The sequence below is a fragment of the Syngnathus scovelli genome, unplaced genomic scaffold, assembly GCF_024217435.2.
Source record: "Syngnathus scovelli strain Florida unplaced genomic scaffold, RoL_Ssco_1.2 HiC_scaffold_29, whole genome shotgun sequence".
Taxonomy (NCBI): domain Eukaryota; kingdom Metazoa; phylum Chordata; class Actinopteri; order Syngnathiformes; family Syngnathidae; genus Syngnathus; species Syngnathus scovelli.
This window is the reverse complement of record NW_026061381.1, coordinates 307,085-379,173: the sequence shown is the minus strand read 5'-3', so window position 1 is coordinate 379,173 and position 72,089 is coordinate 307,085. Positions and strand designations below refer to the sequence as shown.

The following is a 72,089-nucleotide window of genomic DNA, read 5'->3' as shown; positions in this document are numbered from 1 at the left end:
TGTAAGTCAGCTGCCGCTGTTGCCTGCCAGAGCATGGTTGAACGACTTCGGACATTGCGAAAGTCAAAGGCTCGTGGTCCACAAAAACGGTGAACCGGCGTGCCTCCAGCAGTGAATGAAAGTGTGGGATGGCGAGGTACACACCAAGTAGCTCCCGGTTAAAGGTGCTATACTTCCGTTCACTGGGACACAACTGCCTTCTGAAACAGGCGAGCGGCTGCCAAGCATTACCCACCCATAGTTTGTAAACCGCACCAACTGCGTAGTCTGAGGCGTCCGTGGTAAGTTGGTTGGACAGAGGAGGCGGGATGGGCCAACATGGCAGCCTTAGCCAAGGCAGTCATAGCGTCTGCAAAAGCCTTGTCCCTTTCTGGGTTCCAGTCCACAGGGGTACATGGTTTGGGCAGCCCTGTGGAGAAAACGGTGGTAAAAGTTATCCATGCCAAAGAACTCCTGTAAGGCTTTGACAGTGACTGGGCACAAGAAAATAGTGATGACCTCTACTTTTGACGGGAGAGGACCGATCCCGTCCTTGGTGACTCTGTGCCCCAGAAAGTCCATGGTGGAAAAGTCAAACTCACACTTGACAGGATTGATGATGAGCCCGTGCTCTGTAAGGTGCTCAAACAGAGTGTGAAGGTGCAAAAGGTGCTCTGAAGGCGATGAACTGGCCATCCGGATATTGTCAAGGTACACAAACACAAAAGTCAGATCCCGTAACACGTAGTCCATGAGTCGCTCGAAAGTTTGAGCAGCATTTTTGAGCCAAACTGGTTTGCGCATGAACTCAGACAAACCGGATGATGTGATCACAGCTGTGTTTGGGATGTCGAGAGGGTGTGCGGGAACCTGAAGGAAACCGTCTTCGAAAAAATGACCTTGCCAGCCAGGTGTGCTGGAAAATCCTAGATATGGAGCACCGCGTAGCGGTCAGTCATTGTCACGTCGTTGACACGTCGTTGACCCATCAGTAGTCCCCGTAAGGACTTCAGCCCCCTCCTGGTTTGTGGACGAGGTGCAGGGGGGGAGGCCCAAGGACGGTTGGAGCATCGAACAATCCCCAGGCACTCCATGGACTCGAACTCCGCCTTGGCTACGGCAAGCTTGTTGAGCTCGTTGGGGGGGGGGGGGGGGGGGGGGCGTGGTTGTCCGCCACCACGTCCTCCTGTGAAGCAGGCAGTAGATTCCGCTGCGCCCCTTTGGCGCAGAGGAAACGTCGGCCGGAGACGGAGTCTTTGATGCAGAGCAGCCTGCCGGCATGGCCGACGCTCACGGCCACTAGTGAGCGCCAGCCTTGATGTTTCCCACTACACCGAAGCTGCATAGAGAGCGGCATAGTTTTGCCTTGGAGCCAAACTTGGCATGGTAAAAGCACACACCCGAACAATTTTGACGAGGCAGAGCTGCTGCTGCGACGAGCGTGTGACCATCCAGTACATCAGATCCAAGACCAGTAGAGAGGAGGGCAGCTGTGCAGGGCTGCTGTGCAGGGCTGCTGACTAGCCTAGACACACTTGACAGCCTCAGCTGAAACATCTCTGCAATCTGTGCTGGCAGTGTTGGCCAAAGCAGCTCTCACATGAGCAGGCAGTTGGCGCAGGAAAGGGTAGAGGTAAAGGAAATGTGGCTTGTGGTCACCCAGCAGATCGAGCATCCAGTCCATTAGTTCTGAGGGCTTGCTGTCACCGAGCCACTGAAAAGAGAAAAGCCTACAGGCCCTCTCAGTGCCAGACAGTTCAAACGTCTTTGGTAAGTATTCCTTCAGAGATTCATACTTTCTTGTCAGAGGAGGACGTTCAACAAGGCTCACCACCCTCAAAGCTGTAGAACGTCCAAGGGCAGATACCATGTAGTACTTTAAAGGCATAGAAAACGAGCTGAAAACTTCTCACATTCAGACTCTGTGGGCCATGTTTATTAACTGACCAAAGTACATCCCATGCGCATGACAGAAAAAGCGGTCACTGGGACTCTTAAAGGAACCACAACTCTAAATTTAATCAGAACCTCTTAACATATAACAGAACACACATATGGTAAAGTGAATTATGCCGTCCTTGGAGAAGGCACCACACAATCTTAAAAACACGGCACGTCCGGAATCCAAACCCACATATGAGTGGGGAATTCAGTTGGAATCTGTTAGAATGTCTATTATGCTGGTGAAAATACAAATATTTTGCTGTGGAAATATTGAAAATGTGTCCCTAGTTAAATTGAAAGATCATCACATGTAGAAGTTTACAATGTAAATCAGCTTCTTTAGTTCAGAATATCAAAACTGTTAATGTTTTCTTTTCCCAAGCATTTATATAGTCAGTGTCATTCATGGTTTTTGACTATAGCTCTTCTTAGTAAATGTTCTTAATGGGTGATGATCATCATATAGAGCAGGGGTGCTCACACATTTTCAGCTAGTCAACCTTCTCCAGGTAGGTATTCACGGAATAACCATCTTTGAAGAGATCTGGCTCGAACAGAACAGGCAATCTTGGTTGTCATATCCATGATCTCTTTCAATTTGAGCATTTTAGATCTCTTTCAATTTGAGCATTTTAGCGCTAAAACGTTTGTTGGTGGAGTATGCAGTGGTAGTTCAAGAAATCTGCAAAAGCATCATCCTGCCTGCATTTGGCAATACGCGGCCAACCATTGCGGGTGCTCCATCAATCGTAATAGACGGCAATTTGTATACTGGGAGTTTTCTCAATAAAAAATAAAATGACTGAAATTTGTCTTCTCGCTTTTTTTCTTTCATGGGAAGTACTGTCCACTCCTCTTGCAGTGAGGTCACTAAACACTATATGAATGAAAATGCACATCTGTGCTGTGTCACGCTCGTCAGTAGATTCGTCCAACTGCAGTGAAAAACACAATCACTGTTAACCTTCTAAATTTGCTGAATTACATACTCAGCCATGGCTTCACAGCACTGTGTAAACTGTATGTCTTCGCAGCTGCAGAGAAGAAGGGGTTAGGGCCTAATGATTAAGGTCAGTTCGTCATTGTGATCAATTTTAGGAGAGACTCTACGTCAAGAATGGATACTTTTCTGGTTGGTAGGCTTAAAGTTTTCAGTGAGATGAGTAAACAATGGAAATAATAATGGTGGCCACTCTAAACATTGATATTTGGGTCAGATTTTGACAATTTCAGTAGGGGTGTACTCACTTTAGTTGCTAGCATTAAACACATTCATTGTATATCGAGTTACTTAGAAGTAACAATAAATATACTTTGCTATCCAAGCTTTACAGTGACTACTTAACGTTGGATCAAAGTGTAATTTCTTCAGTGTTGTCCCATGACAAGATATAATCAAAACATTGCAGATATGAGAGGGGTGTACTCACTTGTGTGAGATACTGTATGAACATTACCCCATCCCGGTTCGCGAACAAATCGGGATTCGAACGAAAAATTCGAGATTTTTTTGCTTCAGTTGTCAAACAAAAATTCGGAGGTCGAACCTCGCGAGATGAGCCGAGAGGACTCGAGAAAACCCGACCGCGCGGCCCGGATGCCGACTGACTTTCTATGGCTTCCAGGGATGTGTGGTCAGTGGAGGCAAGGGAGGCCATGCCTCCCCTGTCATCATTAATAGGGGAAAAAACAAATTCAATTATTTGTATTATAAAGTAATTTTCTTTTCAATTTCAGTAGTTTTGTATCATTTTGAACCAAAATCGCTGAATTGTTATAGTTATGTTGAAACTAGACAAGTCGCTCGGAGCAGGCAACTTCGTGCCTTGCCTCCTATGAGGATTGCGTAATCACATGGTTATGCTGACAGGTTATGCAGTTAGACTGAACTGTCTGTCTCTATGTCGCTGTTTAATCGTTCAAACACTGTGGCTTTATTATTAACTAATTTCTGTAGTTAAGCTGACGTATATAATATGTAGTGTATTTTGTCATCTGTCTGTAACTTGGTGTTTCTTTAGATGAACAAAACGGCTTTGAAAAGAGACCCAAAGGAGGCAACAGAAAAAATTCTACATGTGGGCACCTGTAGAATAAGTGACCTTTAGTTCAAATATACAGTGAAGAACTGAGGAGCAGTCATCCATTTATTATATCTTCTAAATTAGTGCCCTCAAGAATAATTTCCTGGATGGAATCTGGGATGAAAAGCTCAAAAGAAGACTCGATGTCCTGTGTGTGAGTAACTACCATCCGTGTTGGCCCTGGTTGCATTTATCCTTATCACATTGGCAGTCTTGCTCTTTTCTTGGCTAGATCAGAATTTTTTGACATCCATATTTCCTTACTTGCTCCATGCTGATCGGCTTGTTCTGAGAGCCCGATCCTGTTGCTCGTATTTGTTTTGGAACTGGCTGATGCTCAATCTCATCATCTTCTTCTGAGTCCCTGTCAGACAAAATTTTCGGAAATGTGATCCTCAAAATCTGAAACCTCTTCTTCTGATTTCTCTCCCTCTACATAATATTCAAAAACTTCACTCTCTTCCAAAAATCAATTCAAAGGCCCTCTGCACAGAGTACCTTTTGGTCATATTGATCGAATGTGATAAGAAACAACAGTGGCAAAGTTAAAATTATAGTGTCCTGCCTCCAATTTGTAGCAGATTGACAAAGGGTCAAATGTGCGAGAAAATTAGAGCAGACAGTGTTGACAAACAATGTATGGGAACAGTATCTTTTGTGTTTCTGCACTTATGGTTCCCACACAAGGTTGCAACTTTGGTTGTCAACACTGTCCACTCTCATTTTCTCGCACATTAGACCCACTGATGTTCTTTGTACCTACACTTTGTCCTCCTCCTCTCTCGGCCTGCTGTGCGTGTGTGTGCGTCTGTGGGTGCATGTGCATTTGTGTGTGTACGTGTGGTACACAGAACATCAATTTCTACACTTCTATTAGCCCAGGGTGGACATCTTATATGTAATAGAAATGTGTAGGGGGGCTGTATGGTGTGTGGTCAATAAATATGTATTTTGTTCTTCACAGAAAATGAGCCAAAGCCAGTGAGTGTAGGGGGGCTGTATGGTGTGTGGTCATTAAATATGTATTTTGATATATGTTCTTCACAGACAATGAGCCAAAGCCAGTGAGTCTCAGTTGAAAAATTTTTTCATGGTATCATTTTTCTTTTAATAAAAACTGAAAACGGGTCCTGTCAGGGTTTTCCAGGTTATCTTTATCATAGGATTATGTTGGAATGTAGACTATAATGATTAACCAATCTTGTCTTGCTCTCACAATGCAGTAAAATGAAGTGGTTGCTTCCTCTGCTTGCGTGACCAGCTGCAGAGGAAGCAATCAAAGTTGTTCTGTTTCCCACAACATCGTAAAACACCCCCTGCTCTGATCTTACCAGAGGCCGGGGGTTCACCAAACCTGTCAACTCTCAACCCCCACTCTGTTTCTCTTAATAAATATCCTCTTGCAGGAAGGAGAGTTCAGAGCTCTATTCGAACATCGCTGCACGCACAGCGACAAATGGACTCTCCACCTGCAGGTGTCCAAAAAGGACTTGCTTGTCTCCCGTGTGGTTCTTGCAAAATAAGTTGGAGTAAGCAAATCTCTAACATTTTGGTGCCGAAACCCGGGATCCCTCATACCCGCTATCTGGCTGACGAAGGAGGACGTGCTGCATTGTCGACAAGCTAGCGTCCATTAAGAGGACCTGGAGGAGAAAGACCTGGGAAGGTAATTCTTCGCTGGGCCAGCATCTTAGGTCTGCCTTCGTCTGACAGAGGTGGATTGACGGGACCCGGCAGTGCAACGAACCAGGGGACAAGTAAGTTGAAGGCCTGAAGTTGTGTTGTGTTGTGAAACGCGTAACACGTAGAGGTGCACGGGAGCCAGCTTGGGTTCACGTCCCAGTGGAAGAAACAGGCTAAGAAAGGCAGAGCTTCTTTTTCGTTCATCGAAGAAGTGTGTAGACTCTTCTTTGTCTGTTTTTCCGAGTTGAGGGATCTGGCTTGGGTTAGAGTCCCAGTGGAAGGAACGTGCTAAGAAACACGGAGCTTCTTTTTTGTTAATCAAAGAAGGGGGTAGATTTTTCTTTGTATGTTTTTCCAAGCCAAAGAATAGCTGGGGTGCAAGTCCCAGTGGAAGAAACGGGCTAAGAAAAACAGAGCTTCTTTTTCTTAATTGAAGGAGGGCGTAGATTTTTTTCTTTTGTCCGTTTTTCCAAAGCTGTTTGGGAGGGTTTTACACCCATCCCTGGATAGGCCTGAAAAAAAAAGCGCTGGAGTTTGTGTAATTGAGTGTGTGACTGGTAGGATAAATTGACTAAAAAGCAGTTCTAGCGTTTATCCACGGCAATAAAACAGGCTAGTAATTTGTTGAAAGGTCAATTTAAACCTGCATTGAGGATCCTCAAAGAAAAAACAATTGAAAAAAAATTGTAAAACTTTAAACTACTAAAATTAAGATGGGAAATAAGAACGGTAAATATCTTGGTCTGCTCTTCTTTGAGAAGTTCATGGCAAGTAGATTTCTTAATTGTATGCAATACATACTGAAGTGGTAGAAGTGCTAGAGTGTGGTTGAAATCTTCACAAAGAGATGAGAACGAATTCAAGAGACAAAAGCTAGAAAGATGAAAACTGATGCGGTCACAAGTGTTTGTCAGACCAGGAGACAATAAGGCCCCTGTGAGCTGGTGCAAGGCCGCAGCTCAAGCCGCGGCTCAAGCAAGGGGCAAAAGGAGTTTCCGGTCCTATGCAAATGATTTATCGAAATTTAAAAGATATGAAACCTCTCCCATATGACAGCGAAACATGTCATTGTCAGGTTATCAAAAATATTTTTAGATTGTTAGAGCTCCTGTCCATCCAAGAAGTATGACAATGCTGTTTGTATGCCCAAATTACAAATGACTAGAGCTCAAATTGTGTTACATTAAAGTTAAAATATGCAAATCAAGTGGTACAGAAATGCAACTTGCTTCTAGAAGATAAATAAATAAAATTAGAATGTGCTGTCCTCGTGTGCATGGGAGGGACCAGCTCATGATCGACCACAGGAAATGGCCAGCCTGTGAGGAATCATTGGTGCTGGGAACTACCTTCCGCACGCGAGAACTGTGCATGTGTGTGCGTGTGTGTGAAAGTTAAAGTTAAAGTCCCAAATTGATGAAGATTGGCTAAACTTTTAGTATAAAGTACTTGCTAGACTGTTGTCTATTCAATTTACACCGCAGAACAGAAACAATTTGACAGAAAAAAATGAGAGGAAAAGAGAGAAGTTTGTTTGCGAGCAGAAACTAATCCACACTAGTGCATGTTAAGTGTCGAGCCCACATGAGAAATTCGAAGAAAAAAAAAACGACAGAACATGCTTTCAGGAATTGGAAGAAGCTAAATTGTGAATTTAAGATTTTGCAATGCTACATTTAATAGGAATAATTGATTGGTTGTGTTATAAGATTATACAAAATTCTAAATGCAAGCTAAATCTGAGAGATTGAGTTCTTCAAATTTAAAAACAAAGAAAAAATTCTGATTAATTTGCCAATTGTTTGTTTTAGGTACCGTATTTGCCGGTGTACAGGTCGACTCGGTGTATAAGTCGACCCCCTAAAATTCAACGGAAATTTACGATTTTATGATATATCCTTTGTATAAGTCGAGCTCAATTGTTGCATTATATTAAACTTCAAAATTCAATATGCGAAATTTATTGACGAAATGTGTTCAAATTCCGGGAGGCCGTGCGCATGCGGCTGTTTATAAGCACCACGGAGGAGATCGCGGCCGGCAAGCTCGCGCACGCCGCCCGGCACCAACGGGAGGCCGGAAATAGCTCCAAGCCGAGCGGATTGGCACTTTATAAGCACCGCGGAGGAGATCACGGCGCCTCATTCGACTTCCAGCGGCCGGCGAGCTCACGCACCCGCCCGGCACATCCGGGAGGCCGTGCGCACGCGCCAAGTGGCCGAAAATAGCCCCCGCCGAGCGGATCGGCTGTTTATAAGCACCGCGGAGGAGATCGCGGCGCCTCATTCGACTTCCAGCGGCCTGCGAGCTCGCGCACCCGCCCGGCACATCCGGGAGGCCGTGCGCACGCGCCAGGTGGCCGAAAATAGCCCCCGCCGAGCGGATCAGCTGTTTATAAGCACCGCGGAGGAGATCGCGGAGCCTCATTCGACTTCCAGCGGCCGGTGAGCTCGCGCACCCGCCCGGCACATCCGGGAGGCCGTGCGCACGCGCCAAGTGGCCGAAAATAGCCCCCGCCGAGCGGATCGGCTGTTTATAAGCACCGCGGAGGAGATCGCTGAGCCTCATTCGACTTCCAGTGGGCCGCGCACTCGCGCACGCCGCCCGGCACATCCGGGAGGCCGTGCGCACGCGCCGAGTGGCCGAAAATAGCCCCCGCCGAGCGGATCGGCTGTTTATAAGCACCGCGGAGGAGATCGCTGAGCCTCATTCGACTTCCAGCGGGCCGCGCACTCGCGCACGCCGCCCGGTTAAAATTTTCTAAGTGCAACGCACAATGAGATGCATGAGAAACGGCCTTGGTTACCATCACATTTGAAGCGATGAATACGAAGTTAAATTTTATGACTCGGTGTATAAGTCGAGGTCGATTTTTTTCGGTCGATTTTGGATCGAAAAAGGTCGACCAATACACCGGCAAATACGGTAAGTTTTTTTTTGAATTGGTGGATTGTTCTACCAGGAAACCTGAGTTGAAAGATATGTGTTTGTATATATGTTGCAAAATATTAAATTTCCATCCATCCATCCATCCATCCATCCATCCATCCATCCATCCATCCATCCATCCATCCATCCATCCATCCATCCATCCTCTTCCGCTTATCTGGGGTCGGGTCACGGGGGCAGCAGCTTTAGGAGGGACTCCCAGACTTCCCTCTCCCCAGCCACTTCGTCCAGGGGATCCCAAGGCGTTCCCGGGCAAGCAGCGACATAGTTTCTCCAGCGCGGCCTCATCTAGCTCCTCTCAACGTGGAGGAGCAGCGGCTCTACTCAGAGTCTCTCCAGGATGACCGAGCTTTTCACCCTATCTCTAAGGGAAAGCCCGGACACCCTGCGGAGGAAACTCATTTCTGCCGCTTGCGTTCGGGATCTTATTCTTTCGGTCACGACCCATAGCTTGTGACCATAGGTGAGGGCGGGAGCACAGATTGACCAGTAAATCGAGTGCTTTGCCTTTTGGATTGGCTGTCTCTTCACCATGACGGACCGGTACATTACAGCCGACAGCCGACTGCACCTGTCGGCTGACCCCAAGATACTTGATTCCTCCACTTGGGGCAGGATGTCTTTCCGTATCTGGAGACGGCATTCCACCCTTCTACGACTGAGGACCATGGACTAAGATTTGGAGGTGCTGAACCTCATCCCGACCGCTTCACACTCAGCTGTGAACGGCTCCAGTGAGAGCTAGAGATCAAAACTTGAAAAAGCCAACAGCATCTGCAAAACTGCTCCTCCTGAATCCGTGATTCGACGGACCCTACTCTCCAGCAGCCCTGAATAGACCTTACCAGGGAGGCTGAGGAGTATTTTCTCTGTAGTTGGTCCACACCCTTTGGTCCTCCTTCTCAAATAGGGGAAACACCACCCCAGTCTGCCAATCCAGATGCACCGTCCCCGATGTCCACGTAATGCTGTAGAGGCGTGTCCACCATGACAGCCCCACAACATCCAGAGCCTTTAAAAACTCCGGACGGATCTCATCCCCCCCTGGGGCCTTGCCCCGAGGAGTTTTTTTTTAACTACCTCAGTGGCTTCGAGACCAGAGATTGGTAAGTTCACCTGAGAGTCTCCAGGCCCTGCTTCCACAATGGAAGGGTTGTTGGTGGATTGAGGAGGTCTTCAAATTATTCTCTGCCTCTGAAGTTGATGTCAGCAGCAAGCCATCTCCACTGTAAACTGATTCCCCCTCCTGAGATGCCGGATGGTGGACAAGAACATCCTCGAAGCCATCCAGAAGTCATTCTCCATGGCCTGGCCAAACTCCTCCCATGCCTCAGCAACTGCCAAAGCCGCGTTCCGCTTGGCCGACCGGTACCTGTCGGCTGCCTCCGGAGTCCCAGAGGCCAAAACGGCCTGATAGGACTCCTTCTTCAGCTTGACGGCATCCCTTACTGCCAAGTTCCACCAGCGGGTTCGGGGATTTTCTCTACATGAGGCACCGACAACCTTATGGCAACACCTCAGGTCGGCTGCCTCAACAATGGAGGCACGGAACATTCTCCACTCAAATACACCAATGGAGTCATGCGGCTCCTCAATGGGGCATGTGGCTCCCCAATTGGGTCATGCGGACCTCGAACCACGGCTACTTTTCAGTGGTTTTTAATACTTGCCGTTCTCATCCCTGGAGTCAGCCGCGCCAAGAGGGTGCCGTGCCACGAGGGTAGCGCGAGGGCACCGAAAAAAAGCTGCGCCCAGAGAACTCTGCACAAAGAAGTTGTCGCAACGATAGGGGGCCAGAAGTGTGCCGCGCCATGAGGGTGTCGTGTCGAAAGGGCATGCGCCGAGAGACCACTGCGCCTAGAGGAAACCGCTGGAAAGGGCGCCTTCCCGAAAGGGCGCCACGCCAAGATGGCACATCCCCGACGCTGCCTTAAAAGGGCCTCAACGTGAGTGGGCGTCGCACTGCCAGGGAGCTGCTCCTTCTCGGAAAAAGCCCTCTCTGCGCAGTGCGCATCCTCGGCGTGGTGGCGAATGTGCGCAGCGCTCAAAGGACAACGCGCAGAGAGGGCGCCATGGCGAGAGGGCGCCACGCTTCACCGCGCTTTACTGCGCTGCACTGCGCTGCACCGCGGTGCACAGCGTTGCGCCGCTGCACCGCGCTGCACCGAGCTGCATCACGCTGCGGCGGTGCACCGCGCTGCACTGCGCTGCACCGCGCTGCAATGCGCTGCACCGCGCTGCACCGCGCTGCACCTTGCTGAACCAAGCTGCACCGCGCTGCACCGTGCTGCACCGCAATGCACTGCGCTGCACCGCGCGGTAGCACGCTGCATCGCGCTGCACCGTGCTGCACCAGTCTGCACCGCGCTGAACCTGTCTGCACCGCGCTGCAGCCGTGCACCACGCTGCACCGAGCTGCAGCGCTGCACCGTGCTGCACCGCCCTACACCGCGCTGCACCGGGCTGCACCGGGCTGCGACCGGCTGCGAAGACAGGGCGCTGCACCGAGAGGGCAACGTGTCGAGAGGGCGCACGCATGTGCTGTGCGAAAGGGCACGGTTCCGAGAGGGTGCCGCGAGGCGAGAGCAGCGCCCACTCCGCGCTGCTGCCTATTGGTGCGGCACCCTCTCGGTGCAACCCCTCGACACTGCGTGCGCGCCCTCTCGGCGCAAGGCCCTCTCGGCGCAGGGCCCTCTCGGCAATACGCCGAGAGGGCGCACGCCGAGTGGTCGCTGCGTTGCATCAAGAGGGAGCTGTGCCGCGGCAAAACGGGCCACACGACGAGAACGCACCACATCTAGAGGTTGCGCATCGTAAGGTCGCGGCGCCGAGAGGGTGCCGCACCGAGAGGGCCCTGCGCCGATAGGGTGCTGGACTGAGAGGGTGCGCGCGCTGTGCTCGCTGCGTCTAGAGGGCGGGCAGAGGTTGCGCCGAGACGGCGAACGCGTGCTGCACCAAGAGGGCACTGCGCCGACAACCCAGGCACACTGCGCCTAGAGGGCGCTGCACTGACAGGTCAAGCGCGCTGCGCAGAGTGTGTGCTGCGCCAAGAGAACGTGCGCGCGCTGCGCTGGGAGGACACGGTGTCTATAGGGCGCCGAGATGCATCAAGAAGGTGCCACGCTGCTCCGACAGGGCGCCACGTCTCGCCGTGCCGAGAAGGCGACGTGTTGCGTCAAGAGAGCGTAGCTCTGACTGGACGCCACGCTGAGAGGACGCCGCACCGAGAAGGCGCCGCACCAACAGTGTGCGAACTGCGCAGAGAAGACACGAGCCATGCGCGCACTTCACGTGCTGCGCCGGCAGAGTGGGCCGAGGGTGTAATGCGCCGAGAGGGCGCCGCGCTGAGAAGGCACCGTGCCGAGAGAGTGCTGCGTCGCGCCGAGAGAAAGCTGTGTCGCGCCAAGAGAGTGACGCGAGGATGCCGAAAGGTTGCCACGCCGAGAGGGTGCCGTGCTGCGCCACACCGACAGAGAGTCGCGTCGATAGGGTGCCGCACCATGGCGAAAGCTTGCGGCACGGCGCCACGAGGACGCCGCGGATAGAGGGAGCCGCTGCGAGAAGGCGCCGCACCGAGAGAGGTCACGGCGAGAGGGCGCCGCGCCAAGAATGCGCCACCCTGCGTTGAGGGGGTGCGCGCGCTGCATGGGCTGCGCAAGATACGCGCGCTGCGCACGCTGCGCTGCGCACGCTGCGCTGTGATGGCGGGCAGAGGGTGCGATGCGGCAAGATGGAGCTGTGCGGCAAGGGCGCTGCACCGAGAGGGTGTTGCGCCAAGAGAACGCTGCGTCGAGAGAGCGCTGGGTCGAGAAGGGTCCTGCACTGCGAGCGCTGCTGAGAATTTTGCCTTCTGAAATAACAGAGCGAACAAAATGGTATCTGATGTCAATATGTTTGCATCGCTGTCGACACAAAGGTTTTTGGAGAGAGCAATAGCACCCTGATTGTCCTCAAAAACAGTCACAGGTATAAAGTTCAAAGTATTGTCCATTCCTTTCAATAGGTTAACCAGATATAAGCTTTCTTGAGTTGTTGCAGACAGAGCCATCTATTCGGCCTCACAGGTAGATAAGGGGACTGTGGGCTGTTTCTGAGATTTCAAGGAAACAATAGCCCCAGCCTCGGACAAACTAAAGCAGTAACCAGTAACACTGCGCCGGTCATTCTGGTCAGCTGCCCAGTCTGCATCACTATAGGCAACAAGATTCAAGTTTACATTTTGCTTTTTATAGCACAACTCCTGGTCCAGAGTGCATTTCAAACATCTCAGAAATGTTTAGCTGCCACCCAGTGCTGTTCTTTAAGTTCAGACAAGTATTGGGATAATTTACCAACAACAAAACTTCACAACATTACTCACTGCAAGAAAATTGTCAACCCAAATAATCAACAGGATTCTGTCATTTCCAACATTTTTACAGTAAAAACAAGAGTCAGCAATATTTTGAACAAAACCATTTTCAATAAGGAAATCTTGTAACATCCTATTCCAGTTTCGTCTTGACTGTTTCAAACCATACAGTGACTTATTGAGCTTACACACTAGTTTCTCTCCTGTTTTAGATTTAACCTCAAACACTTCAGGCTGCTCCATGTAAATCACACAGTCTGTAGAGCATGGAGAACTTCTGTTTTAACATTCATCCGATGTAGCACTAAATTGTACTGTACTGGGAGTCATATCAGCAGTTGGTGAGAAGGTTTCATTATAGTCTAATCCTGCCACTTGACTACAACCTTTTGCTACATATCTGGTAAAGTCGTCAAAGTAAAAGTATCGTTGTCTATTAGAGAGTCCATTTCCTCTTTCATAGCTTTGGCCCACTGCTTATAGTCTAATCCTGCCATTTGACTGTAACCTGCTTGTCAAAGTAAAAGTATCGTTCTCTATTAGAGACTCCATTTCCTCTTTCATAGCTGCGGCCCACTGCTTTGATTTAGAAGAGCTCAAAGTTTCTTTTGGGGTTCGTGGGACATCACAAGTCACACGATAACAATAATCAATGCTTGTGAATGCTTCATCACATTTGACCTCATAATCACAGTCTGAATAATATTAAGGAGCTCTCTTCTCGCTTTGGATAACGACCACTCTGGCTGCTCTCACCATCACATTTTAAGTTTGAATCACAAAACTCTATTTTTACATCAGGTGGGATTGTTTGTGTCTCATCCGGTTTTGGTTGTGGGGTCTCCACCCTCTTTCTAGACTCAAAATGTTCATGCAGGTCATCTGTCTGAGTGTCACATTCGATAAAAAAAAATTGTAACAAACTTCACCAGTCTATTTTTGGACACTTTCTCTGTCTCTGGATAGAAAATAAGATATGCTGAACTGGTTTGGTAATAGCAAACAAATTCATATGAATATCAAAACCCGTACCATTTTTATGGATGAGCTGATTCTGTCCCTCCTTGAAGATGACTGTCGCTCCTTGCGCTGTAGCCAATTTAACAGAAAAGATGTCCTGGGAAAATTATGGCACATAGAGCGCCTCCATCAGGAACATATCCACAATGCGGCCTTGAACGTCACTCAAGCGCAACTTGGCGTGCGTGAGTGCACCGGCCGCCGGGAGTCGAATAAGGTTCCGCGATCTCATCCGTGGTGCTTATAAAGTGCCGATCCGCTCGGCTGGAGCTATTTTCCGCCACCTGGCGCGTGCGCACGGCCTCCCGGTGGTCCAGGTCAACTCCACAAACCGTTAAAAAAATGTCAAATGAGCCTACCTTAAGGCTTAAAATAGCTCCAGCCAAGTGGATCGGCACTTTATAAGCACCGCGGATGAGATCGCGGAGCCTCATTCGACTTCCGGCGGCCGGCGCACTCACGCATGCCACCCAGGACCACCGGGGGGCCATGTGCACGTGCCAGGTGGCCGAAAATAGCTCCGGCCGAGCGGATCGGCATTTTATAAGCACCGTGGATGAGATCGCAGAGCCTTATTTGACTTCCAGCGGGCCGCGCGCACGACGAGCGGAGCCGGTGACCGGTGATGCTTTGGCGGGGAATTACTTCCCTCTGGCGCACACGGTAAAAAATTAGACCACCTCTCGCACTTAGCGCACACTCGCATTGCTCCGCGTCTGATGACACTTTAAGCGGCCAAACGGCGGGAGTAACTATAACTCTCTTAAGGTAGGCTGATTTGATATTTTTTTAACGGTTCATGGAGGCGACCGGCACCACCGGGAGGCCGTGCGCACAAGCGATGTGGCCGAATAATGCTCCAGTTGGCCCGGGTGATGACTATTTGGCTCCCCGACCGGCGTCGTGGAGCTCTGATGGTCCTCACGCGCGCCGCCCGGCAACACCGGGAGGCCGTGCGCACGCGCCAGTTGGCCGAAAATAGCTCCTGCCGAGCGGATCGGAACTTTATAAGCACCCCGGATGAGATCTCCGAGCCTTATTCGACTTCCGGCGGCCGGCGCACTCACGCACGCCACCCGGGACAACCGGGGGGCCGTGTGCACGCGCCACATGGCCGAAATTAGCTCCAGCCGAGCTGATCGTCACTGTACAAGCACTGCGGATGAGATCGCGGAGCCTTATTTGCTTTCCAGCGGACGGCGCACTGACGCACGACGCCCGGCACCACCGGAAAGCTGTGTGCACGCGCTAGGTGGCCCAAAATAGCTCAGCGGATCGAAACTTTATAAGCACCGCGAATGAGATTGCGGAGCCCTCCCTTCACTCTGGTTAGGTTGGCATAGTAAAAAGTGCTCTTGGGGGCTTTAGAGTGCCGAGTTGACCACGGCACATGAAGAAATGACCACCTGCAACGTTTGGTTTAGGTTTTTTGCGCTTTTTAAAATTGTATTGCTTAAATCGCATTTTCTCGACGAGCTGAGCACGTTTTCTGAATTGTGCCCCCGCGTCACTCTGGTTAGGTTGGCAAAGTAAAAAGTACTCTTGGGGGCTTTAGAGTGCCGAGTTGACCACTGCGCATGAAGAAATGACTACCTGCAACGTTTGGTTTAGGTTTTATAGGTATTTTATTTCTTAAATCGCATTTTCTCGACGAGCTGAGCACGTTTTCTGAATTGTTCCTCTCCCGTCACTGTGGTTAGGTTGGCATAGTAAAAAGTGCTCTTGGGGGCTTTAGAGTGCCGAGTGGACCACGGAACCTGAAGAAATGACCACCTGCAACGTTTGGTTTAGGTTTTTTGCCCTTTTTTAATTTTATTGCTTAAACGGCATTTTCTGGACGATCCGAGCACTTTTTCTGAATTGTGCCCCTCCTGTCACTCTGGTTAGGTTGGCATAATAAAAAGTACTCTTGCACGCTTTAGAGTGCCGAGTTGACCTCGGCACATGAAGAAATGATCACCTGCAACGTTTAGTTTAGGTTTTATGAGGATTTTTAATTTTAATGCTTAAATTACCTTTTCTCGACGAGCTGAGCACGTTTTCTGAATTGTGCCTAACTGTAGTTAGTTTGGCATAGTAAAAAGTACTCTTGCGGGCTTTAGAATGCCGAGTTGACCTTGGCACATGAAGAAATGACCACCTGCAACGTTTGGTTTAGGTTTCATAAGCATTTTTAATTTTAATGCTTAAATCGCATTTTCTCGACGAGCTTAGCACATTTTCTGAATTGTGCCTATCCCGTCACTCTGGTTAGGTTGGCATAGTGAAAAGTTCTAAAGGGGGCTATAGAGTGCCGAGTTGACCACGGCGCATGAATAAATGAACACCTGAAACGTTTGGTTTAGGTTTTTCGCGCTTTTTTAAATTGATTGCTTAAATCGCATTTTCTCGACGAGCTGAGCACGTTTTCTGAATTGTGCTCCTCCCGTCACTGTGGTTAGTTTGGCATAGTACAAATTATCCGGGGGCTTTACAGTGCTGAGTTGACCATCTGCAGCGTTTGGTTTAGGGTTTAGGCGCATTTTTTTATTTTATTGCTTCAATCGCGTTTTCTCGACGAGCTGAGAACATTTTCTGAATTGTGCCCCTCCCGTCACTCTGGTTAGGTTGGCATAGTAAAAAGTGCACTTGGGGGCTTTAGAGTGCCAAGTTGACCACGGCACATAAAAAAATGACTACCTGCAAGTTTGGCTTAGGTTTTTTTGCGCTTTTTTAATTTCATTGTTTAAATCGCATTTTCTCGACGAGCTGAGCACATTTTCTGAATTGTGCTCCTCCCGTCGCTCTGGTTAGATTGGCATAGTAAAAAGTAAACTTGGGGGCTGTAGAGTGCCGAGTTGACCACTGCACATGAAGAAATGACCATCTGCAACATTTGGTTTAGTTTTTTTGCGTTTTTTAATTTTATTGCTTAAATCCCATTTTATGGACGAGCTGAGCACGTTTTCTAAAGTGCGCCCCTCCCGTCGCTCTGGTTAGGTTGGCATAGTAAAAAGTACTCTTGGGGACTTTAAAGTGCCGATCTGACCTCGGCACATGAAGAAATGACCACCTGCAACGTTTGGTTTAGGTTTTTTGCGCTTTTTAAATTTTTATTGCTTGAATCGCATTTTCTGGACGAGCTGAGCACGTTTTCTGAATTGTGCTTCTCCCGTACTGTGGTTAGGTTGGCATAGTAAAAAGTGGTCAGGGGGCTTTGGAGTGCCGAGTTGACCACTGCGCATGAAGAAATGGCCATCTGCAGCGTTTGGTTTAGATTTTAGGCGTATTTTTAATTTTATTGCTTAAATCGCACTTTCTCGACGAGCTGAGCACGTTTTCTGAATTGTGCCTCTCCCGTTACTCTGGTTAGGTTGGCATAGTAAAAAGTACTATTCGGGGCTTTAGAGGGCCGAGTTGACCACCGCGCATGAAGATATGACCATCTGCAACGTTTGGTTTAGGTTTTAGGCACATTTTTAATTTGATTGCTTCAATCGCATTTTCTCGACGAGCTGAGCACGTTTTCTGAATTGTGCCGATTCCGTCGCTCTGGTTAGGTTGTCATCGTAAAAAGTTCTCAGGGGCTTTAGAGTGCCGAGTTGACTACTGCTCATGAAGAAATTGCCATCTGCGGCGTTTGGTTTAGATTTTGGGCGCATTTTTATTTTTATTGCTTAAATCGCATTTTCTCGACGAGCTGAGCACGTTTTCTGAATTGTGCCTCTCCCGTTACTCTGGTTAGGTTGTCATAGTAAAAAGTACTATTCGGGGCTTTAGAGTGCCGAGTTGACCACTGTGCATGAAGAAATTACCATCTGCAGCGTTTGTTTTTTGTTTTAGTCGCATTTTTAATTTGATTGCTTAGATCGCATTTTCTCGACGAGCTGAGCACGTTTTATGAATTGCGCCCCTCCCGTCACTCTGGTTAGGTTTGCATAGTAAAAAGTACTCTTGGGGTCTTTAGAGTGCCGAGTTGATCTCGGCACATGAAGAAATGACCACCTGCGACATTTGGTTTAGGTTTTATTAGCATTTTTAATTCATCCATCCATCCATCCATCTTCTTCCGCTTATCCGGGGTCGGGTCGCGGGGGCAGCAGCTTTAGGAGGGACTCCCAGACTTCCCTCTCCCCAGCCACTTCATCCAGCTCATCCCGTGGGATCCCAAGGTGTTCCCAGGCCAACTGAGGGACATACTCTCTCCAGCGCGTCCTGGGTCGTCCCCGGGGTCTCCTACCGGTGGGACATGCCCGGAACACCTCCCCGGGGAGGCGTCCAGGAGGCATCCTCATAAGATGCCCGAGCCACCTCATCTGGCTCCTCTCAACGTGGAGGAGTAGCGACTCTACTCCGAGTCTCTCTTAGATGACCGAGCTTCTCACCCTATCTCTGCGGAGAAAACTCATTTCGGCAGCTTGTATCCGGGATCTCGTTCTTTCTGTCACGACCCATAGCTCGTGACCATAGGTGAGGGTAGGAGCGTAAATCGATCGGTAAATTGAGAACTTTGCCTTTTGGCTCAACTCTCTCTTCACCACAACGGACCACATTACTGCCGACGCTGCACCGATCCGCCTGTTGACCTCGCGCTCCATCTTCCCCTCACTCGTGAACAAGACTCCAAAATACTTCAACTCCACTTGGGGCAGGATCTCATCCCCGATCCGGAGAGAGCATTCCACTCTTTTCCGATCGAGGACCATGGACTCGGATTTGGAGGTGCTGACCCTCATCCCGACCACTTCACACTCGGCTGCGAACCGTTCCAGCGAGAGCTGGAGATCACGGCCTGAAGAAGCCAACAGCACCACGTCATCTGCAAAAAGCAGAGACGTGATGCTGAGGTCCCCAAACTGGACCCCCTCAACTGGGCCTAGAAATTATGTCCATAAAAATTATGAACAGAATTGGTGACAAAGGGCAGCCTTGGCGGAGTCCAACTCTCACTGGGAACGAATCCGACTTACTGCCGGAAATGCGGACCAGACTCTGGCATCGGTGATACAGTGACCGAACCGCCCTTATCAGTTGGCTCAGCACTCCGTACTCCCGAATCACCCTCCACAGAAACTCCCGAGGGACACGGTCAAACGCCTTCTCCAAGTCCACAAAACACATGTGGACTCGTTGGGAGAACTCCCATGCACCCTCGAGGATCCTGCCGAGGGTGTAGAGCCGGTCCACTGTTCCACGGCCAGGACGAAATCACTCCTTTGCTCCTCCTGAATCTGAGGTTCGACCTCCCGACGGACCCTCCTCTCCAGCACCCCTGAATAGACCTTACCGGGGAGGCTGAGGAGTGTGATTCCCCTGTAATTGGAATACACCCTCCGGTCCCCCTTCTCAAAGAGGGGAACCACGACCCCAGTCTGCCAATCCAGAGGCACTGTCCCCGATGTCCACGCAATGTTGTAGAGGCGTGTCAGCCATGACAGCCCCACAACATCCAGAGCCTTTAAGAACACTGGTCGGATCTCATCCACCCCCGGGGCCTTGCCACCGAGGAGTTTTTTAACTGCCTCAGTGACTTCGACCCCAGAGATTGGAGAATCCGCCTCAGAGTCTCCAGGCCCTGCTTCCTAAACGGAAGGCATGTAGGTTGAATCGAGGAGGTCTTCGAAGTATTCTCCCCTCCGACTCACGACGTCCCGAGTCGAGCTCAGCAGCGCGCCATCCCCACTGTAAACAGTGTTGACGTTGCACTGCTTCCCCCTCCTGAGACACCGGATGGTGGACCAGAATTTCCTCGAAGCCGTCCGGAAGTCATTCTCCATGGCCTCACAAAACTCCTCCCACGCCCGGGTTTTTGCCTCAGCAACCGCCGAAGCCACGTTCCGCTTGGCCATCTGGTACCTGTCAGCTGCCTCCGGAGTCCCGCAGGCCAAAACGGCCCGATAGGACTCCTTCTTCAGGTTGACGGCATCCCTTACCACCGGTGTCATCCAGCGGGTTCGGGGATTGCCGCCACGACAGGCACCAATGACCTTAAGGCCACAGCTCCGGTCGGCCACCTCAACAATGGAGGCACGGAACATGGTCCACTCATACTCAATGTCCCCCGCCTCCCCCCGGGACGAGAGAAAAGCTCTGCCGGAGGTGGGAGTTGAAGCTGTTACTGACAGGAGATTCTGCCAGACGTTCTCAGCAGACCCTCAGAGAGCGTTTGGGTCTGCCAGGTCGGACAGGCATCTTCCCCCACCATCGGAGCCAACCCACCACCAGGTTGTGATCAGTTGACAGCTCCGCCCCTCTCTTCACCCGAGTGTCCAAAACATGTGGTTTGCAAATCTGATGACACGACTACAAAGTTGATCATCTATTGTGTCCTGGTACCAAGTTCACACATGGACACCCTTATGTTTGAACATGGTGTTCATTATTGAAAATCCGTGTTGAGCACAGAAGTCCAATAATAGAACACCGCTCCGGTTCAGATCGGGGGGGCGTTCCTCCCAATCACGCCCTTCCAGGTCTCACTGTCATTGCCCAAGTGAGCATTGAAGTCACCCAGTAGAACGATGGAGTCCCCAGAAAGAGCGCTCTCCAGCACTTCCTCCAGGGACCCCAAGAAGGGTGGGTACTCTGAGCTGCCGTTTGGTGCATTGACACAAACAACGATAAGGACCCGTCCCCCCACCCGAAGGCGGAGGGAGGCTACCCTCTCGTTCACCGGGGTGAACCCCGATGTGCAGGCGCCCAGCCGGGGGGCAATAAGTATACCCACACCTGATTAACACCTCTCACCGTGGGCAACTCCAGAGTGGAAGAGAGTCCAGCCCCTCTCGAGAGGGCTTGTACCGGAACCCAAACTGTGCGTGGAGGCTAGTCCGACTATATCTACTCGGAAACTTTCTGGCTCGCACACCAGCTCGGGCTCCTTTCCAGCCAGAGAGGTGACATTCCATGTCCCAAGAGCCAGCTTCTGCAGCCGGGGATCAGACCGCCAAGGTCCCTGCCTTTGGCCGCCGCCCAGCTCACATTGCACCCGACCCCTTCGGCCCCTCCCACAGATGGTGAGCCCATGGGAAGGTGGACCCACGTTTCCTTTTCGGGCTGTGCCCGGCCGGGCCCCATGGAAGAAGGCCCGGCCATCAGACGCTCGCCTTCGAGACCAACCTCCAGGCCTGGCTCCAGAGGGAGGCCCCGGTGACCCGCGTCCGGATGAGGGAAAACGAAGTCCATTTATTTTAATCATCATAAGGGGCTTCTGTGAGCCGTGCTTTGTCCGGCCCCTCACTTAGGACCCATTTGCCATGGGTGACCCTACAAGGGGCATGAAGCCCCCGAAAACATAGCTCCTAGGATCATAGGGGCACGCAAACCCCTCCACCACGATAAGGTGACGACACATGGAGGGGGCATTTTTAATTTTAATGCTTTATTCACATTTTCTCGACGAGCTGAGCACGTTTTCTGAATTGTGCCCCTCCCATCACTCTGGTTAGCTTGGCATAGTAAAAAGTACTCTTGGGGGCTTTAGAGTGCCGAGTTGACCTTGGCACATGAAGAAATGACCACCTGCAACGTTTGGTTTAGGTTTTATAAGCATTTTTAAATTTATTGCTTAAATCGCATTTTCTCAACGAGCTGAGCACGTTTTATGAATTGTGACCCTCCCGTCACACTGGTTAGGTTGGCATAGTAAAAAGTACTCTTGGGGGCTTTGGAGTGCCGAGTTGACCTTGGCACATGAAGAAATGACCACCTGCAACGTTTGGTTTAGGTTTTAGCCGCATTTTTGATTTTATTGCTTAAATCGCATTTTCTCGACGAGCTGAGCACGTTTTCTGAATTGTGCCCCTCCCGTCACTCTGGTTAGTTTGGCATAGTAAAAAGTAATCTTGGGGGCTTTAGAGTGCCAAGTTGACCTCGGCACATGAAGAAATGAGAACCTGCAACGTTTGGTTTAGGTTTTAGCCGCATTTTTAATTGTATTGCTTAAATCGCATTTTCTCGACGAGCTGAGCACGTTTTCTGAATTGTGCCTCTCCCGTCACTCCGGTTAGGTGGTGTGGTGTATGGTTTTTGTAGCTTCGCTGGTCTCCAAAAAACACTCGGTGGTAGGTGGCTGCTTCCAGACAAATGAACACTTCAGGGACACACGGCTGATTGGGAAAAGAGTTTATTCAACCGATGTCAGAGTGAAGTCTTTCCAAAAAGTTGAGTAGCCCCAAGGCATGGATGTAAAAAGCCCGAGAGAGAGAGCGAGCGAGAGCGAGCGAGAGCGAGCGAGAGCGAGCGCGCCCGAGCCAGCCAGCCAGCCAGCGAGCCAGCCCGAGCCCCTTGTCAGGCCCATAGCTTTTATACCTGACAAGAGGCTGATGTCACGGCTTTGGGTAACAGCCACAGTTTGAGTCTCAGTCTGCTTGTTTCCCCTAAAAGGCCATCCCTTCAGCTCTCCCTGGTCACGGACAACTGGCCCTTCTATCTTCTACTAAGTACCTATACATTACTGAAACTAAAGCTTCTCTCTACAGCAAAAATAGTTTGATAGTCTTACTGCTACTGGTGGATCATCTAATGCAACATACAGATACGCATAAAGTTCAAAATTCACTTCATTCCCCCTTCGGAACGTTACAAATGTCCCGAAAACAGTTTAACAAAAGATGACATCAGTAAACAACCAAAAAATCTTCTCCCAACCAAATTTTCTATGGTCGTCTACAATTTGGCCTATACCTGCACAGCTTAAATCATGCTCGAGACATGCTACTTAAGGTTATCTTAACTAGGAAAACTCAAACTATTTAGTTAGCCAATTGCTCCCTGACAACAATCTGTGGTCTCTCAGGAACCACAAGTAAAGAAAATTGAAATCCACATCATCCAAATGACGGTACCACCCCCCTTAGGTAATACCCCTACAATGGTGATAATTTGCGAAGTAAAAAAATTGGCGTGGCCCGTTAGAAGCCCCAAGAAGCTGCCGGCCCTTCCTCAAGAAAAAACCCAGTCTAACGACAAGGAAAAAGAGGAAGGCCCTTTCTACCATCCCCAGTGGTTCCCTTCACCTGGTGTCAACCAGGTGTAAGGAGCCCTGGCACATTACAATCCACAAAACAGTATGAGCTCACAAAACAGTATGGAAATGAAATGACATGTCCACTGACCGCTAAACAGTCAAACTGCATTAACAGGATGTTAATATGTGACGAATTAAAGTAATGCAGCATGTGGTCATTTGATAAAGTAATGAAAGACATAATATTGACGCAATATCACAGCATACTGCAAAGTTGAAAAGCTCTTAGTTTTGCCCCCCTTGCATATGTATGTTTCCGACGATGCAAAGTCCAGTCCACTGAATGCTCAGTAATGAATTGCGCTGGGATCACTGCCCAGGGCCTGCTGTCCATCCAAGATCTTTATGGCCCCGGTCAGCGTCCAGGAGTTCTGCAATAATTGGTAGCTACTGCCAGTATTGAACAATGACAACAGCACAAAACCTTGAGTTGCAATGAAAAAAGCAGCAATGCCCAGCGTAGGCCGGAAGTCCTCCTGCCCCCCTTTGGTCACCCCTAGTAAACGACATCTCCATAAGCAGTCGTCAGCAAACAAATTCTTCTCCTCTGGGGTTGTTTGGGGTACGGGGACAATTGGTGGTCATCGTCTCATCGAAGTACTCAATAGAACCTCCGAGCGTTCCCGGCATCTACTCCTATGATCCAGAGGCCCACGTGATCCTTAAAACAAACAAACAAACAAACAAACAAACAAACAAACAAACAAACAAACAAACAAACAAACACTCCCCCCAGGAGTTATGAATTATCCCCCTTATTCCTCGTCTTGCTGTCAGTCTCGCAAGATTTCTCATGTAGCAGAGTAACTGCTAGCCGTTCAAGTTAGCCTTTCCTTATGAAGCTGTCACTGTCTGAAGTCCTGTCAATTACGTCGCGGCAATCACTCTTTCCCAGTCCAAATACTAATTTTCTCTCCAAATTTCTTCTTTGATTTAGATTTTTTCTCAATATCGTCAAATTGGTACCAGTCTCGTCAGTTTTGTCCAACCAATTTGTGAATGTACATTATCTTCATCAAAATGTGTTCTTAAATACTTTCCCTGTAATAGCAGCTTTAATGCATTCATATGTTAAGAAATGTTCCCTATTCCTTGTTTCTGATCCAGTTTCCTATTTTATTTAATTACCTTCCAAACATTTGTTGTCTATTGTGCTGCAGTCTAATCCCTATTAGCTGTATGATTTGTCGTCATTCGTGCTTTTCTGTTGATAGACCTTAACCCTTACTGTCGCTAGATTGTTACCACGCTTTGCTTCCATTCCAGATTGTTGGATATTGCTTTCGAGATGCTTCTTCTGCTCCTTCCATCACTGCCTGTTGAATTCTGGCACGTCCCGTTAAAGCCTCAAAAACAAGTTAATCCGAAAAAACATTGAATGTCACAATTAAATTTTATATCTACTTACTCATTCAAACGTAACCCCACCCCCCTTTGACACATTCACCCAATGTGTCATTAGGCATCCAAAAAGGAACCGGCAAATGTCCTACCACATCATCATATGTCTTGCAGCCAGTCCTGTCGAACCTTGCACTCATCCATGACCGTCATCCCCAAGTTCCTGAAAATTGACTGTGCACCTCACACTCGGCAATACCAACAACGGATACTTGTACTCACAAAACTACACAGGCATCGAGTATCTACTAAATGAAAATAGACACACAATGAATCATGGCGCACGGGGATTCCATCCTGAAAATCATCAATCATAAGAATCAAAAGGGTTAGGGTTAACATTTTGACGTGAGTTCAACATAAACTGTCCAAGACTGCAATCGACAGCCTGCAAAAGTAATACAAGTTATAAAACGACCAGCAATCTGCTCCTTGGCTGCCGGTTGATGCTGCAATAAGTCAAGTGACACACAGAAACAAAGCAAAGCTCACACTTGCCACAAGCAAGCTTAAGTTTCAAATGTATGGTTGTCATCTACATAGGCTGTCACCCTCTCGGGTGAGTCCAGGTTTGTCATGTCATATGGTCCATTGTCCTAATGTTTGATATTAGTCCTGTCTTATCCATCCGTGTTGCTGAATTCGGCCTTCTCCATGAACTATTTTGCTGTTCATGGTGCCTTTGATTAACCATCAGCTGTTAGTCATCACGCTTGGGTGTTCCCGTCTCAGGTGAGAGGAATCTTACCCTCAACTGTGACCCTTTCATACCAACTCCAAAATACTTTGGCCTTTCACACTGCTCCCGACACACACGCTCATTCCTAACCACACAAATGCCACTCCATTTGTTTCTATCACTCATACCACAACAAACAAATTTAGTATGTGTAAGTGAGCTGGCAATCAGTGAATACTAACAGTAACCCTTCATTTCCGGATGTTCTTCCCAACTGAATATTTCTGTTAGATAAATTGTATATATATGTTATCATGCGTTCCCTAATGAGTACTTATTAATAAAATTCTTGCACAGAATGCTTGCTGTTTCGCCTTGCAGACGTCCACCAGTCCACAACAAGTCATACGATGCTGTCTGGAGCTTCCTGACCTACATCTCTGGGAATCCAAGAAAGCTGTTGATAGCTCAAACTATTTTGTTGATGTCTGCACTCTTCATGTTTCTCATGGCATCCTGTCTGCGACTTCTAGTTTCACATAGAATCTCGTTTTTTCTCTCATGAGACAAAGCCCACGCTTTCCCCCCCACCTATCAGGGGCTAGTCTCACATTGTAGGTAGGGCATTCCTAAATAAAAAGAGAGGAGTGTAAACAGACCTTTAGTGTATTTCGGGACTGCTGTAAGTCTGAATGCACTCCTCGCGAGAAAAGACTCAATATTCTGCCTCACTGGTTTTGTCTGCTGATCCTTTTGCTGATTTTGAACCTAACAGATTTTTGGGGGCTCGTTCCGGGGTCTCAATAGACCTATTTTGGGGTTCCGGACGACTTTTCGTCGCAGGACAAGTCCTTGGCCAAGGCATATAGATAGAGAAACCCTTTTCTCAGCTCAGTGGCCTAGTAGTAGAGTGTCCGCCCTGAGACTGGAAGGTTGTGGGTTCAAACCCCAGCCGGGTCATACCAAAGACTATAAAAATGGGACCCATTGCCTCCCTGCTTGGCACTCAGCATTAAGGGTTGGAATTGGGAGGTTAGATCACCAAATGATTCCCGAGCGCGGCACCGCTGCTGCTCACTGCTCCCCTCTCCCCCAGGGGATGGATCAAAATCACATGGGGATGGGTTAAATGCAGAGGACAAATTTCACCACACCCAGATGTGTGTGTGATGATGATCATTGGGACTTTAACTTTTAACTTTAACTTTAACTTTTCACGGGGCTGTCTCGATCAGCCGGTTGGACGCCGGGGTGGTTGACGAGATCATCCGAGGAGAAGGCCCGGCAGACTGTGAGTATGAATGTTGATTCTGTTAAAAGGAATGAAGGTGCGGTGACAAGAGGTCACTTAAAACCTTGACAATTCTAGACCCTATCAAGTGCAATTACAAACAGTTAAATTCCGCTGGGATGATGGAGTCCCCTGACTGATAAGTCAGTTAAATTCCATGGGAGAGCGGACTCATCTGTTTTCTAAAGAAGTACTGGTAATTTGGAGCAGTTAAATTCCGCTGAGGTGTCGTGGGGCCTCCTAATTAACCTTCCTGATGTGTTAGCTTTCTGCTGCCATATGTGGTGTTTTTCTTAACTCTTGTTTAGCTGGTTTGGCTTCTTTATCCATGAAAAGATAGGTTTTATATCTACTTTAAGAAAAAGGCAAAAATAAGTTTTTCTTACACAATAGGAAGGTTAAAGAGTTTAGAGTTTGTTGAGATCCACGGGAGGGCGGACTCCCCTGCTTGCCTGTGAGACGATAAGAGTGCGCATTGTGTGTGTGTGTGTGTTTGTGTGTGTGTATGGTTTGACTGAGAGTGATCTCATTTGAGCTCTCCTATATATAAAACACACAGAATTGTATACAGTGGCTTTGTGTGGAAGCAGAGGAAAGGAGACTTACCACTGAATATTTTACCACTGTCATGTGAATTAAATTGGTTTTAGGACACTGTAGGTGCCATTTGAATTGCCAACTCCAAAATTTAGAGAAATAAACCATGGGAAAATCAAATAGCAAACAAAAGCCGCTACCCTGACATGAATTGAAATGCAAGGGGTCGGCACCGACAATATAAAATATCTTGACAAATGCATATTTTGGACAGAGGGGGTTGCATTATGTGACGTGGCGGTGGCGAGGCTCTCCGCACTTCAGTTGCTCCCCCCACCCTTGTTATCAGCTGGGAAGATTGTCATGTCTATGTTGTGGGCCCGTGTGTTCGTTTCTGTGTATGTTTGTCTTTGTGTATCAGTTCGTTATTGTTGGGTTGACAACATTTATCTGAAATCAATCTCAGAGGCGGTAGGTCTTTTTGGCTTAGCGTTTTCTTCTGCGCAGAAGGACGCATCCCAGACACACAGCAAGTGTGGCTGAGACCCGCGCTCTGCTCTGAGTTTTGCCGAGCTTTTTATTGAGAAAGAAACAATTGGGCAAGTGTACATGATCGGGTAGGTTCACAGGCAGGAAATACATTCCATAGTTATATCTCATTACCACAGAACAAACTCTCGTGGACGGAGCAGTATGGACGTCTCATGACTATTAGCTTAACAAAAACGTAGTCTTTAGTGGCCCTGGGAATACATCCCGGTGTCGTACTCATGACTTCAACTTAAATGAGACCTCTGTCTGCTTCAGCCATCCCATGACAATCTCATCATCTGAACATGTCTAGCTAACTATGGGGCTTATTGTATAGCGCGGCTAATGACTCCAGTCATTAGCCGGCCATATGCCCCCAAATCATTTTCACAAGGCTAGATGGTCACATACTGCGGAGAGTCTTGCACACAAAAGTAGATACATAGAATCCAATGATAAAAAGTATATCATTTCCAACATTCCCTCCTGTTTTTAACATTGGAATTCATGGGAAAACAAAACATCAACTAATAACTACATATGTGTATAAATGAGTATATGCTTACACAATATAGTATAGTACCATCAAAAAGCATGAAAGTTTACATTCCAGAGTTTATCAGAACTACAGCCCTTCATCCGGCTTTGGCTATGTTCGTTATAATGGAATGTATTTTGTTCTGGATCGTCAAGAAAAATAGACAGGTAGGCGATTTACGCAAGGCGGTCCCACTCATCTTGTTCACACTGGGCCAACATGATATTCTGGACAGCAGATGCTGATGTCAACCTTTTAGTCATGTGACTAATTAAAATAATGCCGCATGTGGTCGTTTGATAAAGTAATGAAGGACATAATATTGACACAATATCACAGCATACTGCAAAGTTGAAATGCTCTTAGTTTTGCCCCCCTTGCATATGTATGTGTCTGTCGATGAATTGCTCTGGGATCACTGCCCAGGGCCTGCTGTCCATCCAAGATCTTTATGTCCACTTCACCGTCCTCAGAGTCTCTTCCCAGGCCCCGGTCAGCGTTCAGGAGTTCCCTAGTAATCGACATCTCCATAACCAGTCGTCAGCAAACAATTCTTCTCCTTTGTGGTTGTTTGGGGCACGGGGATGATTGGTGGTCGTTGTTCAATAGAACCTCCAAGCGTCCCTGCATCTACTCCTACGATCCAGAGGCCCGCGTGAACCTAAAACAAACAAACAAACAAACAACAACACTCCCCCCAGGAGTTATGAATTATCTTCCTTATTTCTCATCGTGCTGTCAGTCTCGCACGATTTCTCCTGTGACTGCTGCCTGTTGAATTCTGGCACGTCCTGTTAAAGCCTCCAAAACAAGTGAATCCAAAAAAGAATTGAATGTCACAATTAAATTTTATATGTATCTACTTACGCACTCAAACGTAACTCCACCCCCCTTTTACACATTCGCCCAATGTGTCATTAGGCATTTAAAAAGGAACCGGCAAACGTCCTACCACATCATCACGTCTTGCAGCCAGTCCTGTCGAACCTTGCAGTCATCCAGGATCGACATCCCCAACTTCCTGAAAATTGACTGTGCACCTCACACTCGGCAATACCAACAACGGACACTTGTGCTCACAAAACTACACAGGCATCGAGTATCTACTAAATGAAAATAGACACACAATGAATCATGGCGCACGGGGATTCCGTCCTGAAAATCATCAATCATCATAAAAATCAAAAGGGTTAGGGTTAACATTTTCACGTGAATTCAACATAAACTTTCCAAGACTGCAATCGACAACCTGCAAAAGTAATACAAGTTATAAAACAACCAGCAATCTGCTCCTTGGCTGTCGGTTGACGCTGCAATAAGTCAAGTGACACACAGAAACAAAGCCAAGCTCGTACTTGCCACAAGCAAGCTTAAGTTCCATATGTATGGTTGTCATCTACATAGTCTGTCACCTTGTCGGGTGAGTTCAGGTTCGTCATGTCATATGTCCATCGTCCTAGTGTTCGATATCAGTCCTGTCTTGTCCATCCGTGTTGCTGAATTCGGCCTTCTCCATGAACTATTTTTGTTGTTCATGGTGCCTTTGATTAACCATCGGCTGTTAGTCATCACACTTGGGTGTTCCCGTCTCAGGTGAGAGGAATCTTACCCTCAACTGTGACCCTTTCATACCAACTACAAAATACTTTGGCCTTTCATACTGCCCTCAACACACACACACACACACACATATTCGTAACCACACAAGCGCCAATCCATTTGCATCTATCACTCATACAACAACAAACAAATTTAGTATGTGTAAGTGAACAGGCAATCAGCGAATATTAACGGTAAACCCTTCATTTCTGGATGTCCTTCCCAAGTGAATATTTCGTACATTCGTACCGGACCTTTACTGTAAAATTGCCAATTAAATGCCTAAAAATTCAGTCATTTGTACTGCTGAGCATGTTCATGGGTGAGCATGGGGAAAGAAGCAGCCTCAGTAGGTCCTTAAATAATCTTGTCCTAATCCATCGTTCTGATCGAGCACCTGGGTAAAGATACTCAAAAGTCTTCCTCCAACAGTCTACTCCACTACATTATTTTCACTTTGCCATGTTAAGGCATTTGTTTTCCGAGTCCTATCACATTTGTCATCGCGTTCACTGTCACTTGGTGTGAGTCTCATGCAGTGTAATTCTTAACTGTCAAAAGTTTTCATGGCTGTTATTCCTTGATCTTATCAAACTTTTTGTTTTGACACCAGAATTTCCCTATGAGGTGTGATTAACTTCTACTTTATTAATTACCTCCATTGAATAATCTAATCACCTTTTGACTGCATCCTAGTAGATCCTAATGCCCTATTTTTCCTTCTGTTAATCAAACTTCAAATTCTACTATTATCAATAATCTAATCTACCTGAGAAGAACAGCGCCTTTCCTTCATGAGTGCTCGGATGTATTGTGATGGACCTCATTTGAACCATTTTAAATTGACAGATTACCCTAAACTTAAATTGCAAGTCTTAACTGTTATTTCTCTCAATTATACTGTAATTTCCAGAAACTCCTCCTATTTTCAGGCCACTATCTATCTTTTGTTTTCCTAACTTTGATTTTATGCCATTCTCTCTATTACCTTTCCACCTTTCCTGATTTGAGCCTTCAATTTCTGATCTAGTTTCCAAATTTTGCCTAGTATCATCTCTATTTTGACCTCAGTATTAATGGTGTTATGCTCACTTTACAGATATTACTGAACTGTCCTGAATTTATAATTCACTGCCAGTACATCGAAGGCCATTTCTCAGCTGTTCACTTTTTCCATGTTCCTGTTAGGCTCCACTATTCGAATCTTCGAATTTTCATATAGAGTTTCTTTTAGGTTCCTGTGTGGATCATGTTTCACACAAACAGGACATGCTTAAAAAAAATTTTTTTTCAAGAATCTAAACCAAAGGTAACTAATAGGTAACTAATAACTCATCTCCCCCCTGTTGTCACATAAGTGACACAACAGGCGTTGCCTTAAAAGTCATTTTGGCAAAACAGTTTTGTTATTGACATCGTCAATAGCACCTTATCCATTATCACACCCTTTGTTGTTTGAACTAATATCATTTTCAATCTTGTCAATCCTTCTTCTACTTTTGGTGTCCACGCGAATGTATCTTTGACTGCTAACGGCTGTCCATGAGCCACTCCTGTTAGTGGCTTAGCAATTTCAGCATAGCATGGAGCCCAAGCTCGGCTGTAATGACAAAAAAAAAAAAAAACATCAGTTGTTCTTCGTGGCAGGTCGTGGTGTGTCTAATATAACCTGTTCCCTGCTCTCCCTTTCGCTGAGAGTAAACCAAGATAGTTTACTTCTGGTTTTTACCCATCCTAACTTCTGTTACTTGACTTCACTTCCTCTCTGGCCTAAATGCTGCATGAGGAGAAAGGAATCTCATCCTTACACTTCCTTTGTTTCAAAAGCAATTATCATCATTGTAGACGAAAACTTGAACTTTTGTCTACTTGAAGCCCTTTGAGACTGTTTGTGATTTAGGGCTATACAAATAAACTTGACTTGACTTTTAGATGAAAGCCTAAAACGAGCCATTCAATTCATGATAATCAGTCAACCACTGTGAAATAAGGCCTATTTTCTTTTCTTAGCATTCAATATGCTCAAAATCATTCTTTCTTCAAAGTTGTTCTACTACTTTTCACATAGTAGTCTCCAACAACGTCAACCAGTCAAGCTGTATCTTGTCATTCATTCCTGCTCATTTGCATCTCACACACGCGCACACACACACACACACAGGCACGCACGCATGCACTGTTCTCACTCTCCTCAAGCTCTCTTCAAGCTGTCCACACAGTCATACTACATCATTTTTAATTCACAGTCCTCATTTGAATCTGTCCTATCTCAAGGTTCTTGGTAAAACAACCCACTCATTCCGATTTTGACATATTCCAAAAATTCACTCAAGAGATGCTTGCATTGAATTAATTCCATAAGCTTTTCATTTCCAAAAAATTTGCAGATTTAGGGCAATTTTCCTTCCACTCATTCTTACAGGCAAATTCTAAATTTCACCTTTACATTGTCCCAGTTTGAAATTCACATCATTCAGCCCATTTAAATCACACTGGGAACGTTTTTAAACATTCCCGAAATTGCAAAATTAAAAAATTCATATTTTCACGTTAAATTATTACTTCTTTGTAATGCTATGGCATGCTCAAACTTGGCCAATAAAAGATTGATTAAAAATTCTGCAAAATTTTACAAAATTCATATTTCACCTCTAAGTTCTACATGTTTCAACTGATTCAATTCTGCTCGAACATCATTCTGTTGCATCTCCTAAATATTTATTCATCTTTTTCGCCTGTCTTTACACCAATTTCTCCAAAAAATGCATTTTCCAGTTTCAATGTCTCCTTTTTTATTTTATTTTTTCTTGCAGTGCAAATCGAATAGACCCCAGTCTAGTAACTTTCCTTGCACACTATTTTAGCCAATTTCAAAATTTTAACACATAGACACACATAAACACACAGAGAACACAAGGACAACACAAAGGCCCACAACAAAACACAGTGCACAAACAACATCAACAAACAATGCTGTGCAAACGTCTTCCTCTATTTGATGTTTTGGTTTTACTATTTTTATTTATTTTTTCTCACATTACTGGCCTTTCAATAAGGTTTGACAACTGTATCATTCGCATACATCAGCGTCATTTATACTTTGGGGAAATTTAACAGCCTTGGTCATGCTTCTTGTTTGGTAGGAGTTCTTATTGACTGACCATAATATATTTTGCTATTATATGGGGGGGGGTTCAGGTCTTTTAAATTAGATGCATGTTTTGCATAGGAGCAGAAGGAGCTTCTGCCTCAGGCTCCTCTTCTTGAGCCACGCCTAACAGTGCGCCTACGCACTATAGCTTCATTGTCTGACAATCATACTTGCGGCCTCAAGTTTGGTAACTTATTTAACGTATACTTCTCATCCCCTGATACATTGTCAGTAACACTTTGACGGCCCCCCATTGTAATCAATTTAGTTCAACATTTAAATCATAGGGATTTCTAAAGATGGAATGTTTCTTTAGTGCAATAACAACTTTCTGTGGTAATTCCTGCTTTGAACAGTTTTCTGGTGAGGAATTCCACAGAAATTTGCCATTTCTTCCCACCATGTTACATGCAGCACAATAGCGAGTGATACGTGCTACCATTCACACACATTCACACCGCGGAATTTTCTTAACACAACGAGGTGTATTTCCGTCTACAAGTTCCATCTGTAGACCGAATTCCTATCACTTGGAATTCACAACAAGGACTCCGCCGTCCTTACCCAGGTACCCTTTTTCTGGGGACTAAAATACCCCAACCACGCAGCCAACAAAGAGGTCTCACCGAGTCTCTGAGAGATTTCTTTTGAAGTTTCCGTCAATCCTCGCTGCCGAGAGGTGCTGAACCGGACGCCGGCCTGGTGGATGAACATTGTTCCCCAGGGCTTTCCTTCAGGCGTCCTGTGACCTCTGCCGTGCACGGATTCGGCGTCTTCAACACTCTTCGGATCAGCGAGCAGATTTTCAGGAAATCCCGGACGAGCCCCCAAAAATGTTGGGTTGACAACATTTATCTGAAATCAATCTCAGAGGCGGTAGGTCTTTTTGGCTTAGCGTTTTCTTCTGCGCAGAAGGACGCATCCCAGACACACAGCAAGTGTGGCTGAGACCCGCGCTCTGCTCTGAGTTTTGCCGAGCTTTTTATTGAGAAAGAAACAATTGGGCAAGTGTACATGATCGGGTAGGTTCACAGGCAGGAAATACATTCCATAGTTATATCTCATTACCACAGAACAAACTCTCGTGGACGGAGCAGTATGGACGTCTCATGACTATTAGCTTAACAAAAACGTAGTCTTTAGTGGCCCTGGGAATACATCCCGGTGTCGTACTCATGACTTCAACTTAAATGAGACCTCTGTCTGCTTCAGCCATCCCATGACAATCTCATGATCTGAACATGTCTAGCTAACTATGGGGCTTATTGTATAGCGCGGCTAATGACTCCAGTCATTAGCCGGCCATATGCCCCCAAATCATTTTCACAAGGCTAGATGGTCACATACTGCGGAGAGTCTTGCACACAAAAGTAGATACATAGAATCCAATGATAAAAAGTATATCATTTCCAACAGTTATAAAGGTTGGAATTGCGTTAAATTGGTGCACGAAAACGGTGTGCTAGACAATGGTTTATCAAATTTGCATTGTTAAATGTAGAAATTAGAAATTGTAGAATAATATGATGGTTGAGGGCAGACACTTGTCCGTCGAGGAGAGTACCCAACCCTCATAAAAATGTGAGAGTAAGAGAAAACATACATTGTAGAACTGGATAAGATTAGGTTAATGATTAGAAATCAAAGGTGTTATTATTATTTTCTTATCCCCTGCATTGCAAATGTCTTCTTGATGCAGATAGGTTAACAGGCTAGGACTTTAGTGAGGAGATAATTTGTCGATTGATGGGGGTTAGTAATTGTCCAAATTCTAGTCATATGTTTTGAGGGACCACAGCAACAACATTATATTTAATTTCCAGGCCATTATTTAGTATGATATGACAGTGTCTAGCTAAGTAGACTGTTCTAAAAAAAAAAAAAAAATGTGAGAGTGAAGGAGGAGGTTTGATTTGTAATCTGACATTTGGGTCCCATTTTGAAGAGCATGGATTGTTTTTGTTTGTTTATTTTTAAAGATATATTTAACAGTTTATCTCGGTGCAGTAAGGATATAGCAATTTTGCAAGACTTAAAATTAAAAATTAAAACGCAAAATTACATTCTCATTTTCCCAGATGAGAGGAAAATCGAAAGATAAGGAAGACGAAGAAAAGATAAAAAAGAACTTGCTGTTGCACAGACAGGAAGATGATGACACAGTGTCAGCGCGAGCTCGCTTAAAAACCGCAGCTGAGAATGTGATGAGTGAAGATGAGAAAAATGATCAAATTACAAAGACAGATGTTGCGGCACGGCAAAGCGAACCATCCTTTCCGTCTTTGTACCTATAATTTGAGAGGTGATGAAGTACAACAGGTTTTCATGGCATCCTTAACCAAACATTGGGCAAGCGTTAAAGGCACCTGGAGTCCTTTTGATCTCCAGGGCCGTCCATTGGAATATAACGGGGTGCCATTACAAATACAAATTGACCAACTATTGCAGGATAAAAATACCATTTCAATGTAGAGCAAATTACACAGACATTGGCCGGACTAAACAAAAACAAGATAAGCTGTTTGAAGACTTTAGGCACAGACCAGAAAGAGTGTTCAACTGATGTCTATGATCAACAACTCAAAAATGCTCTACATGCAAATTTGCGACCAGTATTATGTCGACAACGAATAAATTCGACAATTTTTTTCCCTATAAAATGGTGCCGTTTGGGTTTGAAGTACATAGTCGCTTCAAAGGAGGAAAAGCATGATTTAAGATACGTGATTGATCAATGAGAAGGCTATCTATCCCTTGTGCCAGGGGTGTCAAACTCATTTGTTCGCGGGTCGCGGTTTAGTCATGGCTTCTTTTGGAGGGCCGGTATGACTGACACACCCGAGTAGATGTGTGAGCGCCTCATATTGTGGGAGCTGCGGAACAAGCTGACGAGTACCTCACTTTCAAATTAGACAAGTAAAAACTGGTCTAATATTTGAAATGTAACATATTACTAAAAGTGAAGATAATTTGCAATTCGAGTAATGGCACATGAATATGAAGCACAATTTGACACCTGTGCCTTATACAAAGGTAAAGTTGGATTGGAATTTGATGAAACGGATATGGACATCCACATATTCCATTAGAGTTTAAATTGCTTGCAATGTAATTGCGAATTAGTTAACACCTGTGTGGTTGATTGATTGATTGATTGATTGAGTGAGTGAGTGAGTGAGTGAGTGAGTGAGTGAGTGAGTGAGTGAGTGAGTGAGTGAGTGAGTGAGTGAGTGAGTGAGTGAGTGAGTGAGTGAGTGAGTTTTCTGTCGCCTGCACGTCATCTTTCCTGCATGGCTACGTTGCTGTCACAGCTGCATCTGACCGTTGAAAGATGCACGACACTCATTCCTGCCACTCTCATTCCCCTTCCTGACGACGGCAAATTCCATGATTGTGTCGAAGCTGCCCAACAGATTGCAAAGGCTCGGCCTGATTTGGAAGATACGCCTCTGCCAGATGGTCATGTGGTTTTTGTTGATGGGTCTTCTAAGAATAATGAATCTGGTGTGACCCTTACTGGGTATGCCATTGTTACCGCCGACGTGGTTTTGGAGGCTGCTAAACTGCCGTCCGGATATGTCTGCGCAGGCCGCTGAGCTCATTGCTTTGACTGGGGCCTGCAAATTGTTTGCAAACAAATCCGTCACTATCTGGACTGATGGTCAGTATGCTTTTGCTACAGTGCACGTTTTTGCTCAGCAGTGGAGCAACCGTGGCATGATAACTTCTACGAGGAGGCCCGTCACCCATTTCACATTACTAACTCAACTTTTGGATGCTGTCCAGCTACCTTTAAAGGTAGCGGTTTGCAAATGTGCTGCTCACACTGCAAGCTCTGATCCTGTTTCTCTCGGTAATGCTTTTGCTGACAAATCCGCTAAGGCCGCTGCAGAGGGCCTGCTCCATGTCCTCTCGTCTCTCACAGCTCATGATTCGATGTCACACATCTCTCCTGATGTGTTGCTTGACATGCAGTCTCAGAGCCCCTCCCAGGAACGCCTCTCTTGGGAAAAACGGGGTGCAACTAAAAACACTGTTGGTCTTTTTGTGTGACCTTTGGGCAAACCTGTCTTGCCTCGTAACTTGTTCAAATGGGCTGCTATTTCGAGTCATGGGGTCACCCATGTCTCGACGGGGGGTATGGTGAAACAAGTTGAAGCTATTTATACAACATCCGGCTTTGCAGCTTTTTCACAACAATTTTGCAGAGCGTATTTGATCTGTGCTAAACATAACCCACAAGGCAATTTAAGACCTCAGAGAGGGAAATTCCCGACTCCGTTGTATCCGTTTCAGACAATACATATGGATTATATCCAATTACATAAATGTGAAGGGAAAGAATATTGTTTGGTCATAATAGACGCATTTTCTAAATGGGAAGAAACATTTCCTACCAAACATGCCGATGCACTCACAGTGGCAAAGGCCTTATGCAAAGACATCATTCCAAGATACGGTATTCCAGAAAAGATTTACAGCGACAATGGTCCACATTTTGTAAATCAGTGCAAAACTATCCCTCCTGGAAGGGCATATTTATTAGGAGAAACAGAGTGGGGGTATAAGTAGGCTGGCTAGAAAGCCCTTGCCCTCTAGTCTAAACATGTCAGGGGATGTTTTACGACCTTTTGATAAGGAGGACAAGGTAAGGTATTTACTACAGGTTGCATTCCAACATAATCCTATGATAAAGATAACCTGGAAAACCCTAACATCTCCCTCCTGTTTTATCATATGATTATGCCACCCCAAACAACAAAGACAAGTAAGAAAAAAAAACACACATATATGTATAATGAAGAAAGAAGAATAGTAAAAATAAAAAAAACAACAAACAATGATAGCAACACTTTCCAGTGAAGATGAGGTATTACCTTAATACCCCAGATCAAACTTATTGTGTAAGCGACAAACCTGCTGGCCAGATGTTATTAGCAGGAAAATTCTCACACGGTCCCTCTGCCTTAGGCGACCAGAATGCTATCAATAAAAAAATAAAAATAAAAACACAGAAACAGTACATCATTGTATCCATCACTTGCGAAACATTTTCGATGGTCAAATCAACAAGTTTCCGTCAAACAAGCTCAACAGAACAGCATCTACGCAATCCATGTCCCATTATCATTATCACATCTGTCACGTCTAAGAAGTTGTATATGTGCTCGTGTTTTCGTCAGCTGATGATGTTCTAGTCTGTAGGTGTGGTCTGTCACACACACTGGCGCACACACTCGTGTCCAGTTGGCAGGCAGCATCGGACAACTCTTGTGACCACAAAACCATGATCCGTTCTGAGCAGGCATGTGCACTCATAGGATGCAGGTGAGGCAGTGCTTCCGAACTTCTGGACGAAGTAGGTCCCGTCCGATGGTGCAGCCATGTTGGTAGTAGAGCCCTTACACCTTGAAAACGTCTCTCTCATCCTGGCACATAGCGGCGATGTCCAAAGCTCCCATCCAGTCTCCTCCTGGAGAGCAGTCATCGTTAACGCAGACGTGGGTCACGTTATGTTGGATGTAACATTTGTAATTCACTCCAGCTGGTCTCTCTGTGTAGGCCACTTGCGGTATTGTTCGTTCTCTAACAGTCACATTGAGATTTGTCCAGAATACCTGATCATAGGCACCGTCTGCAAGTCCAGGGCGGTAAGGGTCGGCGACCTTGACTGTGACAGCACGGTGTTGATATCCAACTCCTGGATGCCGTGTCCCTGTGAAACAATGCTCTAGACTTTCTTGCTACGTTTCACACAATAATAATGATGAGTAAATCATCAGATACCTCTCGTGCATACACTCCAACAAACGTTCAGCAGATGTGAGATAACTTGCATGAAGTCTACTTAACCAAACATTGAGTAAATATGGGATAACTTAAAAACTGTCCCGGTCAACAACAATTCATAAATAGAAACTACAAGGTACAATAGATAAAGAACTTCTCTTTAGCTAGACAAAGAACAAAGGTGTTCTGTTCATAACTAGTGAGGGCCTCTCACAGATAAGACAAGGAAGGGAGTATAAGAACTCCCTCAAACCTGGCAGATGTGTTGGCCTTGAGCGAAGGTATGAGACCTCCGGTTCAGGCCGGCCAGCGCTTCTACAAAACTAATTATCCTGACATTTCCCCACTGTTTATCGCATATTTGCTCAAATTCACACATCACCATAAACAACCCCTTTTCTCGACTCTCAGTCGTCGGATCGCAATCATGAGGACAAATATGTTTACACCAAAGGACAAACGTTGTGATGTCATCATTCAGAATCCCACGGATCTGGGAAAAGTCTGGTAACACAGATGCAGGAATTTTGCCATCAACATCATCATGTTGCCGCTCAGACATTAGGTATATCTGAGCAATCTCGTCCTCCATGGGCGATATTACTGTAGTGACGAGACGATTAAACAGAGCACGAAGACACGGTATGCAACATCCATACAAGGTGAGCATAGCAGCAATACTGCAACTGATGGTAAAATTGAGGACACAATGGCGTTATACTTCCCAAAAGCCGTCATCCACTTGTAGTGCTCTTTCATCCTCGTTTTGAGGGATCGCAGGCCTGCAATCCGTCAGGCTCCCATCAGGGGCGGTGTTGTTGAGGATGAAGGTGCAGCATTGTTCTCCAAACATTGCGCAGACGCCTCCTTTCTCAGACAACAACATATCATGAGCATTGTGGTTCTGGATCGACATTAGGGAAGGCGTGGCTAGCTGTTCATGCACTGCCTCGAGCCCCACTTGTGTCCGTTTGCCCAATTTCTGCATGTTGTAATGGATGTAATTTATCCTGTCTACGTTCTTGTTCATCGTTCACCAGCAGCAAATGGAGGACTCCCATCCCGCTGCAATTTGGTCATTTAATTCATATTAATCAGGAACTCCTCTAGGGACTCCAATTGCATCAATTTCGGTCAAATCATCGTCACCTCTCAAATTTAAAGATATTTTTGTTTTTACCAGCTTTTTCCCCAGACCTTGGCATTTTGATGTATATACAATTTCGCTTGACTACATTCTCTGAAAGCAATGGCTTCTTTTTTTCTTTTTTCTCTCAGTGGATATTATATAGACTGCTCTGTCACACACTTCACAATCCAGTAGACGTGACAGTTTTCACACAATCTTTGGTCAATGGCAACGGTACAACATAAATAATCGGTCGCAAATCCATACATATTGATTGGAGCAAGATGGCGGCGCGTGCACACGCAGCGGCCACTCTCTGTCCCGTTCGGTGTTTTGTGAGTGTTTACTGAGTGTTTGTCCGGCAGTTTTGTGTATGTTCGTCTCGTGTGATACGTCGTGCTACTAGTGCGGCGGGCATGTTCTGCTCAACATCGGCGGAAGTGGGTTTTATGGCGTTCTGGACTTTGGTGCGGAGAGATTAAGGGCGCTCGGACTGCTTCGTCATGGTGCGACGCCGGACTGGCCTGCTCTTCCTCCCCCGGTTGGACTGCTTCGTGAGCTCGGACTGCTCCGTCCTGGAGCATTGTTGGGATGCGTCGGCAGCGGGTCTGCGAGGCAGCGGGAGAGGGGCCAGCGCGGAGACATCGGGCCAGGCTTGCGGCCACCCCACCTCGCCCAGCCGTGCCTTCCATTCTACTGGCGTACGTTCGTTCGCGGGACGACAAGATGGGTTGCGTTCGCCTGATAAGTTCCACGAACCGGACAGTGCGTGCCTGCTGTGTGCTCGTGTTCACAGTGGCCTGGTTGACTGTCATCTTTCCGGACTCTGCTGTGGATCGGGAGCGGCTAGCGTGCTATCACTCTTATTGTTCATCTTCTTGTTTTATTTTTCCTGTGTTGTTTACTTGTATGTGCGTTGTGAACTCTGTCTTGTTACCCTGGGATAGTGAGAAACGTAATTTCGATCGCTTTGTGTGTCTTGACATGCGGAGCTATTGACAATAAAGGAGACTTTGACTTTGATATGACATATTCAATTTTTTTCTGTCTTTGCAGCTTGTTTTGCCATAAGCAATCAATTGTTTCTTTTTTCAGTTACTCTTATAGTTAGAGACCTGAAACAAAGTATCCACATTCATTCTAGATATTCATCCCATTCTTTAACATCTACAGAGGTTGTTGACAAAGTACACATATAAACATCATACTTTCATGGCAGTCCAGATCCGACACAGCAGATCATCCTGCAAAAGTCAAATTGATCTTTTAAATTGGAGGCATTCAGTGTTTTTGTTTTTGTTGAAACAAGCTCTACAAAAAAACGGTTTTGTTTTGAAAATGTTTTGAATATGAATCAAATCTAAATGTTGTATAAAGCTGACTGACCTGCCCCACTATCCCTCCTCTTGAGCCATGTGACACGCACCATGGCTCAATATTGCTGCCCATTTGCATAGGTTCTTTGGTAGGGTAGGTCATTTATAGATGCCATTCTCTAATCTTGCCCCTCTTTTCGTCCATAATTGAATTTCACTCTATGGACTTTGTCGCTGCACATCTTTAAAAATGTTTCAGTGATTTATTCTGCCTCTTGTGTGTATAAACTTTGAAGTGTCTTTTGCGCTGCAGCTTTGCGGTTCTGTCTGCAAGCTTGTTACCTCTTGACACCTGTTGGAAATAATATACTTTTTATCATTGGAATCTATGTATGGCTCGGTGGCGCACTGGGTAGCACGTCCGCCTCACAGTTAGGAGGGTGCGGGTTCGATTCCACCTCCAGCCCTCCCTGTGTGGAGTTTGCATGTTCTCCCCGGGCCCGCGTGGGTTTTCTCCGGGCACTCCGGTTTCCTCCCACATTCCAAAAACATGCTTGGTAGGCCGATTGAAGACTCCAAATTGTCCCTAGGTGTGAGTGTGAGTGTGATTGGTTGTCTGTCTCTGTGTGCCCTGCGATTGGCAACCAGTTCAGGGTGTCCCCCGCCTACTGCCCGATGACGGCTGGGATAAGGCTCCAGCACGCCCGCGACCCCCGTGGAGACTAAGCGGTTCAGAAAATGGATGGATGGATGGATGAATCTATGTATCTACTTTTGTGTGCAAGATTCTCCGCAGTATGTGACCATCAGGCCTCGTGATAATGACTTGGGGGCATATGGCCGTCTAATGACATTAGCCGCGCTATACAATAAGCCCCACAGTTAGCTAGACATATACAGATCATGAGATTGTCATGGGATGGCTGAAGCTTATTTAAGTCTTATTTAAGTTGAAGTCATGAGTACGGCACAGCTATGTATTCCCAGGGGCACTAAGACTACGTCTTTGTTAAGCTAATGGTCATGAGACGTCCATACTGCTCCGTCCATAAGAGTATCCCCTTTGTTCTGTGGTAATGAGATATAATTATGTCCTTCCTGTCTGGAAACCTACTCCATCATGTACACTTGCCCAATTGTTTCTTTCTCAATAAAAGGCACGGCTAAACTCGAGAAGAGCGCGGATCTCAGTCACACTTGCTGTGTGTGTCTGGGGTGCGTCCTTCTGCGCAGAAGAAAACACTAAGCCAAAAAGACCTACCGCCTCTGAGATTGATTTCTGATAAATGTTGTAAACCCAACATTTTTGGGGGCTCGTCCGGGATTCCTGAAAATCTCCTTGCTGATCCGAGGAGTGTTGAAGACGCCGAATCCGTGCACGGCAGAGGTCACAGGATGCCTGAAAGAAAGCCCTGGGGAGCAATGTTCATCCACCAGGCCGGCGTCCAGTTCAGGACCTCTCGGTAGCGATGATTGACGGAATCTTCAAAAGAAATCTCTCAGAGACTCGGTGAGACCTCTTCGTTGGCCGCGTGGTTGGGGTATTTTAGTCCCCAGAAAAAGGGTACCCGGGTAAGGACGGCAGAGTCCTTGTTGTGAATTCCAAGTGATAGGAATTCGGTCTACAGATGGAACTTGTAGTTGGAAATACACCTCGTTGTGTTAAGAAAATTCCGCGGTGTGAATGTGTGTGTGAATGGTAGCACGTATCACTCGCTATTGTGCTGCATGTAACATGGTGGGAAGAAATGGCGAAAGTTGTTATTGCACTAAAGAAACATTCCATCTTTAGAAATCCCTATAATTTAAATGTTGAACTAAATTGATTAAAATGGAGGGCCGTCAAAGTGTTACTGGCAATGTATCAGGGGATGAGAAGTATACGTTAAATAAGTTACCAAACTTGAGGCCGCAAGTATGAATGTCAGACAATGAAGCCATGAAAGGCCACTAATGTGAGAAAAAATAAATAAAAATAGTAAAACCAAAACATCAAATAGAGGAAGACGTTTGCGCAGCATTGTTTGTTGATGTTGTTTGTGCACTGTGTTTTTGTTGTGGGCCTTTGTGTTGTCCTTGTGTTCTCTGTGTGTTTATGTGTGTCTATGTGTTAAAATTTTGAAATTGGCTAAAATAGTGTGCAAGGAAAGTTACTAGACTGGGGTCTATTCGATTTGCACTGCAAGAAAAAAAGGAGACATTGAAACTGGAAAATACAATTTTTGAAGAAATTGGGGTAAAGACAGGCAAAAAAGATGAATAAATACTTAGGAGATGCAACAGAATGATGTTCGAGCAGAACTGAATCAGTTGAACCGTGTAGAATTTAGAGGTGAAATATGAATTTTGTAAAATTTTGCAGAAATTTTAATCAATCTTTTATTGGCCAAGTTTGAGCATGCCATACAAAGAAGTACTAATTTAACGTGAAAACATGAATTTTTTAATTTCGCAATTTCGGGAATGTTGATTTGACTTGAATGTTGACTTTCCCAGTTTGATTTGAATGGGCTGAATGATGTGAATTTCAAACTGGGACAATGTAAAGGTGAAATGTAGAATTTGCCTTTAAGAATGAGTGGAAGGAAAATTGCCCTAAATTTGCAAATTTTGTGGAAATGAAAAGCTTATGGAATTAATTGAATGCAAACATCTTTTGAGTGAATTTTTGGAATATGTCAAAATCGGAATGAGTGGGTTGTTTTACCAAGAACCTTGAGGTAGGACAGATTCAAATGAGGACTGTGAATTAAAAATGATGTAGTATGACTGTGTGGACAGCTTGAAGAGAGCTTGAGGAGAGTGAGATCAGTGCATGCGTGCGTGCCTGTGTGTGTGAGATGCAAATGAGCAGGAATGAATGACAAGATACAGCTTGACTGCTTGACGTTGTTGGAGACTACTATGTGAAAAGTAGTAGAACAACTTTGAAGAAAGAGTGATTTTGAGCATATTTAATGCTAAGAAAAGAAAATAGGGCTTATTTCACAGTGGTTGACTGATTATCATGAACTGAATGGCTCGTTTTACGCTTTCATCTGTCACGGTCGGGTGGAGCATGGAGCAGGACGACCAAGTGCAGCTTGGACCAGGGTTTATTGGTGAACTCAAAAGAGGCAAACTAACAGACTCGGCAACTGACATGACTTAACAAAACCTAACAACGAGACTAACCAAAAAGACGTGAAACAAAAAGACAGGGTGACATTACCAATGACAGGAACAGGAACCAAAAAGACATCATGACATGAACACCTAACATAATTCCAACACCGAACGACCACAACCAATGATCCGACAGGGAGTGAGGGGCAGACAGGACTTATATACACGACAGGTAACGAGAGGCAGGTGGGAATAATCACACTGATCATGGGCACACAGGAGGGGAGGGGCGAGCACACAGACAGAAACCAAGACAACAGACACATAGTGGAGCAGTTGGGGATGAGACGTGACAGAACCCCCCCCACAAGGGACGGCTCCCGACGTCCCAAAAAAAAAAACTAGGGGAACCGAACTGCACTCGGGCGGCGACTAGGGGAACCGAACCGCGCTCGGGCGGCGACTTGGGGAACAGAACCGCGCTCGGGCGGCGACTCGGGGGACAGAACCGCGCTCGGGCGGCGACTCGGGGGACAGAACCGCGCTCGGGCGGCGACTCGGGGGACAGAACCGCGCTCGGGCGGCGACTCGGGGGACAGAACCGCGCTCGGGCGGCGACTTGGGGGACAGAACCGCGCTCGGGCGGCGACTTGGGGAACCGAACCGCGCTCGGGCGGCGACTTGGGGAACCGAACCACGCTCGGGCGGCGACTTGGGGAACCGAACCGCGCTCGGGCGGCGACTTGGGGAACAGAACCGCGCTCGGGCGGCGACTTGGGGAACAGAACCGCGCTCGGGCGGCGACTTGGGGAACAGAACCGCGCTCGGGCGGCAACCCTAACCTGAACCGCACTCGGGCGGCAACCATAACCTGAACCGCACTCGGGCGGCAACCATAACCTGAACCGCACTCGGGCGGCAACCATAACCTGAACCGCACTCGGGCGGCAACCATAACCTGAACCGCACTCGGGCGGCAACCATAACCTGAACCGCACTCGGGCGGCAATCCTAACCTGAACCGCACTCGGGCGGCAACCCTAACATGAACCGCAATCTGCGTCAACACAAACATGAACCGCACTCGGGCGGCAACCCAAACATAGAATGCATTCGGATGGCGACTCTGGAAGTCCGTACAGCAATTGGCGGCGACTCTGGAAGTCTGTGCCGCGATCAGCGGCAACTCTGGAAGTCCGTACGGCAATTGGCGGCGACTCTGGAAGTCTGTACCGAGATCGGCGGCAACTCTGAAAGTCCGTACCGCGATCGGTGGCATTCGGAAGGCGGGGCTGTGCGCGGCGGCAAGAGCCATCACGCGCCGCAGCAGTGGGAGTGGAGCCAGGGACGATCGCGGGTCCGACGCAGCTGGCTTGGATGTCTGCTGACGTTCGCGGGTCCTGCGATGCTGGGGTGGAGCCCGATGGCGGCCGTGAGTCTGATGATGCCGGGAGGCACTCCAATGGCGGCCGTGGGTCCGGCGTCGCGGCAGCAGAGTCCAATCGCGGCCACAAAGCCGCTGGCGCCAGAAACACCCCGATGGTGGCCACGGGTACGGCGTTGCGGCAGCAGAGTCCCAACGCTGCCGCGAAGCCCATGGCGCTGGAACATGCACGGATTGGCGGTCATGGATTGGGCATCGCAGCAGGATCTGATGGAGGAGGGGGGGTTCAAGCACTGGTCGTTGTAGTGGTCGGATCATTCTGTCACGGTCGGGTGGAGCATGGAGCAGGACGACCAAGTGCAGCTTGGACCAGGGTTTATTAGTGAACTCAAAAAAGGCAAACTAACAGACTCGGCAACTGACATGACTTAACAAAACCTAACAACGAGACTAACCAAAAAGACGTGAAACAAAAAGACAGGGTGACATTACCAATGACAGGAACAGGAACCAAAAAGACATCATGACATGAACACCTAACATAATTCCAACACCGAACAACCACAACCAATGATCCGACAGGGAGTGAGGGGCAGACAGGACTTATATACACGACAGGTAACGAGAGGCAGGTGGGAATAATCACACTGATCATGGGCACACAGGAGGGGAGGGGCGAGCACACAGACAGAAACCAAGACAACAGACACATAGTGGAGCAGTTGGGGATGAGACGTGACATCACCTAAAAGTCAAGTCAAGTTTATTTGTATAGCCCTAAATCACAAACAGTCTCAAAGGGCTTCAAGTAGACAAAAATTCAAGTTTTCGTCTACAATGATGATAATTGCTTTTGAAACAAAGGAAGTGTAAGGATGAGATTCCTTTCTCCTCATGCAGCATTTAGGCCAGAGAGGAAGTGAAGTCAAGTAACAGAAGTTAGGATGGGTAAAAACCAGAAGTAAACTATCTTGGTTTACTCTCAGCGAAAGGGAGAGCAGGGAACAGGTTATATTAGACACACCACGACCTGCCACAAAGAACAACTGATGTTTTTTTTTCTGTCATTACTGCAGAGCTTGGGCTCCATGCTATGCTGAAATTGCTAAGCCACTAACAGGAGTGGCTCATGGACAGCCGTTAGCAGTCAGAGATACATTCGCGTGGACACCAAAAGTAGAAGAAGGACTGACAAGATTGAAAATGATATTAGTTCTAACAACAAAGGGTGTGATAATGGATAAGGTGTTATTGACGATGTCAATAATAAAACTGTTTTGCCAAAATGACTTTTAAGGCAACGCCTGTTGTGTCACTTATGTGACAACAGGGGGGAGATGAGTTATTAGTTACCTTTGGTTTAGATTCTTGCAAAAAAAAAAAAAAAAAAATAAGCATGTCCTGTTTGTGTGAAACATGATCCACACAGGAACCTAAAAGACACTCTATGTGAAAATTCGAAGATTCGAATAGTGGAGCCTAACAGGAACATAGAAAAAGTGAACAGCTGAGAAATGGCCTTCGATGTAGTGGCAGTGAATTATAAATTCAGGACAGTTCAGTAATATCTGTAAAGTGAGCATAACACCATTAATACTGAGGTGAAAATAGAGATGATACTAGGCAAAATTTGGAAACTTTATCAGAAATTGAAGGCTCAAATCAGGAAAGGTGGAAAGGTAATAGAGAGAATGGCATAAAATCAAAGTTAGGAAAACAAAAGATAGATAGTAGCCTGAAAATAGGAAGAGCTTGTGGAAATTACAGTATAATTGAGAGAAATCACAGTTAAGACTTGCAATTTAAGTTTAGGGTAATCTGTCAGTTTAAAATGGTTCAAATGAGGTCCATCACAATACATCCGAGCGCTTATGAAGGAAAGGCGCTGTCCTTCTCAGGTAGATTAGATTATTGATAATAGTAGAATTTGAAGTTTGATTAACAGAAGGCACTATGGAATTTATGTCAAATTGGAAGATGATATTTAAGTTTGGTATCCCAGGATTTTCAGTATCCATCAGTGACTCTGAAACTCGATCCCGAGACTCCATCGACAGCTGAGAACAACAAGAAAATGGTGCATGGCTCTGAGGCACCTTTGACCTTTGCAAGAGCAAAGAAGGACTAAATTTGTGCTTTGGGGGGAGCACAACGCTTATGGAGGAGAACGACATCCTCGGAGGCGAAGTACAAAGAGTGAAGGAACTTGCAAGATGAGAATGGACTCAGTTGAAAATGGACTCATCCAAGAGTGAGGGATGAGTTGACGCTGAGACTACAACCAAAGATAACAACCTGACAATGAGGTGCTGCGAAAGACACACGAGACCTGAAAGATGCATCAAGCTGCTGAGACGTTATCAAACTTGGTAGAGCTTGGGTCAGAGTGGATGGAAGCTTGCTTGGGCACTGAGTTTGACACAACTGAGGAGTCTTGCTAAAAGATAAATAAATAGATAAGGAACAAATTGTGTAGTGTTACGGAGAAAGAAAAAGTATCATAATCAGAAGATACATTTGGATGAAACAGAAATTTGTAAGAAATAAGAGTAGAATCACATTTAGCCCATCCAGCTTAACAATTAGACATTTAGTCATTAACAGTTTGGAGAAGGGAAAATAGGGTATTAGGATCTACTAGGATGCAGTCAAAAGGCGATTAGATTGTTCAATGGAGGTAATTAATAAATTATAAGTTAATCACACCTCACAGGGAAATTCTGGTGTCAAAACAAAAAGTCTGATAAGATCAAGGAATAACAGACATGAAAACCTTTGACAGTTATGAATAACACTGCATGAGACTCACACCAAGTGACAGTGAACGCGATGACAAATGTGATAGGACTCGGAAAACAAATGCCTTAACATGGCAAAGTGAAAATAATGTAGTGGAGTAGTCTGTTGGAGGAAGACTTTTGAGTATCTTTACCCAGGTGCTCGATCAGAACGATGGATTAGGACAAGACTATTTAAGGACCTGCTGAGGCTGTTTCTTTCCCCATGCTCACTCATGAACATGCTCAGCAGTACAAATGACTGAATTTTTAAGCATTTAATTGGCAATCTTATGGTAAAGGGCCGGTACGAATGTACGAAATATTCACTTGGGAAGAACATCCAGAAATGAAGCGTTTACCGTTAATATTCGCTGATTGCCTGTTCACTTACACATACTAAATTTGTTTGTTGTTGTATGAGTGATAGATGCAAATGGATTGACGCTTGTGTGGTTAGGAATATGTGTGTGTGTGTGTGTGTGTGTGTGTGTGTGTGTGTGTGTGTGTGTGTGTGTGTGTGTGTGTGTGTGTGTGTGTGTGTGTGTGTGTGTGCGCGTGTGTGTGTGTTGAGGGCAGTATGAAAGGCCAAAGTATTCTGGAGTTGGTATGAAAGGGTCACAGTTGAGGGTAAGATTCCTCTCACCTGAGACGGGAACACCCAAGCGTGATGACTAACAGCCGATGGTTAATCAAAGGCACCATGAACAACAAAAATAGTTCATGGAAAAGGCCGAATTCAGCAACACGGATGGACAAGACAGGACTGATATCAAACACTAGGACGATGGACATATGACATGACGAACCTGGACTCACCCGACAAGGTGACAGACTATGTAGATGACAACCATACATATGGAACTTAAGCTTGCTTGTGGCAAGTGCGAGCCTTGCTTTGTTTCTGTGTGTCACTTGACTTATTGCAGCGTCAACCGACAGCCAAGGAGCAGATTGCTGGTTGTTTTATAACTTGTATTACTTTTGCAGGTTGTCGATTGCAGTCTTGGAAAGTTTTTGTTGAATTCACGTGAAAATGTTAACCCTAACCCTTTTGATTTTTATGATGATTGATGATTTTCAGGACGGAATCCCCGTGCGCCATGATTCATTGTGTGTCTATTTTCATTTAGTAGATACTCGATGCCTGTGTAGTTTTGTGAGGGCAAGTGTCCGTTGTTGGTATTGCCGAGTGTGAGGTGCACAGTCAATTTTCAGGAACTTGGGGATGACGATCCTGGATGACTGCAAGGTTCGACAGGACTGGCTGCAAGACGTGATGATGTGGTAGGACGTTTGCCGGTTCCATTTTAAATGCCTAATGACACATTGGGCGAATGTGTCAAAGGGGGGGTGGGGTTACGTTTGAATGAGTAAGTAGATACATATAAAATGTAATTGTGACATTCAATGCTTTTTCGGATTCACTTGTTTTGGAGGCTTTAACAGGACGTGTCAGAATTCAACAGGCAGCAGTCACAGGAGAAATCGTGCGAGACTGACAGCACGATGAGAAATAAGGGAGATAATTCATAACTCCTGGGGGGAGTGTTGTTGTTTGTTTGTTTGTTTTAGGTTCACGCGGGCCTCTGGATCATAGGAGTAGATGCATGGACGCTCGGAGGTCCTATTGAACACTCCGATGAGACGACGACCACCAATCATCCCCGTGCCCCGAACAACCACAAAGGAGAAGAATTGTTTGCTGACGATTGGTTATGGAGATGTCGATTACTAGGGAACTCCTGGACGCTGACCGGGGCCTGGGAAGAGACTCTGAGGATGGTGAAGTGGACATAAAGATCTTGGATGGACAGCAGGCCCTGGGCAGTGATCCCAGAGCAATTCACTACTGAACATTCAGTGGACTGGACTTTGCATCGACAGACACATACATATGCAAGGGGGGCAAAACTAAGAGCATTTCAACTTTGCAGTATGCTGTGATATTGTGTCAATATTATGTCCTTCATTACTTTATCAAATGACCACATGCGGCATTATTTTAATTTGTCACATGACTAAAAGGTTGGCATCAGCATCTGCTGTCCAGAATATCATGTTGGCCCAGCGTGAACAAGATGAGTGGGACCGATTTGCGTAAATTGCCTACCTGTCTATTTTTTCTTGACGATCCAGAATAAAATACATTTCATTATAACGAACATAGCCAAAGCCGGATGAAGGGCTGTAGTTCTGATAAACTCTGGAATGTAAACCTTCATGCTTTTTGATGGTACTATACTATAATATGTAGGCATATGCTCATTTATAAACATATGTAGTTATTAGGTGATCTTTTTTTCCCATGAATTCCAATGTTAAAACAGGAGGGAATGTTGGAAATGATATACTTTTTATCATTGGATTCTATGTAACTACTTTTGTGTGCAAGATTCTCCGCAGTATGTGACCATCTAGCCTCGTGAAAATGACTTGGGGGCATATGGCCGGCTAATGACTGGAGTCATTAGCCGCGCTATACAATAAGCCCCACAGTTAGCTAGACATGATCAGATCATGAGATTGTCATGGGATGGCTGAAGCAGACACACTAAAGACTATGTCTTTGTTAAGCTAATGGTCATGAGACGTCCATACTGCTCCGACCATAAGAGTATCTCCTTCTTTCTGTGGTAATGAGATCATAATTATGTCCTTCCTGTTTGGAAACCTACTCGATCATGTACACTTGCCCCTTTGTGGTAATGAGATAATAATTATGTCCTTCCTGTTTGGAAACCTACTCGATCATGTACACTTGCCCCTTTGTTTCTCTCTCAATAAAAGGCACGGCTAAACTCGAGGAAGGCGCGGATCTCAGCCACACTTGCTGTGTGTGTGTCTGGGGTGCGCCCTTCTGCGCAGAAGAAAACGCTAAGCCAAAAAGACCTACCGCCTCTGAGATTGATTTGAGATAAATGTTGTCAACCCAACAGCTACTCTGGGCAAATCTCAATGTGACTGTTAGAGGATGAACAATACCACAAGTGGCCTACACAGAGAGACCAGCTGTGACCCATGTCTGCGTTAACGATGACTGCTCTCCAGGAGGAGACTGGATGGGAGCTTTGGACATCGCCGCTGTGTGCCAGGATGAGAGAGCCGTTTTCAAGGTGTAAGGGCTCTACTACCAACATGGCTACACCATCGGACGGGACCTACTTTGTCCAGAAGTTCGGAAGCACTTATCGTATGATTATGTTGGAATGCAACCGGTAATAAATAACCTACCTTGTCTCATTCTACACAAGGTCGTAAAAGTTCCCCCTGATATTTTTTGGGCTTCCTATTCAGTCTACACCAGCCCCTACTCTTTCTCTTAATAAATATGTCCTTGCAGTTGGGAGCGTTTTCAGACTTCATTCCTTCAACGGGTGAACTCTCCACCTGCAGGTTTCTAAAAGGACTTGCTTGTCTCCCGTGTGGTTCTTGCAAAATAAGTTGGAGTGAGCGAATCTCTAACAGGGCGCATGCACACGGCCTCCCGGTGGTGCCGGGCGGCCGCTGGATGTCGAACGAGGCTCCGCGATCTCATCCGCGGTGCTTCCAAACAGCCGATCCGCTGGTCTATGAGCTATTTCCGGCTACCCGGCGCGTGTGCACGGCCTCCCGGTGGTCCAGGTCGCCTCCGCGAACCATTAAAAAAATGTCAAGTCAGTCCCGGGCGGCGTGCTTGAGCGCGCCGGCCGCTGGAAGTCGAATGCAGCTCCGCGATCTCATCCGCGGTGCTTGTAAAGTGCCGAACCGCTGGGCCGGAGCTATTTTCGGCCACTTGGCGCGTGCGCACGGCCTCCCGGTGGTGCCGGGCGGCGCGCGCGAGCTCGCCGGCCGCCGGAAGTCGAACGAGGCTCCGCGATCTCATCCGCGGTGCTTGTAAAGTGCCGATCCGCTGGTACGGGGCTATTTTCAGCCACTTGGCGCATGCACACGGCCTCCCGGTGGTGCCGGGCGGCGTGCGCGAGCGCGCCGGACGCTGGATGTCGAACGAGGCGCCGCGATCTCATCCGCGGTGCTTCCAAACAGCCGATCCGCTGGTCTATGAGCTATTTCCGGCTACCCGGCGCGTGTGCACGGCCTCCCGGTGGTCCCGGTCGCCTCCGCGAACCATTAAAAAAATGTCAAGTCAGCCTACCTTAAAAGAGTTAGAGTTACTCCCGCCGTTCGGCCGCTTAAAGTGTCACGGGAGGCGTAGCAACGCGAGAGTGTGCGCTAAGTGCGAGAGGTGGTGTTTTTACTCGCCGCGTCCGCCAGAGGGAGACAATTCCCCGCCACAGCGGCACCGGCAGCTTCCGAGCGTCTCCCCGAGCGCTCGGAAGTCCGTGCGGGGGGAAGATGAGAGCCGTGCAAGGTACCAGGTGGAGTTGGACGGTTACCGGCGCCGCTCGTCATGCACGCCGGCCGCCGGAAGTCGAACGAGGCTCCGCGATCTCATCCGCGGTGCTTGTAAAGTGCCGAACCGCTGGGCCGGAGCTATTTTCGGCCACTTGGCGCGTGCACGTGCGCACGGCCTCCCGGTGGTGCCGGGCGGCGCGCGCGAGCTCGCCGGCCGCCGGAAGTCGAACGAGGCTCCGCGATCTCATCCGCGGTGCTTGTAAAGTGCCGATCCGCTGGTCCGGGGCTATTTTCAGCCACTTGGCGCATGCGCACGGCCTCCCGGTGGTGCCGGGCGGCGTGCGCGAGCGCGCCGGCCGCTGGAAGTCGAGCGAGGCTCCGCGATCTCATCCGCGGTGCTTCCAAAAAGCCGATCCGCTGGTCTATGAGCTATTTCCGCATGAAGAAATAACCACCTGCAACGTTTGGTTTAGGTTTTAGGTGCATTTTTAATTTTATTGCTTAAATCGCATTTTTCTCGACGAGCTGAGCACGTTTTTAGAATTGTGCTCCTCCCGTCACTCTGGTTGGGTTGGCATGGTAAAAAGTGCTCTTGGGGGCTAGAGAGTGCCGAGTTGACCACTGCGCATCAAGAAATGACCATCTGCAGCGTTTGGTTTAGGTTTTAGGTGCATTTTTAATTTTATTGCTTGAATCACATTTTCTCGACGAGCTGAGCACGTTTTCTGAATTGTGCTCCTCCCGTCACTCTGGTTGGGTGTGCATAGTAAAAAGTGCTCTTGGCGGATAGAGAGTGCCGCCTTGACCACTGCGCATGAAGAAATGACCATCTGCAACGTTTGGTTTAGGTTTTGGGTGCATTTTTAATTTTTATTGCTTAAATCGCATTATCTCGACGAGCTGAGCACGTTTTCTGGAATGTGCTCCTCCCGTCACTCTGGTTGGGTGTGCATAGTAAAAAGTGCTCTTGGCAGCTAGAGAGTGCCGCGTTGACCACGTTTGGTTTAGGTTTTAGGTGCATTTTTAATTTTATTGCTTAAATCGCATTTTCTCGACGAGCTGAGCACGTTTTCTGAAATGTTCTCCTCCCGTCACTCTGGTTGGGTGCGCATAGTAAAAAGTGCTCTTGGCAGCTAGAGAGTGCCGCGTTGACCACTGCGCATGAAGAAATAACCACCTGCAACGTTTGGTTCAGGTTTTAGGTGCATTTTTAATTTTATTGCTTAAATCACATTTTCTCGACGAGCTGAGCACGTTTTCTGAAATGTGCTCCTCCCGTCACTCTGGTTGGGTGCACATAGTAAAAAGTGCTCTTGGCAGCTAGAGAGTGCCGCGTTGACCACTGCGCATGAAGAAATAACCACCTGCAACGTTTGGTTTAAGTTTGAGGTGCATTTTTAATTTTATTGCTTAAATCGCATTTTCTCGACGAGCTGAGCACGTTTTCTGAAATGTTCTCCTCCCGTCACCCTGGTTGTGTGCGCATAGTAAAAAGTGCTCTTGGCAGTTAGGTTTTAGGTGCATTTTTAATTTTATTGCTTAAATTGCATTTTCTCGACGAGCTGAGCACGTTTTCTGAAATGTGCTCCTCCCGTCACTCTGGTTGGGTGCGCATAGTAAAAAGTGCTCTTGGCAGCTAAAGAGTGCCACGTTGACCACTGCGCATGAAGAAATAACCACCTGCAACGTTTGATTTAGGTTTAAGGTGCATTTTTAATTTTATTGCTTAAATCGCATTTTCTCGACGAGCTGAGCACGTTTTCTGAATTGTGCTCCTCCCGTCACTCTGGTTGGGTGGGCATAGTAAAAAGTGCTCTTGGCAGCTAGAGAGTGCCGCGTTGACCACTGCGCATGAAGAAATAACCACCTGCAACGTTTGGTTTAGGTTTTAGGTGCATTTTTAATTTTATTGCTTTAATCGCATTTTCTCGACGAGCTGAGCACGTTTTCTGAAATGTGCTCCTCCCGTCACTCTGGTTGGGTGCGCATAGTAAAAAGTGCTCTTGGCAGCTAGAGAGTGCCGCGTTGACCACTGCGCATGAAGAAATAACCACCTGCAACGTTTGGTTTAGGTTTTAGGTGCATTTTTAATTTTATTGCTTAAATCGCATTTTCTCGACGAGCTGAGCACATTTTCTGAAATGTGCTCCTCCCGTCACTCTGGTTGGGTGCGCATAGTAAAAAGTGCTCTTGGCAGCTAGAGAGTGCCGCGTTGACCCCTGCGCATGAAGAAATAACCACCTGCAACGTTTGGTTTAGGTTTTAGGTGCATTTTTAATTTTATTGCTTAAATCGCATTTTTTCGACGAGCTGAGCACGTTTTCTGAAATGTGCTCCTCCCGTCACTCTGGTTGGGTGCGCATAGTAAAAAGTTCTCTTGGCAGCTAGAGAGTGCCGCGTTGACCACTGCGCATGAAGAAATAACCACCTGCAACGTTTGGTTTAGGTTTTAGGTGCATTTTTAATTTTATTGCTTAAATCGCATTTTCTCGACGAGCTGAGCATGTTTTCTGAAATGTTCTCCTCCCGTCACTCTGGTTGTGTGCGCATAGTAAAAAGTGCTCTTGGCAGTTAGGTTTTAGGTGCATTTTTAATTTTATTGCTTAAATCGCATTTTCTCGACGAGCTGAGCACGTTTTCTGAAATGTGCTCTGTTAGGGTTTTCCAGGTTATCTTTATCGTAGGATTATGTTGGAATGTAGACTATAATGATTAAATCAATCTTGTCTTGCCCTCACAATGCAGAGTAAGATGAAGTGGTTGCTTCCTCTGCTTGATTGACCAGCTGCAGCTGAAGCAATCAAAGTTGTTCTGTTTCCCACAACAGTGTAAAACACCCCCTGCTCTGATCTTATCAGAGGCCGGGGGTTCACCAAACCTGTCCACTCACCCCCACTCTGTTCCTCCTAATAAATATGCCCTTGCAGGGAGGAGACTTTTAGACCTCATTCCTGTAGCGAGTGAACTCTCCACCTGCAGGTGTCTAAAAGAACTTCCTTGTCTTCCGTGTGGTTCTTGCAAAATAAGTTGGAGTGAGCAAATCTCTAACATTTTGGTGCCGAAACCCGGGATCACCCATCATCTGGCTGACGGAGGACGACGCGCTGTACACCGTCGACGGGCCAGCGTCCACTAGCCGGACCTGGTAAAGAAAGACCTGGGAAGGAAATTCTTCGCTGGGCCAGCATCTTAGGTCTGCCTTCGTCTGACAGAGGTGGATTGACGGGACCCGGCAGTGCAACGAACCAGGGGACAAGTAAGTTAAAGGCCTGAAGTTGTGTGATTGTGTTGTTGTGAAACGCGTATAAAAAAAAAAAAAAAAAAAAAAAAAAAAAAACACAGGTGCACATGAGATACGGCTTTGGTTTGTCCGAGCTATGAGATTCGGCTTTGGTTTGTCCGAGCTATGAGATTCGACTTTGGTTTGTCCGAGCTATGAGATTCGGCTTTGGTTTGTCCGAGCTATGAGATTCGGCTTTGGTTTGTCCGAGCTATGAGATACGGCTTTGGTTTGTCCGAGCTATGAGATACGGCTTTGGTTTGTCCGAGCTATGAGATTCGGCTTTGGTTTGTCCGAGCTATGAGATTCGGCTTTGGTTTGTCCAAGCTATGAGATTCGGCTTTGGTTTGTCCGAGCTATGAGATTCGGCTTTGGTTTGTCCGAGCTATGAGATACGGCTTTGGTTTGTCCGAGCCATGAGAAAAATACAAAGCGCTTGAGTTTGTGTGGTTGGGAGTGTGACTGGTAGGATAAATTGACTAAATAGCAGTTCTAGCATTGATCCACGGCAATAATACAGGCTAGTAATTTGTTGAAAGGTCAATTTAAACCTGCATTGAGGATCCTCAAAGACATAGTTAAATAAATAAATAAGTAATAATAGTAATAATAATAATAGAAATATTTTTGAGAAAAAGAAATTGTATAACCTAAAATTACTAGAATTAAGATGGGAAATAAAAACGGTAAATCTCTACCTCTTGACGGAGATGAGAAGTACATGGCGAGTAGATTTCTTAATTGTATGCAATATATGCCGAAGTGGAAGAAAAAGTATGGAGTAGAAGGGAAGTTGAGAGTTGAAGTGTGGAAGATAGTAGTTGATGTTTTAGAAGAGAGTGTGGATAGAAAGAAAAATGGACTGAAAAAGAAAAGAAAAGAGAGCGAATTGGATTGTGCTAAAATGTGGTTGAAAGCTTCACAAGAAAGAAGAGAAAAAATCCAAAAGACAAAAGATAGAAAGTTGAAAAGTGATGAGGCCGCCATTCAATTGAGATTTGAAAAAGAATTCTGGGTACATAGTGGCATCCCATTCAATGATGCAGATGAGAGTTCTTATCAGCAACATCTTAAAATTGCGCTCCTCACTGGTTTCCCCCCTGACTTGGGCAGTTGGGTGAGGAAACACTTGGTGGAAGCGGACACTGCTTGTGGTTTACAAAAAACATGCAGTGGCCCAGAGACGCTGATAAAGGGATTGAGAAAGGCAAAAGTTCTGATGTATTTCATCTAGATGATGATAATGATCTAAATAAAGATACAACGATCTTCTACCAAAGTTCCCAAAGGGGCAGAGGAAGAGTTAGATACCAACAACGTCGCGAGCCGCCATTCAAATCAAAACCCCCATCAGATTCAGACAACTGTTGGAACTGTGGTAGACGAGGACACTTTGCACGAGAGTGTCGTTTTGCAAAACAATACCAATCAAAGGGTAGAGGAAGGAGCAGAGGAAAAGCCAAATTTTTAGCATGACAAGCTTCCTCCTCTTTGACCGCTTATGCTCATACAGAGAAAGAAAGAATAGATGCCCATATGACAGCAAAACATGTCATTGTCAGATTATTAGAATTTTTTTTAGATTATTAGAAGTCCTGTCCATCCAAGAAGTATGACAATGCTGTTTGTATGCCCAAATTACAAATGACTAGAGCTCGAATTTGTGTTGCACTAAAGTTAAAATATGAAAATCAAGTGGTAAAGAAATGCAACTTGCTTCTAGAAGATAAATAAATAAAATTAGAATGTGCTGTCCTCGTGTGCATGGGAGGGACCAGCTCATGATCGACCACAGGAAATGGCCACCCTGTGACGAATCATTGGTGCTGGGAACTACCTTTTGCGTGCGAGAGCTGTGCATGTGTGTGCGTATATGTTAAAATGATGAACATTGGCTAAAGTTTTAGTATAAAAAAAAAATTGCTAGACTGTGGTCTATCCAATTTGCACCGCAGAACAGAAATTATTTTGAAAGATAAAAATGAGAGGAAAAAGAGAGAAATCTGTTTGCAAGCAGAAACTAATCCACACTAGTGCATGTTAAGTGTCGAGCCCACATGAGAAATTCGAAGAAAAAAAAAAAGACAGAACATGCTTTCAGGAATTGGAAGAAGCTAAATTGTGAATTTAAGATTTTGCAATGCTACATTTAATAATAATAATTGATTGGTTGTGTTACAAGATTATACAAAATTCTAAATGCAAGCTAAATCTGAGAGATTGAGTTCTTCAAATTTAAAAACAAAGAAAAAATTCAGATTAATTTGCCAATTGTTTGTTTTAGTTAAGTTTTTTTTTGAATTGGTGGATTGTTCTACCAGGAAACCTGAGTTGAAAATGATATATGAATGTTGTGTGGTGAGCTTGGATGAATTGGGACCAATGTGATAGAAAGACTCCTTTTTGGAGACTGTGTGTGAGATGCAAATGAACATTGATGAATGATAGCCTGAATGAAAAGAAATTACAGGTTGAATGGTTGAAGTCGTTGGCGAATACTATGAAAAATTAGTAGAGCGACTTTGATGAAAGAGTGATTTTGAGCAGGTTGAATGTTAGAAAGAAACACGTAGCTTTTGGATTGATAACAGAAAAAAAACTGGAGAACCAGTAACACATGTAGAAGATGTGTGAACTGGGAAATTGAGAAGCGTTTTGGACAGAAAGTCAAATTAAATGATGATGGAATCGTATGTAGTAAAGAACGCATTCTCCCAAAAAGTTTGTCAAGGTGTGAGGCATGGGCGTTGCCAAGCCTCAAAAGGAGGGAGTGAGTAGGACAGATAGTGGAAGATAGTAATAATACAACACTTTATGACAATGAATTTTCGAATACATTTGGTGTTATACTGTGGTAAATTTTTTGTTCTGGTGTAGATAGGTTAGCAACACGAGAGATTTAGAGGTTCAAAAGAAAGACAGTTAAAAGAAAACATTTTTGATTTGGACAATTGCAGGCTAACAGGAACATAAGAACGATAAGAACTACGAGAGTTGCAAACAACAGATGAAGAGCAGTCCTTGGCAGATTATATGATCAGGACGCTCAAACTGTGTCAAAGACAAATTTACTGCCGCCTGATCTTTCCTCCTCACAGGTCGACAACCCCATCAATCCAGGAGACAGGGTCTACATCAAGGTCATCAAAAGAAAGAACTGGGCCAGCCCGCGGTGGGAGGGACCGTTCCAAGTTTTGCTTGCTACTCCCACGGCGGTAAAAATTTCCCAACGGCCCAGCTGGAATCACCTCAGCCACTGCAAGTTGCAGAGAGTGCTGGACCCCTAATTCGGAGTGGTGGGGAAGGCTGACTACAAAGGGGCCCCATCGTTTAGGGTGAGGCGTCTCAATGTTGGTGAAGAATTCATCGATCCCCACTCCGCTAGGCGAGGGGATGTCCCGGTGTCTCTGCCATCCTAGTAGCAACGGGGCTCCATATGCCAGATGGATCCTCTGCTGCGTTGTGGTTGGAGCGTGCTATGGTCTATTGACTCATCTGAACAGACCAAATGACAATGTTGCCCGTGGTAAACGATGGTCACATGATGAGAACTTTGAAGACTGATCACGGGACCCCAGAAACCCATACGAAACCAACACTTGGTACCGGTATGTCAGGTTCACTGTGAGAGCTCACACACAGGAGGCGTGCTATGTGTGTTCAAAACTCCCCCCTTCCTCCACTTAAGTTCGCTTGGAGGCCAGAGCAATGAATGTCACTGAAGCGAAACGTATGGCATCCATGGGAGGAGTTGGATATCAACGCCGAGCAGTCACAATCAGTGATGCCGACCCATCCCACTCTGGACTTGCAGACGGTGCCTATGATGAACACTTCTGGGCAAATCTCAATGTGACTGTTAGAGGATGAACAATACCACAAGTGGCCTACACGGAGAGACCAGCTGGAGTGAATTACAAATGTTACATCCAAGGTAACAAGACCCACGTCTGCATTAACGACGACTGCTCTCCAGGAGGAAACTGGATGGGAGCTTTGGACATCACCGCTGTGTGCCAGGATGAGAGAGCCGTTTTCAAGGTGTAAGGGCTCTACTACCGACATGGCTGCACCATCGGACAGGACCTACTTCATCCAGAGTTTCAGAAGCACTGCCTCACCTGCATCCTATGAGTGCACGTGCCTGTTCAGAACGGATCGTGGTTTTGTGGTCACCAGAGTTGTCCGATGCAGCCTGCCAACTGGACACGAGTGTGTGCGCCAGTGTGTGTGACAGAACACACCTACTGACTAGAATATCATCAGCTGACGAAAACACGAGCACATATACAACTTCTTAGGCGTGGCAGATGTGATAATGATAATGAGACGTGGATTGCGTAGATGCTGTTCTGTTGAGCATGTTTTACGGAAACTTGTTGATTTGACCATCAAATATGCTTCGCAAGTGATGGATACAATGATGTACTGTTTCTGTGTTTTTCTTTTTATTTTTTATTGATAGCATTCTGGTCGCCTGTGGCACAGGGGCCGTGTAAGAATTTTCCTGCTAATAACATCTGGCCAGCAGGTTTTTCGCTTACACAATACGTTTGATCTGGGGTATTGAGGTAATGCCTCATCTTCACTGGAAAGTGTTGCTATCATTGTTTGTTGTTTTTATTTTTGCTGTTCTTCTTTCTTCATTATACATATATATATGTTTTTTTCTTACTTGTCTTTGTTGTTTGGGGTGACATAATCATATGATAAAACAGGAGGGAGATGTTAGGGTTTTCCAGGTTATCTTTATCGTAGGATTATGTTGGAATGTAGACTATAATGATTAAATCAATCTTGTCTTGCCCTCACAATGCAGAGTAAGATGAAGTGGTTGCTTCCTCTGCTTGATTGACCAGCTGCAGGGGAAGCAATCAAAGTTGTTCTGTTTTCCACAACAGTGTAAAACACCCCCTGCTCTGATCTTATCAGAGGCCGGGGGTTCACCAAATCTGTCCACTCACCCCCACTCTGTTCCTCTTAATAAATATGCCCTTGCAGGGAGGAGACTTTTAGACCTCATTCCTGTAGCGAGTGAACTCTCCACCTGCAGGTGTCTAAAAGAACTTGCTTGTCTTCCGTGTGGTTCTTGCAAAATAAGTTGGAGTGAGCAAATCTCTAACATGCTCCTCCCGTCACTCTGGTTGGGTGCGCATAGTAAAAAGTGCTCTTGGCAGCTAAAGAGTGCCGCGTTGACCACTGCGCATGAAGAAATAACCACCTGCAACGTTTGATTTAGGTTTAAGGTGCATTTTTAATTTTATTGCTTAAATCGCATTTTCTCGACGAGCTGAGCACGTTTTCTGAATTGTGCTCCTCCCGTCACTCTGGTTGGGTGGGCATAGTAAAAAGTGCTCTTGGCAGCTAGAGAGTGCCGCGTTGACCACTGCGCATGAAGAAATAACCACCTGCAACGTTTGGTTTAGGTTTTAGGTGCATTTTTAATTTTATTGCTTTAATCGCATTTTCTCGACGAGCTGAGCACGTTTTCTGAAATGTGCTCCTCCCGTCACTCTGGTTGGGTGCGCATAGTAAAAAGTGCTCTTGGCAGCAAGAGAGTGCCGCGTTGACCCCTGCGCATGAAGAAATAACCACCTGCAACGTTTGGTTTAGGTTTTAGGTGCATTTTTAATTTTATTGCTTAAATCGCATTTTCTCGACGAGCTGAGCACGTTTTCTGAAATGTGCTCCTCCCGTCACTCTGGTTGTGTGTGCATAGTAAAAAGTGCTCTTGGCAGCTAGAGAGTGCCGCGTTGACCTCTGCGCATGAAGAAATAACCACCTGCAATGTTTGGTTTAGGTTTTAGGTGCATTTTTAATTTTATTGCTTAAATCGCATTTTCTCGACGAGCTGAGCACGTTTTCTGAAATGTGCTCCTCCCGTCACTCTGGTTGGGTGCGCATAGTAAAAAGTGCTCTTGGCAGCTAGAGAGTGCCGCGTTGACCACTGCGCATGAAGAAATAACCACCTGCAACGTTTGGTTTAGGTTTTGGGTGCATTTTTAATTTTATTGCTTAAATCGCATTTTCTCGACGAGCTGAGCACGTTTTCTGAAATGTGCTCCTCCCGTCACTCTGGTTGGGTGTGCATAGTAAAAAGTGCTCTTGGCAGCTAGAGAGTGCCGCGTTGACCACTGCGCATGAAGAAATTCCAGAATCGCATTGCTCTTGATATGTTGTTGTCTGAGAAAGGAGGAGTCTGTGCAATGTTCGGAGAACAGTGTTGTACCTTTATCGCCAACAACACCGCCCCTGATGGGAGCCTGACAAAGGCCATTGCAGGCCTGCGATCCCTCAACAAGAGGATGAAAGAGCACTCTGGCGTGGACAACTGGATGCAACAACACCGCCCCTGATGGGAGCCTGACAAAGGCCATTGCAGGCCTGCGATCCCTCAACACGAGGATGAAAGAGCACTCTGGCGTGGACAACTGGATGCATGCCTTTGGGAAGTATAAAGCACTTGTGTCCTCAATTATAATATCAGTTGCAGTATTTACTGCTATACTCACCTTGTGTGGATGTTGTTGTATTCCATGTCTGCGTACTCTGTTTAATCGTCTCATCACTACAGCAATATCGCCCATGGAAGACAAGATGGCCCGGGTATGCCTAATGTCTGAACGCCAGCATGTTGATGATAACGATGAAGATGAAATTTTTGCATTTGAAATTACAGACTTTTTCCCAGATCTGTGTGTTTCCGAATGATGATGATGCAACATTTAACCTTTTGGGTGTAAACATATTTGTGCTCATACCTGTGATCCGACAACTGAAAATCGAGTGAAGTGGTTGTTCTTGGTGATGTAAAAATTGAGCTAATATGTGATAACCAGGGAGGAATGTTGGAATAATTTTAAGTGAAGCTTTGGCCTGCCAGACCTGGAGGCCTTGCCTTTACGAGTTTATCTTTTCCTTTTATCTAGGTTCTTCCTTTTTAGTGATAGGGATGTCTTTTGATCCCTGTCAGCCATTTGCATCCTTCCTGTCCTTATGTTGTCTGTGTGTTTTCGTTCCCGTAAGAGACCTTCACTGACAATGAGCAGAGCTTATTTGCATAGGTGACATGTTCTTTGTTTGATTCACAGGGACTTCATTCCTTTTATTTAGCGGTAGGTTTGGTTCATAGCTTGTAGTTTATCAGACCTGTTTTTCTTTGTTAAAGGTTACAGACAGTTAGAAGTAGTTGGATAAAAGTTATCCCATATTTACTCAATATTTGTTTAAGGAACTGCATACCGGTTTGCTTAATGTGTGTTGAAATGTTTAGGACAAGTTACTTATTACTATTATGTGTTAATTACCAAGTAGATAAAGTTAGCAAAGGTCTAGTTGCATTTGTTCCACAGCAAAGCGGCAATCAACGTGCTTCAGGGTATTTGACCATAGTCGAGAACGAGTCAGCCAACTGTGAGGGAAGACAGCTGGGGACAGCCCCTGCGGGGGGTCACGAGCCAACAGCGAAGTGCTAATTCACACCACACTACATTCTTTTGCTAATCAGCGTTGCTACAGACACAATCCCCCCTCCCTTTAGCGTAGCAACGCCTCTGTAACCAGGGCAACCATAACATTAAAAAGAGGGGCACGTGGAGTAAGGACTCAGAACTGATGGAGGTTGTAACAGAGATTGCTTTCTCTATCGTTCTCCTCGCGAGTAAACCTGTTCTGGTTGTCTTCTCCTCTTCATTCCAGCGAGTGATTTAATGTCTAATCGTATTTAGACCCAACAAGCCGCAAACAAACTGAAGCGACACCTCACAATGAATCGACGAGAGGAACGATAGCGAGAAAAAGGCCATTTCATCTTGCGCAACACCAAGCAGCCGCAAACAAACAGACTCACCTTGCAGGACCTCACGCTTTGTTCCTCCTCAGAGATTCTCGACGTCGGTATCGTAGCAGCAAATCTCTCTCCTGTCGACACAAATAATCCGCCTTTGAGATTCTTTGGATGCAAAGGGAACGAACGGCTCCGGCGCAGAAACAAACGCGACTCACGATGACATTTCTGACATGAGCTCCTGTCTCCAGAGCCTGAAAAACATGTCACCGGCAATGATTGGAGGGACGCTCGTCTTTTCCAAAAGTGACAACTACAGGGTGTGTCAGGGTTTTCCAGATTATCTTTATCGTATGATTATGTTGCTTTGACTTTGACTGCAACCTGTAATAAATAATATTATTTATCCCTTATTTATCCCTATCGCTTATCCCTTCCTACACAAAGTCGTAAAACACCCCTTGCTATGTTCTGACTAGAGGTCAAGGGCTTTCTCTATCCAATCCACTCTTACACCCACCCTGTTTCTCTTAATAAAAATGCTCGTGCAGGAGCCGAGAGTCAGACTTCATGCGTACAACGGATGGACTCTCCACCTGCAGGTGTCCAAAAGAACTTACTTGTCTCCCGTGTGGTTCTTGCAAAATAAGTTGGAGCGAGCGCAACTCTAACAGGGTGCATTTTGCCACTAGCTGCCTACGGACAATGACGTCGCGCTCGCGGCTCATGGTTGACGGGCTGAGCAGCCGGGCGAGTCCGTCGTTTTCAGCGCACAGCGAGTGGCAAAGGCGCTGACAAAACGGGAGATTTGAGCTGCTGAAAACGGCAAAACAAGTCTAAAGCGTGTTCAAACGCGTGCGCACAATGCTCCTGCTTGAAAGGTCGGAATTTAAGGGGCCGATTTTTTGGATGGCGGCCGCCGGCCAAGCTTTGGACGGAAAAAAATTCCTGGCGACAGCGAGCGAGCGCGTCGCTGCGGTACGTGCACCGAGTCGCCTGCCTTAAGACCTTGGACAAGTCGTCGATGATGTGCCGCTGCTCCACAACTTAAAGGAACTCCATTTCACCGTCCTGCTGGCCGCAACCGCGGTCCAGGTCATTGAGCGAACTAGGCCTTCTCTGTGGAACACAAATGCAGTGGACTCTGTTGGCACGCTGCCGTTGCCCGCGTCGACTTACCAAGCTTGCCATCTCCTCGTTCTCCTGGGTGACAAAGCGCACTTTCAAGGCGACACAGCACCAGCGAGAGTTCTTCATTCTTCCTGCTCAGGCGTTTGTTTTTGTACAGGAGTGGCAGAAACTGGCTTTCTGTTTCTCTCAGTCGCTTTAGCTGCAAGCATGAAGTGCGGGATGTGAAAGACGCACAACACGCGGGCCAGAACGTATCCATTCCTTTTGCATCGGTTTGAACGGAATCGTGGCTTTGGCTCCCAATAAAAGACATCTACCAGGCAACCGACTCGCCGCGCCGCTCAACTAATAAGCAAGCGCAATGGGTGCCTCGCTGGATGGCGCGCATCAAACGTAGCGCAAACCTTCAAGCGTGCCGTCAATAAATTACCAGTTCATTGCGCTCTTCAGAAAGCAGGGCGTTTCAATCCTCCAGTTTCCTGATGACTGCGCTGAGCTCAGCGATTTTCAGATGAAACCTTCGCGTGTCCCGATCCTCCTGAGACTGAAAACGCCCCGCAACACACACACCCAACCACTCGTTCAAAGTTCAAAACTGTTTTTGTGCTACCTTCCTCCAGCAACAAACTAAGTCATGCGTACTGCAAGTGTGTGATGAGGTGGCTTACGCTATGAAGAGGATTGCTAGTAGCGCCGTTGACCCCACTTCCAGGGTAGTTTAGGCCCGCCCTTTGGGAATCCCTCAGGGCAGCGATCTGCTGCTCGGCAGCCTGAGTCTGCAGCTGAAGGCGGTGGACGTGGCCGGCCCCAGGGCTTTATCCAAAACACTAACCGCTCTGTCTTTCAGCTTGATCTCATCCATCTGGATGTACAAACGGGGAGCGCTCAGGCAGGCGGGCAAACTCATTTGCCAGAATTGTGACAAAAACAAAGAGAGCAATCGGCCAATTTTTATCTTGAATCGACTAGAACACCATTGCTGTGACAAAAGCGAAGCGAGCAACCGGACGTTTTCTTCTTGTGAAATAGAATAGAATGCCTTAGGTGTCATTGCACTGCAGGTATACAACGAAATTGGGAACATAGCCACGCACCGCGCATCTGATCAGTCCTACCAGTCGGCGGATCTCCCTCTCACAGTCTCTCTTGGTTCGGCTCAGCTCCTCCCGATGCTGGTGATGAGCCGATCGGAGCTCGGCCGCTCGGGACTGCCAGGCCTGCTGGGCCGCTGCCAGGGCTTCCTCCGCGCTCCTGATGGAGGCGACACTGCTCGGTCTCCCGACACCGCCGCGTCTCCTCCACCTCCGCCAGCAAAGCGCCCCCGCTCCTCACCTGAGCAGACATTGCGCCACACCGGCCCGTTGAGACCGCAACGGAGCGCCGCAACGCTTACTGGGGACAAGCTACACAATACGGTAGCGGCCGCATCGGAGCCCGACGTGGCGTGCGGATAGTCAGACACGGATTGAGCGGATCACCTTGTCCATGGAGCCGTCCCTCAGGCTGAGAACCAAGGCATTCAGTCGCTGGATCTCTCCATCTTTGATTTTGATCACTCTCATCAGCTCCATTTCATGCTGCCGCAGTAACTCTTTCTGCTTCTCCTCATGGAGTTTGCTTTTGAGTTCCGTCATGGCGGCGGTGGCACGGTGGTGCTCCGCCCGCAGGTCCTGACTTCTCTCTCTCTCCAGACAGCTGACCTGACATGACTTAGACTTAGACAAACTTTGTCATCTTGTCTGCACATGGTGCATACAAAACGAAATTTCGTTCCATACGGCTTACAACAAAGTAGTGATATTGCAGTTGAATAGAAGTAACATATCCTATGAAAATATATATATACATATACTGTATATATATATATATTACAAATAAGTATAAAGTGCAGCAGTGCTAATTATGCAATAGTGCAAGTAGGCAAAACAGTATTCAAGAGTGTGCAGAGCAATGCTAAACCATGTATTAAACTTCTATTTAAAGGGTTTACACAAGTTCAGTAAAGTTGGTAGTGCGAGATAGTGCAAGATAGAGGTCCGTAGTGTCATAAAGTACAGTTCCAGCGCACCCTGACGGTTTCACCATCTTCGCTGGAGACTTCAATCATGCCAACCTGAAGTCTGTTTTCCCGAGGCTTCACCAGCATGTTCCTTTTCCGACACGTGGCGACAGCTTCCTGGACCTAGTCTACTCGGCGCAAAAGGGAGCTTTCAAAGCCACCCCCCTCCCCCATCTGGGGCTTTCTGACCATCTCACCATTTTGCTTTTGCCCGCATACAGACAATTGGTAAAGGCATCCAGGCCGGTTCGGAGGCAGGTTCGAGTGTGGCCTGAGGGTGCCTCCGATGCACTTCGTGACTGCTTCGACACCACTGACTGGGACTTGTTTAAGCAGGCAGCCACCTACAACGATTGGACGGACATAGAGGAGTATACTGACTCTGTTACCTCTTACATCACGAAGTGCATCGATGATGTGACTTGCTCGAAATCCGTCGTCACTCGCGCGAACTGGAAGCCGTGGCTGACGGGGGCTGTCCTCAGACTGTTGAGGGCCAGAGACAAGGCTTTCAGAGCGGGGGATGAGGCTGGCTTGAGGACAGCGAGGGCCGACCTGTCCCGAGGCATCAAAGAAGCGAAGAAGGCGTTCTCGTGCAAGGTCTCCACCCACTTCAAGGACAGCAAGGACGCACGTAGCCTTTGGCGGGGCATTCAGACCATCACGGACTACAAGCCCGCGCCGAGGAGCTGTGAGGGCGACGTCCGTCTGCTGAACAATCTGAACCGCTTCTTTGCTCGCTTCGACGCCCAGAACAGCACAGAAGACCACTCCCCCCCCACACGAGCAGCCCCTGCGCCTCTCTGCCGACGGTGTGAGGAGGGTGCTTGCCGCTATTGACACCCGTAAGGCGGCGGGCCCTGACAACATCCCGGGTCGAGCGCTGAAGGACTGCGCTGGGGAGCTGTCGGGTGTCTTCACGGACATCTTTAACGTTTCCCTGCAGCAGGCCATCGTCCCCTCGTGTTTCAAGGCTGCCACCATCGTTCCTGTGCCGAAGAAACCTGCACCGTCCTGCTTCAATGACTACCGCCCTGTGGCACTGACGCCCATCATCATGAAGTGCTTTGAGCGGCTGGTCATGGAGCACATCAAGTCCGTTCTCCCCCCCACCATTGACCCTTTCCAGTTTGCGTACCGTGTGTCGTGTAACATGGGGGTAGAGATGGTCCAAATGGTAGAATATGGATTGTTCACAGGGATAAATTGACAGAGCTAAAATTCCAAATTTGTCCAAAAGATGGCGCCAGACCAAAACATGAGACCAAAGGAGGGGCCAGAATAAGCTAAACCGGTTAAAATGGATATAAAAAAGGAACACGGTGTCAGAGTGTGAGTCACGCATGGAAGCACAAATGTGATTTTTATTTTTATTTCTTTGCTTGGCTAAAAATGTATTCTGTAACCGCTTTAAGCAATATTATTTGTCAATTTGATCAAGAGACCCGTCACTGAGAATAGTGGCTTCTCAGTGGCGTGACATAAATTGTTTGGAGAAGCACAAATGTGATTTTTATTTTTATTTCTTTGCTTGGCTAAAAATGTATTCTGTAACCGCTTTAAGCAATATTATTTGTCAATTTGATCAAGAAACCCGTCACTATGGGAATAGTGGCGTGACACAATTCATGTAACAGAAAGTAGGTCAAAGGTGAAAAGGGGAAGTGAAAGGTTTTAACACTAGCTGTGCATTTGGTGGAAAGTACTGCGTGGTCAGGGCGGAAACAGCGGCTGAAGGCCACAGATAACAAAGGGTGGGGAGGCAGGCCTGTTCCCTGCTATAGGGGCGTGGGAAACTGGCCTGTTCCCTGCTATAGGCGTGGGAACTGGGCAGTCTTACCCTATAGGGAAAGTACCGGAGAAAAGAAAGGGGAGGGGGGGGACGGAGAGGTCTATAAAAGGTCCTGCTGGAGAAGCTTCAGGGCTTTTCCCCCCAAAAGAGCTCTGATACGTGAAGAGGCCCGGAGGAGTTTCAAGATTTTTTCCAAAGTCCCAAAGATTTTTGTGTGAGACGCAGGATCACTGGACTGAAATTAACTTGGATTTACTCCTAAAAATTGGACTGGACAACTTTAAACGAGAAATTGGTGAGGATGACCGTTTTTATGTATTTTAGCGAGAGGGGGGAATAGTCATCGGGCCGCCGGCTTCCTCGTGGCCAGCTTGTTTCTCTAATTTGGATTTTAGAAGCAAGATCGAACTGATCACTCGACTTTGCTTCCACCAAAAATAGCACGCAACTGGTATTTACCTCTTCCCTTTTTTATGAACTGTGTTTTGCAATCGAATTGTTCTGGGATTGAATGATTTTATTAACACGGGTATCAGTGAGTGAAGTTGTTCAGTTTCTGGAGTAATTGAGATTTGTAATTCTATTCCATGTTTCTTCAATAAATGTGTTTTGTATATTACTTACTTCGTTGTGCGCGGATTTGTACTAAATATGCAACCGAAGGCTCAGGCCCGCTTCCCCTTTTTGACGGGCCGCGTAAAAAGGAACTCCGAACAAGTTAGAGACTTAAATAACTTCCGTAGTTATCTGAGCCACGAGTGAATTTCGATCTGTTCGAAAGTTGTTTCGTCTGAATAAAATTAAAGGAAGTGTTTAAATCAGATTATTGGTTTTGTGTAGAACGGAAAGTTATTTAACTATTTGAAAGGCTCAGGCCCGCTTCCCCTTTTTTGACGGGTCGCGGAAAAAGTAACTCCGAGGAAGTTGGAGAATTAAATAACTTTCGCAAATATTTAAAGGAGGAGTGGATTTCGTTAGAAGTGAATTGCTGGAAATTTACTTCTTCTAAATAAAATAACGACGACGGTTGAAATAAATCAGTGAAGTTGGTGGAGGATAAAAGTATTTCGATTGTCCGTCGGGCGCGGCCCAGTTCCCCTTTTTGACGGGCCGCGTAAAAAGTAACTCTGAGCAAGTTAGAGAATTAAATAACTTTCGCAAATATTTAACGGAAGAGTTGAGTTCGTTGAAAGTGAATTCGGTTGAGAATTTACTTCCTTTAAATAACATAACGACGATGATTAAAATAAATCAGTGAAGTTGGTGGAGGATAAAAGTATTTCGATTGTCCGTCGGGCGCGGCCCAGTTCCCCTTTTTGTCGGGCCGCGTCAAAAGTTAAATAGGACACGATCAAAAAATAGACTTGCCTTCCAAATTAATTATTGGGCAAATCTAAATACAGCACGACATTTTTATTCGGTTTAAGAAAGTCGCTATTTTCTTTGAAGCAATTAAGTGGGGTGAAGAACTCCGACAGTCAAGTGCTAGATCTACGTATACGAAGTTAGAATTAATCATATAGGGTGCATTAATTTTCTTCTTAAATGCTATTATTGTCACACTCTTATTAATTCGATTCTCTTTCGAATAAAAAAGTTGGTCGGCTCGCTGCATGAGCGACCAAGTGGAACGGACCCATATTAACATTTACTTCGGCGAAACTAGTGCTTGGGTGCGCTATACAAACGAATCCCTGAGGTCTTAACAAAGACATCTAAAAAATATCCGTAACGAATAAGAACTTCAAACATTAGCGGGGAGCCATCAATACGATGCGGTCACTTCGAAGTCCTGCCTCGAATTGAGTTACTCGGCACGCGCTTCGGGTGACTTGAGAGGGATTGGCGTCGTACAGAAATTAGATTGATTCCGGAGGAGTTAATTTAACTCGGGTGGTTAGATTACGGACGAATCTCCGAACCCGGCTAAAATAAACCCGTTACTGGGAAGCCTGGGGCACCTTAATCCGAGAGGTGCGTTTGACATTTTGGCGCCCAACGAGTAGGAGGGGGGTTGTGAGTAAAAGTTTAGAAAAAAAAAAAAAAAATACAAATGAGACAATAGAAGAACATTTGTTTTTTTGTTTTGCTCACAGCTCCAAAACGAACCTGTGTGGAGTTTTTCAGTTTTTTCTTCCCAGAAACTGTCCTAATTCCGCTCACTGATACAAATAAATGTCAGAACGGCCTTGAGTGACATAAGTACAGTCTCTTTAAGGAATAGAGTTTCCTAGAAAAGAACCTTATTAGCACGGGAGGATTAGAACTGTATTGTGTCATAGTAAACGGTGACCGTTGCCCCTCAGCACATTACTTTAAGCATGAGTAAGGAGGAGATCCTTCACAGCTTGTACTTGTATGGGGTGCTGAAAGTAATGTTTGTAGTGTACGCAGAGTATGCGGCAGAACTTGCAAGAGAAAGAGGGGCCGGTACATGGGCACGGATATTGGGTATAAATACAGAAGATGAACCAGTCGATGAGGAGCCTGCAAATGTTTTAGATTTCATGCCAAAGCCAAGGCCAAAGAGAAGGCAACCAATTAGGAGACCGTCTGAAGAGAGGCCTTTTTATTTTGAAAGATAAAAAGAGAAGACTTGTCTCCCCTCTTCCTTTTCCTTTTTCTTTCTCAATTTAACTTTATAATAAACCTTCATTTCTCCCTTGCAAAATTTTTTTTTTTTTTTTTGTTCCTGGACACCTGTGTGGACCACAAATTTTTTTGTTCCCGGACACCTGTGTGGACCACAATTTTTTTTGTTCCCGGACACTTGTGTCGATTACAAATTTTTTTGTTTTTGGACACCTGTGTGGACCACAAATTTTTTTGTTCCCGGACACCGGTGTGGATTACAACATTTTTGTTCCCGGACACTTGTGTCGATTACAAATTTTTTTTGTTTTTGGACACCTGTGTGGATTACAAGGATTTTTGTTCCCGGACGCATCAGAGGATTACAGATTTTTGTCCGCTGAACTCACAAAAGGATTTTTCTTCTTTCCGCCCTTTTCTCTTTTTTTTTTTTTTTTCCTGCTGTTGAAGACTACAGTAAAGGCTGACCAGGAGTAGTAACTATACTTACTCTCCAGGCAGAAGAAAAACAGCCAAGATAATTCTTCTAAGGCTTGTATGGTACATGATTCTTAACTGTTGGAGACCTTCTGTGACTTACAGGTTCCCAAGAATTGAAAGGCTGAGTGGCTTCGGGCTGATGATTAGTCGTCATTTCCTGTTCGCTACAATAACGTTTGAATTAGAATTTGCAATTGAATGTACCCTTGTTAGAATTTCCTGTCAGTAGAAAACCTGGTGGGGAAAAGAGAAAAAGAAAAAGAAGTGCATCCCACCGTTGAGAGCATCAATAAGCGAGGCAAAAGTTCTCATATTGGTGTTCTGAGTAGAGGCGACGCAAAGGGCGCCGCTGAGTAACTAAGAGCTGAATCGACCCTGTTCCGAATGCG

General features: G+C 46.4%; 1 long non-coding RNA gene across 3 annotated transcripts; it reads right to left on the bottom strand.

Moving 5' to 3' along the window:
- Positions 1-38,149: 38,149 nt before the first annotated feature.
- Positions 38,150-66,246, bottom strand: LOC125993453 (uncharacterized). 3 transcript variants are annotated; one of them, XR_011086362.1, is made up of 6 exons: positions 65,893-66,244; positions 65,446-65,639; positions 65,208-65,321; positions 64,826-64,976; positions 63,710-63,780; positions 38,150-38,460 (listed from the first exon to the last, which is right to left on the bottom strand). It is a non-coding gene; the product is annotated as an uncharacterized lncRNA (long non-coding RNA). The 3 variants fall into 3 exon arrangements; XR_011086361.1 differs by lacking the exon at positions 38,150-38,460 and adding an exon at positions 61,927-62,479 and having other exon boundaries at positions 65,872-66,246; XR_007490233.2 differs by lacking the exon at positions 38,150-38,460 and adding an exon at positions 61,927-62,479 and having other exon boundaries at positions 65,893-66,243.
- Between the last annotated feature and the right edge of the window lie 5,843 nt (positions 66,247-72,089).